Below are 70140 nucleotides of genomic sequence, written 5' to 3'. Positions count from 1 at the left end.
CCAAGTCATGAGGAAGGGCCAGAGCACGTGGCAATAAAACTGCAGGAAGCTCATCGGTAAAGACTGGAAGACAGAGGTTAACAAGCACTGGAAGGGGATCTTAGAGGAGGACTTGGAGAGGTTCAAGGTGTGGTTCAGGTCAGATGAATTCAAGGCCAGCCAAAAATGGTACAAGGAGCTTCGTGAGAAAAGGCCCTTCGACCACCACCTCGGCAGTCGTGGACGCCCCGGAAAGGAGAAGGTGTGAGCGAAGGAGGACGCCACATTGGACCAAGCCGGTATACAGCCGAGGGTCCCATCTTTGCTTCGCGGTGAGCGCTCCAGCAAATGGTTGCGGTCGTCCATGACCGCAAATCAGTGGGCGGGCCTGGAGCCTATGTCAGAGAAGCAAGAGGCTGCACTCGTAAGGCCTCGTCCTGACATCTTCTTTTATCGGTTGGGCTTCTTATACTCACATATAAGATTAACACCGAGCATGTTGTTTTTTGTATACAGGTGCAATGGTAGAGTGGGAGTCGGATGGCTCCCACTCGTCTGTCAACCAACAGCGGGATGATGCCATCAGCTATGCTCTGCAACGAAATCAGCACGAGGGCCATATGCGAGGTATCGGTTCCAGGCCCTTTCGCAGGCAGATGGCGAAAGAGCAAGGTTCCCACAAATGCAGAAGGGCGTCCAGCAAAGAATAGAGCTCAAAGGAATTAGATGAGAAGATCCGAGTGTTGGCGAGGGAGGAGCTCAGGAAGCTCATGCGGCATGCAAGGGATCAGCGTGACGTCGACAACTTCATTGATCACGATCACGGTGTTTTCCTGCCGGCGCCCATCCAACCAACCCCAACCACACCGGATCCGTCCCCGCTACCCAATAAGAGCACCTCATGCTCCAGCACCAAGTCCCAACTTGACCCGCTTGGGCCACCCGACAGGAACCTCACGGTAAGCGTCTTCGTGCGCTACGAAAAATAGTGAAATACCACTATCATGCTCCAATTTATTAATGATGTTGCCATGTTTGTCATGCGCAGAAGGGCGTCAAATGCCGGCTACACATGCCGACGGTGGGGAATCCTCTGGGCGCGCGCGGGTTGCTGATGCCACGTACGGCCGTGGTACACCACGTGACCCTACGAGACGACATGGTCATGGTGCAAGTGGACTCCGTGCTCAAGGGCTTCGAGGACGAACCGGTCCCTTATCCTCCGCATGAAGAGGCGACGACCCTAAGGGATTGCGTCAACTCCTACCTCATCTGGCCTAGGAGGTTGCTGGTCCTCGCTACGGAGCCGTCTCCATCTCCGTCGCCCCGCCTCGGTCCGTCTCCACCCGCCCGACGCCTAACGTCTCCGTCGCCGCATGGCGCCTCACCCGGTCCTTTGGACTACGAGCCCGTGGAATGAAACTTCTCACCTGCAGCGGAGTGCAGCGACGACAATGCAGGCCAAAATCCTCCGTCGCCGCCCAAACCTGAAGCCCCGAAGCCATCCGCACCAGGACCCGTCCCTCGGAGAGCCGCAGCACAATCGGCCCCGTTGGAGCGCCGTCCCAGTGCCCCTGCTGGGATGCAGGTCCCCTAGAAACCGGACAGTTCCGATTTCCTGAGACGCAGGAAAAACAAAAGGGGGACAAGCAGCAAGGCAAGCAAGGGCTCCTCCAAGGAGGGAAACAGTCATCTTCTACGAGAAGAAAACCAAAGACCGCGCCGCGGATAGAAGGGATTTGGGAAGAGCGATCAGACATTCTGAAGATGCCCACCCACCCCCGTGTTGGAGATAGATTGCCTGATGTGTCTTATTTCGGGACAGGCAATTCTCCCAATTTTTGTTGTTCCACCCCGGACAACCGATGGTGTCCCAGGATGACCTGTATCGCCTGCCACGGAAGATGCAAGAGTTCCATGAAAAATACATGAATGTGGCATCATCAGGCACAGACCTAACAAATCTGGAAATTAGGGTTCGAATGCCAAAGCATTATGGCTTCTTCGACTCCAATACGGGGGAAATCCAGAAGGAAATTGACGTTACCTTCGACATTGACTTCCTCGACTTGTTTCACCTCTTCAACCGCAAGTGCCTCGAGAACGCCATATTAAGACTGTGGTGTGTACACTACACGAGGGAGGCCTATAAGGTGAAGCAATGTGGGATGGCCGTCGCCGACCCCTTCTCTTCAACGCCACTTTGCTTGGTCCAGACCCATTGTTGGCCGAAAGTAGAAGGTTGGCGATTGAATATCTCACTCAATTCATGTTGAAGCACAAAGACCGCTGTTTTGTATTGATATTGTACCATCTACAGTAAGTCTTTTCAATTCGCGTGAATACATAAATCTTTTTCCGTCGGAAGACTTGCTTGTTATATTATTTGGCTAATACAATGTGCGTCCTTTTGTGAAACAGTGGCCATTGGGTGACAATCGCCATCTGCCTCGATATGGGAGGGGTCACATATTTTGATCCACTGCGACACAAGGGGAATGAACCACAACGCGACTTTGAGCCGATCAAATATGTCATCGACGCAGCCTATCGCAACGCGGTGAAATGGTACGGGATGACTGGCTTCAGCCGCAATCCTGATGCTCCCCTCAAGCACACTTTCAACTTCCCCTGCGAGCAACAGCCTGAAGGATCCGTCTACTGTCGTTACTACTGCGCGCACACTATTCGGCAGATGATAAACAACTTCCAGCCGAAGGGGAAGAAGACCTTCAAAGAAGTGAGAAATTAGTTTCTGGCCAACCCCGAGTTAGGGCACAACTCAGAAATTCTCGTGTACGAGATCCAGAAGGGCATCGACGAAATCGTCAACAAGGAGGTTCTCAAATCGAGCGGGGATTACTACGGCGGCGGGATTGTCGCCAAAAGTGGCTAAATTGTGTGGAACACTTCTTTCAAACACTTTGTATACATGCATGTGACTTGAATGTTTAAGGTTGTGTGGAACTTTGTAATATATTTGCTGCTATTTTGTTTCTTTGGTGCTGTATACTGTGCTGCTGTATTCCTGTTATTTCTGTGCTACAGGAATATTTATTTTTATAAATAATTCATTTATTTTTTTTCGGGAAAAAACCGTACCAGTGACGGTTATACACCACCGCCACTGGAAAAGGTTCCAGTGGCGGTGGAAAAAGATCGCCACTGGAAATGTCTAGTGGTAGGTAATTTGCCCGCCACTAATGTACTCCACGCACTTTTCGGGTGGTGCCGGAGGAATTTACAATGGCGGTTTGTAGGTCTTCGGTCGCAGGTATTTTACCCGCCATTGATGATATCGGTGCAGCAGTGGCGGGTATTTTACCTGCCACCGGTGCTAAAACCTCCAGTGACGCAGAGTTGGTGGCGGGCGTGATCACCGCCACCAACCCCATTTTTTGACCGCCATTGGAGGGGTTTTCTGGAGTAGTGTGTCCAGCCACGACGAATCAGATTATCTTTTGTTAGTGCCATCTCTATAGATCCTCATGTCTACCCCTTGATTAATTTGGTGGTGTTCCTCTCTTGTATTTGTTTCTGCTCAAGTTCCTTTTTTTTTTGCAGGTACAAGTTCTTACGTGGTAGTGGTACATTTTATTCGAGTTTGGTGCTACTACTTTGGTTCAATGGTTGTGCTGGCATAATGAGGCATAACATGCATGAGCATTGAATTCTTTGGTATGTTAATTAATGATTATGTCGGGGTATTAATGCTCTAGTAATCTGCTCTAGCAAGTGTATTGTGCTTGTGAAGTTTGGACATCTTGTTGCTTGTGACCTTCATGCGAAGGGACTGTTATGTTGTACGCATGCACATAAGGTGTTTGTTTATATGCTTCAAGAACTCGCTTGCTGAAATCAGTGGCTTCTGCTGCCCGGCTATACGTACGCTCACAGAGTCACAATCCATCTTTGGAAGTTACAACAACTAGTTATCTAAATATGCTTGTATACTAATCATTGCTGAGAGAGACCACGTACGACACGCAGTACAATTTGCACACACATCACATACACACTCAACTTATTCATAGCTCCCCAGAAATCTTTCATCACTTGTCTCTCTCTGATCGTCTCTCCACCCGGACCCGGTTGCTCGGTCTTAGACTTTCTTGGATGACGCGATGCCGCTGAGGCGGACGGCATTGGTGTAGTCGTGTAGGCTGTGCGACGCGACGCCAGGGATGATCAGGCCGACACACCGGTAGAGCAAGGACGCGAAGCTCTCGCGATACTCGCTGCCGGCCGTCTTCCACAGGAATGCCGCCTTCACCAGGTCGCCCAGCGCGTTGCCGTACTTTGAAAGCAGGTAAAGCGGGTTGACGTAGTTGGGGTTCGGCGCGTCCCCTGCGAGCACCTTGCCGTCATACCACCCGTTGAAGTAGACACATTCCCCTCCGTGCTTGAACATTGACAGGGGCGGCGCATCGAACGGCACCCGGGGCACGATGTCGTACCGGTACACGAAGCGGCCGTATGCCGCTCCCGTCGCCTTCACCACCTTGGCTTGAAAATACTCGGCGAACTTGTCGTCCCCGACGCGCGGCTGGCCATAGGTCACCACGACGGCGAGCCTGTCCAGGATGTCCTTCTCCTCGTGCATCGCGAGGAGCGCCGGGAAGATGACGGCGAGCGCGCCGCCGAGGCTGTGCCCCGTGACGACGATCTGCGCATTGGGGTGCTTCTCGAGCTGCTTCCGGAGCACCTCCCGGAGCTGGTAGTAGGAGAAATGCTTGCCTTGAGGAGGGGCGGGTGGGGCTTCCCGAGGGAAGGCGTCCAAGGCGTCCGTGGCGTCCTCGTCTTGGAGTCCGAGTGCCTTGAGGAAACCGAGGTGAACGTTGCCCATGTCGCCCATGCCCTTCCGCGACACGTCGAAGTCCGTCATCCAGTCTCGCATGTTCAACATCTCCGTGCCACGGAACGCCAACAACACAAACTTGGCGTCCTCCGCCGTGTCTGTCATCACGAACGCCTGCGTCGTCTCGGTATGCCAGTAGTCGTTATTCAGGTACTCTGTAAACAGATAAATTGTCCGTTTGTTAAAAAAAACAAAATGCACTACACACACAGCAACAAGCAGAATCCCTCAAACGGCGATGTACACTTGCCCGAAAATGCAGCAGGCTCTTTAAAAGTATAATCTAGTATGCACTTTCCAAATGCAGTGTACACAACGAGCAACAAATACAGAGACTGCAGAGAAGCCCTTCCAGAAATGCACTATACTCACTCCAAAAGTGCGGTTGGCTCTTAGAAAGATACAGTAAGTTTTGTACGAATAAAAGTGCAGTAGACAGAAAAGGCGGCAGAAAAATGAGTACAAGTAAATTGAATGCAGTAGACACTAGTGTAAAATACAGTGGAGAGAAAAAAAAAGATGAAAGATATGCAAGCATGGTCCAGATTTTTTTTTAAAGATAACCCCAGCATCTGCATCGGTTGACGTGCACTTATGCACACAATCATATTATTAAAACCAGGCAAAGCCAAGCATCGAGCCGAACAACTGTGACCCTAAAACCAAAAAGAACTGGAAGCCAAATGACTCGCAATAGTGACTTCACCAAAATACGTACCGTGTGAAAAAAAAACGAAACAAACAAAAGACACCACTCCTAGGCAACAGGAACGCCAATGATGATGAGTCCAACCGTGAAAATAGATTTTGATTTGGATTCTTCGTGTAAGAGCAGCGACGTTTTGATCTTTGTGTCACTTTATTTTGGGAGGTAGCTCTTCCCAAAGTGTGGGGAGTTCTTACGAACACGCAAGTGCCAAAAGTACGTAACAGGCAGGGATACCTATAAATAAAAAATCTATCAAAATAGTTACCCCTGCGTTCGTAGATTTAAAAGTTATTATCTTTGCCCAACGTAAAACTTTTTGAAAGTTGACCAAATTTATAGAGAAATCTAGCAACATGTGCGACTCTAAATTAGTTTTATTAAATTCATCGTGATAAATATTTTCACAGTTCTATACATATATGATATTCTAGACATTATTACATTTTTCTACAAACCTGGTCAAACTTTAAATTTTTTTGACTTAGAAAAAACTAGGACTTCTTATATTTAGGAATGGAGGAAGCAGCATAGCAGTGTTCGATCTGATTCTTGTGGGTTACCAAAACATGCACACATTTGCGTTTTCCTTCAGTAAAGCATATGGAAGAGAAGAATTTCGTTGTTCCAATACTCACTGTTCCAGCCGTTGTAGAACCCCACGAAATTTAACTGCAAATGATGACACACACACACACACACACACACAAAATTAATACATATATACTCAACAAATAAATGAAGCATATACATATTCAAAATTGCTACTTGTAACACCATTGAGAAAGTGTTATTTCTAAGTCATAAAAATTGTACATTAATTATGAGAACTATAGAGTTGCACAAAAATTATGTGCAATCTTAGATGCTGAAATTCGCAGATGTTCTGTGGCAAACATTTCTAGAACTAAAGTTGCACGTAATTTTGAAAATACTCAACCTATCCAGTTCCCATCAGATAAAAATATTCCACAGCCACCGTTGACTTGGAAAAAAAAAATCTTCTCAACCTTATTATATATATAAGCGCATAATAGATTGCTGCCAACGTGCAATTGTCCCACAAATTGATCTATCCGTAGATTAAATGTTGAGCTGCGTCCACATCTATGTCAAAATTAAACATCATCTTGGTGTACGTATTTATTTAGGCAAAGTATTCGGTGAAAACTCTCATTTGGTGCAAACCGTGCAAACTTCATAAAAACCATGTTTAAAAGTTTCAAAAAATTCTACAAAAATACAATATGTTGGGAGTGTGATGTTCTACACACTTGCAAAATTTCAAGTTCAAAGTCAAAATCATTTGGAATGAATTAAAAAGAAAAATTTACAATGAATAGTGTCAAACATTGAAAGATCACTATTCATGCAGAATTTGTTTTTTTCGCTGCTACCAAACGTCATTGAGTTTGGACTTGAAATTTTACACATATATAAAACAACACTTTCCTAACATATGTCATTTTTTTGAGAATTTTTGGAACTTTTCTCGATGGAGTTTCACAGTTTGCTCCGTAGAGGTGGTTTTCATCGGATATTTCGCCATTTGTATATACACATGCATGTACGTATATGTGTTTAAATTAATTTCTTGTTTATTAATTGTGGACAATTTTATCTGTGTAATTACCTTCCAGCAATTGATAACGACATCCTCGACGCGGGCCGCATTCTCGTATGCCATCTCAGCCGCCATGACAGTGAGATCAATGATGGAGTACTCTTGCTGGACGAGGGGCGCTGCCTGTGCAGCAGCGAGCCCGCCGCTCTCGAGGTCTGCAGCCTCGCCAAATAGACTGGCGGCGTTGAGGAAATTTAGCCGCGACAGGCACCCGTCAGAGGCGAACCCTGGCGATGTCGGCCTCAGCTCCGTTCTCCCGTCGATCATCTTCGTCATGGTCCGGTAGTTGGGCGCCTCTCGGTTCGGGATCACCAGCCTGCCTGCATTAATTAACGTGTCCTCATCACCCATCCGCTCAATATGTATGATATTATCATCAGAACATGCTACGTTTGGTTTATGAGAAGGACTGATCGCTGCCGCTTAATTTACTGCGCGAAATTTCACTAATCCCTCCAATTGATATTAATTGTCTCAAATTTGTCCAAATATAGATGTATTTATGCTTAAAAGGCGTCTATATACATCTAGTATTGGATAATTAATATGGATCGGAGGGAGTAGTAAACCCCAAATGGTTTGAGATGTCATCATCCTGCCGCTTCTTCGATCATGGCGTTCTGTCGTCCCTGAAAATAAACTTACCTCCCCGCAGTCATTCGCGGATTCTCCATGCATGCGTGGCTGGCTTCCTTGCATGTTATCAGAATCCACAAAAAAAATTATTTCAGGTAATTAGACACGTGCGGATATGTATTGGTACAATTTTGTGACTCAAATCATGTATCATGTTTACCAAACTTAAGTTATACTATATACGTGTAACTATGTACACATGTCCATTTTGATCAGTTTTGTTATGCCTCATTTCATGTTGATCATAGAGTTACGCAGATCAAAATTATGACAAGCATATATGTGTAGTCGATCATGTGTGTAATCTGCAGGGCGCAATTAATTTTACGGTTTTGCTATTTCTTAGACGACTGAGAAATAACTATTTCTCAATCGATAATAACAACCTTTTGATTCAATCACTGAGATTCATGTAAGATTATTGTAGGCCCGATGGATAAAAAAATCTTGATTGGATGGTTACGATTGTTGACTGAGAAATAACTATTTCTTAGACGACTGAGAAATAGACACTCTCTTAATTTTACGTGGAACAGGTGAGAATATATAGTTGCACTTACATCTGAAGGTGTTCCATACTATGCCGAGCAAGCCGCCGTTGAGCGCGACGAGATTGAAGAGGAACTCGAGGGCGGCGCCGATGAGCGTGGCCGGGTAGTAGGCTTTGCCGAGGAGATACACGATGAACTGGCCGAGCGCGAAGAGGAAGCCGGCCGGCGCGTCGCCGAGGTCGCGCGCCGTCTGGTCGCTGGCGTCGACGAAGGCGTAGCTGGTGAGCGGCCGCCGCAGGAGCAGCATCGACAGGATGTCGATGAGCCTCACCTTCTCTCGCCTGATGATCAGCTTCTCATGCCCCATCTTCTGACGACCACCAGCCGCCACGGCCACCATTTCCAAATTAACTTGTGTTTGTGAAATTGTGAGTGAACAATATTTGATCAATGCTCAAGACACGATATATCTGTGCTATATGGCGTGGAGAAGAGTGCCTTTTATAGGAGGTAGACAGAGTGCAGGCCGACCGGGTGCATGATGCTTGCATGGGATCGGTCGATGGATGGCTGGTCTCGTCCGGCCGGCAGCGTGGATCACGCTTTGGGGGTTCAATGATTGATAGGTTAGAGGCAGTAGTACAATTAAGGGTCTTTACTACGTACTTACCTGTAGGGCCGGTGCATGATGCATACATGTGCTCGTGTATCACATTTCAGGTGTGGACGTGGGGTAGCTGTACTGTGCCATGACAGAACACCTGGCCTCTTATTTTACGACTCTGTGTACTGAATTTTGTGACTTCCATTACCAAAAGTCTTGCTAGGCAGGCTAGCAGATGGAAATTAGAATATTGAGATCGTATTAATTTGTGAATAGTTTGAATAAGCGCATCAAAAATAGTGGAATTTATATACTCGAAAATAAAATAACTCATATAAGTACAATGGTCGTGTCTCTAAAATGGATTTAATACATGATTTTTTTAGCATTAAATATGAGGTGTACAATGATAAAATGACAACTCTTAACTGAGTTTTAGTCAGAGTAAGAGTCTGACTCTTTGCGAAGAGTCAGATCTCATCTATCTCTTATATTTCTATTTCTTAGGCATCAACAAATTTCAAATAATAATCGATTCAGAGTTGATTTTTATGGATGCCCTAACAGCTCTTTTGCCCTCCAGCCGGGAGGCGGTACGTTACGTACCCTCTTGTCGATTGCCTAATAGACGTTGCTCCAGTGCTTAATCTTATGTATTCTACCTAGCATATATGCATGCCATATTGACATCAATTTACTACTGGCAAATCTAGAGGGATATTATCCTTTTTCCTTGCCTCATGCATGCCACTTCGTTATGTGCGGTTGTGACAAAGCTTGTGTTCATTTTGTATTACATATATGGTTTATATGTTGGAAATCAGCCCAAATCCTCTCTCGCAAGCAACAACGACGATCAGCTGGCAAGCTGATTGATTCCGGCCAGACGCGCACGTACAGCAGCAACGCTATGCAAATCGATTAGCAAAGCAGTGCAGTACTCACGTCAAACCACACACGCACCGGAAAACAGATTGGAGTTTGTGGATAGCCAAAGGCTCGTGTCGAGCCTTGCCTTTTTCTTTTTTTTCTTTCTGGGTTTTAACGTTTACAGAGCATACATGCGTATATATACGCGGCAACCTGCAAACCGAATCTAACTAGGTAACTGAATACGAACTGGACTAAGAGATCAACCTATAATCCGTTGAATCTCTTTACAAATTGTATACCGACTCAACATTGATCTAAACCAGAAAGTGACTCTAATTCGGATCGATCTTAACTTACATTGTAATGTTCCTAGGAGAAGCAGTAGGCATGTGACCGCGTTATGTATACTCCATCTTCCTCTGTGATCTATGTATTACCTCACCAAAAAGATGTCCTTTATTTCGGTTTTGTCCTCGTCCATCTTCTCCTCTACTGCTAATTAAGACGGAAGGACCTCCACAAAAAATGAACTTCCAACCACTCTAATTTATGCATGGATTAAGACATGCAAAGTGGTCCTCAAACAGGTTAAACACACTTTGTACGGAGTCTTGACATTTCATACACCTTTCCATCCTTTGTGTAAGATCATATTGCTTGTGCATAGTAAACTTGTAGATGATGCCACACGTATGGTGCTGCGGAACAAAAGTTAATAGTCACAGAAGAGCAGGTCCGTTCCTAGAGTTTTGGGGGCCCGAGGTGAACTCTATGAATCACACCAATCGTCAGATTGAGTCATTTAAATGATGAGAATATTGGCATAAAAATATAGTGAAGTCTAAACAAATTAATCCAGAAATTACATGTTGATTGGTGATTGTTTTACTTTGCTTATATGTTCCTGGCAATCAGAAAGCTAATTATTTGATGATCATAGAAAGGGCCTTCGGTGTGTGACGAAAAGTTGGAACTAAATTGGAATGTGTGTGTGCAGACCAAGGTTTTAGCTGAGTTTTTTTTTCTTGGTTACAGAGGTAACCAAAAATTTAGAGCTCGGGCTGGGGGCGAAGCAGTCAGGCAGCGGCTCGTTGTTGATCGGTGTGGGTCAGACCAGGCTAGAGTCTGGAACAGATAGGACGATGGTAGGAATGAAAAGACCAAAGTATCATTTTGCTATCAACCGTTGATGTCTTTGGTACTCCTAGTTATTTTTTGGAGTACCGGAGTACCGTAAAATTTCTTAAAATTTACCGGATGGTTACGGGACAAATTTAAATAAAATATTTGAATTTAACTTTTTTAGTGCTAATACAAAATCTGAACGCTTGATAGACACAATTCCGCTGCTATCTCAGCAGTAAGGCACCAGGTCAAGTCACGCAGCTCGCCTGTTCCCGGGTCAACTCCTCGGAGTTCACATTTTTAGTGTTAATATATATTTCAAACTTTCGTGGAAAAAAATGCTAGATGGGGAATCAAACACGGCCAAATAGGATGAGTAGTATGCTTGGGTAGTGGCTCTCATGATAACATCTACAAAACTAGGAAAAAGGTAATTTTCGAAGATGATGAAATTACAAATTCAAATCAGTGCATAAATCAACAAGAAAAATAGTTTTAATAATTGATGCACAATCTACCTCTAGGACGATGTAATACTCTTTGCTCAATGTAACATCAAACAGCACCAAATTTGAGAGAGAAAGAGAGAGAGAAAACAGAGGGGTCTACCGATTGGGCGATTGGAGCAGTTGCATCAAACAACGATTGAGAGAGAGAGATAGGGGCTACCGATAGGGGCTGCTTCTGACAAACAATGAACTGCTCACTTCTCTGAAGATTGGAGAAATTAGGAGACTGCGAGTCGGGGACGGGCGACGTCTAGTGGCAGCGCTGCGCCCATCTCTCTGACTCTCGAGACAGAGGCAGGCCTCGGGGCAGCCTGGGCCGGCTGGGCAAGGGCCAAGGCAGATTCACAGTGGGCTGGCTGGTCAAGGGCCAAGGCCCAAGCCTAGCATTATATAGGGCCAAAATAAATCCCAGGACCCAGGCCGTGGCCTGGGCTGAGCTGCCTGGGGCGTGGCTCCGCCAGGAGCTGCTGGCCCTTCAAATTAAGTGGTCCTCGAATTAACAGAGCAGTGCGTTGTTCGAAGTCTTGACAGTTCATAGCTTTGCATCCGATCCTTTGTGTAAAAATAGATTTTGCTTTTGCATAAACTTCTAGACGACGCCACAGGTGTACTGCTGTGGAATATTAAGTACTAGTCATGGAAGAGATCTGCGAAAATTGTTCTTTTTTTTGTAGTAAAAAGACGATGATCAGTGTCTCCAAGAAAAATTGTAAGCATGCATGCACTTATGTGCCCTCATCCATGCATGTTTCTTATATGCATAAATTACAATGACTTTGATAATGATGTGGATGAAGAAGTCAAGAAAAATACTTACTAGGGAGCAATTGTATGTGAAGTTTGCTGTTTCTGATATAGGTGTAACCATTATCTAAGGAAATTAAGAAAAATGTAGTCAAATATTTGATAATTTAACAATCGATACATTTACAAACCTATTATATTTAGTCATCTTATAAAGATCTCAATTGACCGTGATTGTCTATCGTCTTCAAGCGGCATCACTTACTGATTTTGCACATACCATTGCTATAAGGATTTTTTGAGTGATGTGAGATAATAAATATGATATACAATAATTTTTATGTTGTATATTTTTAAAAGTATGTAGAGTTGCATGTGGAATATATATGCCAATCTAATAGAAGAATGAAAGAGCCAATTAGTAGCGGCGGTCCATCACCACCTCCTATCGGAAAAAAAAAACTCCTTATTTCTTTCTAACATGAACAACATATCTACTGCAACAAACTGAGATGGTAATGACGTTTGCCACCAAAGTTGAAGATATTATTAATAGAAAAAAGCTAATATATCATAGTTTTTTTAGTCTAATTTGTCTATAACAAGTATTTTAATTTGTATTATCAGTAGCAACGCACGGGTATTTAGCTAGTCTAACAGAAGATCTGACGTCCCACGATGTTAGATAAGTTAGGTCCGAATCAAAACTGTGCCACTTCATAAGCAAAACCACAAGAACTAAAGTGCACACACACACACACACGGTTTCACAAGGGCCGGGATTAATTTTTCTTGTTTTTTCTTAGGACTGCTTTTTTTAGGAATGATTATATTTCTTGTTAATTTTGGAGTTTATTTAAAGACCTGTTTCGGCATATATTGCTAAACTGTATTTTTCCAAACTCAAAACTAATTTAGCCTGTGGGCCGTTGGCACAGTATAGAATTTTAGGCGAGCTAGTGCAAGGATGGCCTCTACCTGCCACCCAACCAGAACACAGATACATCACCTTTTTTTTTTTGCTAGCTTAACGATTTACATGAACCATTCTAAAGGCTCCTCTGCAAAGGTTCATGGCTCTGTCTGTAAAAAAAAAGTGCATCGCTCTGGCATATTGTAGCCGGTGGACCAGTACCGCACCGTGTGCGTTATCGATCGATGCAATCAATCGATCCGGTCGCGCGTTTTGTGGCACAAGAATAAAGGGTCATGCGCGTCCGTTTCAGTAATAGAGGAGAATGCGATTCTCACTGTCCCTCTCTCTCAGGAGGAGGTCTGCCAGGCTGTGTTCCGGATCGAACATAATAAGGCATTTGGTTTGGTGGAATTTCCAGAGATTTTAGGAAGTTATCAAAGAGGATCTCGTGGTTCTCTCTGCTGATTTCGTACGGGAGTTCTATAGATTTTTAGGCTTAATTTTGGAATTATCCCCATGTTTCTGAAGAAAGAACATGATTCCCAAATCCAACAGCGTATACTATTTTGTCTTTTAAATGCGTGCTATGAGATTTTTTACGAAGGTGTGTATCAATCATATTAATGATGTGGCTAGTTCTTGTGTACAAGCTCTTGATTTGGAGATGCTTTTGTATGTCTTCGAGGAGTTGTCTAGTTTGAAGATTAAATTTCATAAGATTGAAATTTTCTGATTCGGACAAGCTAAAGAAGCCAAGGACTAGTACAATCATTTGATGGGTGTAGGGTCAGTTCATTTCCCTTTTTATCATCGCAAGTTTATGCGTATAAAAGGCGTCGAGAATCGCTTTGAGAAAAAAAATTGAGCAGCTACAAAGGTGAACTCCTTTGCAGTGACGAAAATGTCCACGGCCAGTCAAAAAGGAAAAAGTTGACCCTGAGAGCTTGGGCTGAGTACGTGCATCCAGTGATCGAGCGCTGGTGGGCTGGTCTAAGGCCTGTACCTCTCTCGCCAACCTAAGCCCAAACATCCGCCGTCGGCATCATGGCCGACGTGTTCGTGGCGCTGCTCGACCTGGTCATGGCCGCCGTGAGCGCTGCAGCCAGGTGCACCGGCGGCGTAAGCTGCGCATACCCCGGGGAGGAGGAGGAACGCTTTGTAAACTCCGGATTAATTTGTGCAGCCGAACACTTTGTTCAATTCTAGATTTTAGAGGATGGAGTGCAGAATCGGGATTGGAGAGACGGATCGATTTGGGGATTTCTGGGAGCAAGAGTCACATATCTGGAAGGAATCCATACTTGAGAGTCACAACAAAGTTAAGTAGCTATCCAGCAGTCCAGCTCAAATGATCATTACATTCAAATAGGCTTGGATTCATTAATCATCGCTGAGCGCGAGCAGCAGAACAAGGGAACATACGAACACACGCACGCCTTCCACTACACTTTTGCACACACAAGAGTACAATAAGCAAGACACCCACAACATAATTCAACAAACTTATTCATAATCTCTCCAGTCCAGAGAGAGATCTCATCCCTTGATCCGGTCGCCCTCCCATCTTAATTCATTCACACTTGCTTGGGTTCAATGCGGCCAAGGCGGACGGAGTTGACGTAGTCCCTGGGGCTATGCGAAGCCAGACCCGGAACAAGCAAACCAGAAGCCCGGTACAACAGAGAAACAGCCCCCTCACGGTAATCCTTCCCCGCCTTCGCCCAAAGAAACGCCCCCTTCACAAGATCCCCAATCGCATTCCCATACATGGACAACACGAACCTCGGGTCAAAGTAATTCGGGTTGGGCGCGTCCCCGGCCAGCACCTTCCCATCATACCACCCATCATAGTACACACAGGTGCCTCCATGCCTGAACTCGGCCAGCTTGGCCAGGTCAAACGGCACCCGGGGCACGATGTCATACCTATAAACCACACGGTGGAACGGCACCGGCACCGTGCCATTCTGCTTCGCCTCCACCTCGGCCTTGAAAAAGTTGACGAACGTCTCGTTCCCGACACGCGGCTGGCCGAAGGTCTGCACGGCGCCGATCCGGCCAACGACGTCCTTCTCGTCGTACAACGCCAGCAACGCCGGGAACACGACGGCGAGGGCGCCGCCGAGGCTGTGGCCCGTGACGACGAGCCGGGCGTTGGGGTGCTTCTTGAGCTCTTCGCGGAGCGTGTCGCGGAGCTGGTAGTAGGCGAGGTGCTTGCCGGCAGGGGTGGCGCCGTTGGGGACGTCCTTGGGGAAGGCCCGCTCGATGCTCTTGCCGTCTTCTTCTTGGAGGCCGAGCGCCTTGAGGAACCCCGCGTGGACGAAGCCCATCCTGCCCATGCCGATCCAGGAGAGGTTCACGTCCGTTGACCAGTCCTGCATGTTGAATGGCTCCGTGCCACGGAAGGCCAGGATGACCACGTTGGCGTCCTCTGCCTTGTCCGTTATCACGAATGCCTGTGTCCCGTCCAGATTCAGGTACTCTGCAGCATATATGTGTGGACACGTTATATTTGACATGTTTGTTAATTACAGTAATCTCGAATAGAGTTTAATAGATCTCTTGCTAAACTTACTGTTCCAGCCGTTGAAGAACCCCACGAAATTGAACTGCATGTGCAAATCATGACACACACACAAAGTTAGTGCATTGTACTAGAAATAGAAATCGACATATATATGCATGGACTAGCTTAGCATTAATAGAGATACTCTCAGCATACACATCGATCTAGGATTCTAGGGATGGAGCCATGGATGAGGCTAGCTTGCATGCATCATGTACTCACTGTTGAAGGATCCGATCGAGCAGAGATCTACAGGGACCGTAGTAGACGAAAAGCTTGTCTCCAGGGATTGGTCCATGCACGCATAGAAAAAGGCAATGCATGTGTACTTGTCCCAAAATGCATGATTGTCTGCTGCGGTTGAGCCAGAGAGTTTTTACGGTACCTTAGTACTCCGTTGTTAGGAAAGGGAGTACCATGCAAATCAATCCGTTGGATTAAAAGGGTAATTTAGACTTTTGCGCTTTCCTAATAAAGGACAAAACTGGCTTTTATGTGGACCCAATGAACAGGTAGAATCCCTTCGTCGTCATCACGCTCATATTGCCGCCTGCTACTCCTGGCGGTGTGCCCGCCGGCCGCCGCGGCCTTCCCGATCGAGGCGCACCTGATGAACTCCACAATCACATCGCGTCGCCTCATCCCCATGCATCTCCATCGCGTGCAAGCCACCGTAAGTGAAAATAAATCTATGTTCCAATACCTAGAACTAGTTCGTCAAAAAAACACCTAGAACTGAGGACAGAACGTTCAAGAACTGGCTAGCAAATAAATCGAAATTGACATCAAGTAAACAACAAACTGGTTCACTTGCGTTGCCGTGGAATATTAGTGGAGATAAGAAAGCTCGTTGGCCATCAGAGGGAGGCAGGCCACTGTGGTGGTGTGCGGGTGGCAGAGGATCCACGCATGGGCGACGGCTGTGTGCCGGCGGCGGACGATCCAGGCATGCAGGCCGTGGTGGTGTGCGGGCGGCGGAGGATCCAGGGAACTCAGGGTCCCTCGCAGATACCATCTCCATCACACAGTCCCTCTACCCATCGATCTCCGAAGCCAAAAGCCGTCAGTGACCATGAGATTGATCTGGTGTAGCCGTCCCCTTCCTAAACAGTGTTCACTGCCCTCTGAATTTACGAGTTTACCCCTGTAAGCTAGGTACTCCCTGGTTTTCGTACATTGTACTCTTGCTCAATCGAAATGGAGTACGAGTTAAGCTGATCCGTTAGATTGAACGAATTGAATGGTCTGAATTTATTAAAGGGTACTGTAAAAGAGCTCTTGAGCTAGCAGTGTTGCCCATGCATGTCGTCCTCTTTCTATCGTTTCTATTCGTCCACTTGTAATCCACTTGTCACGTTTCCTCAAGAAAAATCCACTTGTCTCCCCATATTTAATTATTAATGATTATTGTGCATGTTTCTGTGTTCACGTTGCCGACTCATTACAAGATCATTAATATTTATGTAATATAGTTAATTACCTTCCACACGTTCTTGACAACGTTCTCAATGTAGGCAGCGTTCTCGTAGGCGAGCTTGGCGGCCATGGCGGTGACCTCAAGGACGAGGTACTGCCGCAGGACCAGGGGCTCCGCCTCCGCGGCACGCCGGCAGCCGCTCTCCAGGTCGGCGATCTCGCCGGAGACCACGACGTCGAGCACCTGCAGTTGCCGGATGTCGCCGGCGGCCATTTGGGGCGGCGCCGGCTTCAGCTCCGTCCTCCCGTCGATCATCCCGATCATTGTCCGGAAGTTGGGCGCCTCCCGGTTCAGTGGGATCACCAGCCTACCTGCATGTGCCATCCGTTCAATAAATATTGCCATGCATGCGTTCTTGCTATGTTTGGTTTCATCAGCTATCAATTCAGGGTTGGTACTTGAGTGCACAACTCTATCACAGTCGACTTCAATAATTGACCATGCAAACGTACATACTTTGCATGCCATACTGTAAGACAAATTAATGTCTAAGATGGCACATGCGTTGATCATGACAAACAATTAGATGATGGAAACAGAAATGAGAAACCTGACATGGGCATGGTCGTGAAACCCATGTGATGTTCGTGTATTCAAAAACATTGGCTATGAATTTTTTATGAAAATTAATTTAAAGCGTTAACAGTGTCTTTTAAGAAAAGTTGTGATGTTAATTTTCACAGTTTTTTATGAGTCGTCACTGCACATGACCTGTGTAAGTAATAATCACACAAAAAAGATTGATTGCCTGCGTCTGATCTCTCTATCATATGAAAAATTGGATTGCGTTTTCCCATTATTTGCTTGTTTTGCATGGAGATACCGGTCAGTTTTGCCAGCGTTAGATCTTCTTCCAACAGTTTCTTTTAACAATACTGAGAAACTGAAACAACCTTTTCTTAAGCATGACATACAAAAACCAAATCTTCAAATATAAATATATGATACCCCCTCAAACCACAATTTTTTTTTGTGAAGAAAAAATAGTTTTTCAATTAAACTTGCACATGCACACTTTTGAAACCAGCAATTTTAGTAGAAAAATGTGCAAGTGCAATCCGGTACGTTTTTATGTACTCGTTTGTTTTATGTACTGTGAACATTAGTCATAGCAAATACTTAGTACACAGAGACGAAACACACACAGACAAATAACCATAAAGAAGAAAGATTTAAAGACAATAAAAACATACTCACTCATGCACACATGATGTAACTAAACATAAACATACATAAAGAAGGAATTAATTAACACACAAAATACACACACTTGGATAAATTAATTAACACTGAAACACAAAAGAGAACCATGTAAATAATATTTCATCAAAATTAACTTTGTAGCACAAAAACATAGGAATATAATCACAATCTAGGACAAACAACATAGTTTTAGACTAAATAAAACAATAGCTAAAAAGACAAAAAAAACTGCAAATAAAAAGAAGCAGAGAAAAATACATATACGTTCCAAACTTACCTCGTGCTGTCATTCTTCATGCATACACGCCGCCTTCATATGTTATCGATCAACATTCTTAATTTTTGTTCTTTTATTATTTGATTTCCGTTAGACAACCATGTGTATATATCAGTGCGTGACTCATATTAAGTCATGTTGAACAAATTTTGTACACCTTTGCTTCAGTTCGTATATATTATATGTCCTCATCTCAAGTTTGATGGCATGACTTAATTGTAAGTATACGTCCTTTTTGTAATTAATTAATAAATATATGTATGTTTATGTGCATTGTGTGTGTACGTACATCTGAAGATGTTCCATATGATGCCCAGCAACCCGCCGTTGAGTGCGAAGAAGTTGAGGAGGATCTCGATGGCGGCGCCGATGATCCTGGCAGGCCAGTAGGCGGCGGCGAGGGCCTTCTGGATGATCTCGGTGAGCGCGACGAATATGTCGCCTGGCGTGTTGCCGGCGTCGAGCACGGTCTGGTCGCCGGCGTCGACGAAGGCGTAGCTGGTGAGGGGCCGACGCAGGAACAGGAGTGACAGGATGTCGATGAACCGGACCTTCTCCGACCTGATGATCAGTTTCTCCTCCCCCATTTTGGGGCGACCAGCCGCCACCATGATCGCCGGCCCCTGGGGAGCTTCTTCCTAGCTTAGCTTAGCTACTTGTGATGTGGGTTTTGTGTGTGTGACACAGTGTGACAGTGCTATATCAGGAAGACCACTATTAGTGAAGGATGGATCGATCAGCTCGAGGCACGATGCTACACCGTGGAGAAGGGTGCCTTTTATAGGGCTTTGGAGGGAGACAGACAGGACCGGGTCAGGACGGGCTGGGGCTGGGCTGGGCTTGGGTCATGAATGATTGATTGGCTAGAGGTAGATGGCTTAGCTAGGGTTTACGTGTACTGTGGGGTCACAGCAGCGCGTGGATCACGTTGCATGTTTTCACCACACGTGGTTTACTGACTTCTATTAGCAGCAGCGGGGTCTAGATTGAGATTGAGATTGTGTTTGATTAACCACCCCTCGGGCCTCGGTGACCAATTATTGCTTTCCAGTCCAGATCTGTAGTGCAGTAGTGCATTGCCATGTATACTTTGACCGTCAAATCAGAAACCAACATAGTATTCAAACGGAAAATGCAGTCCTAAGCTCTGCTTCGATGTGTTACAAGAAAATAAAGGTGAGTTGAAGACATGGCATTTTGTGCTACATATCTTGAGCAGAGTGGAGGGCACTACGCACTACGCAATTGTTGAAACCACCTGAAATATTTCCAAATTAATGAGCGTTGTAGAGCTAGGATGAGTTATGATCGAACATTCGAACCTGTGGATTTTTGTTTAAGAAAAGTCAGTTTTTTAATATTGTGCACAAGTATCTAATTTAGTTGTAATTTAGTATACTTATTGAAGAAGCAATACAGCATATTATTTCTGGCAAATTTTGTATAGAAAATTTTCAGATTCTATAGAACTTAAAGTTGCACATCTGATCTAATATAGGAGTATAGATTATCGATCTATCTATTTCCGCGGGAGCAGTGTACTGTCTTCTTACTAACAAGTCCTTACTGACAAGTCCTTAGTTCTAAAAATAAGGACCTTAGATGCATGTCGATCGATGTGTTTTTAGTTTGCAATCAAAGACAGAATTTCTGTCATTTAATATGTGCAATAGACCTTCCACTCACCTTACCCATGGAATAAGACATGCAAAGTGGACCTTGGAAAAGGTAATGAGAAGACTTGTATGAAGTCTTGACATTTCACACTCCTTTTCATCTTGTGTTCAGAAATCAGAATCAGAATATATTTGCACTAGCTTCTGCGTAAATTCCTATGTTGCCGATAGTCTTGTCGTCTTAGTTTGGGTCAACCCTTCGGTACCCATGTGTTTACACACGATGGTGCATTAATCAATTGGTAAACTCAGACGGAGAATTTTATATATATAGTTACCTGTCATAACAATGTAAGTGTGTAATTCATGCGCAGACTAACGTGTCTTTCCAAAGAAGTTTAGGTCATTTTTTAATTTACTGTCGTACATGTAGATCGACATGGATCGGGGCTTAGCTTATCAACTTTCTTGATTAGCCAACTACATGAATATATTACATGGACATTTGTCATCGGTAGATAGCTAGTATGCTATCGTTCTAACCTGCTTCTACGTAAGCCAGAAGGGACTATTCAAGCAATAATTGCAGGTTGCTTGTCCCGTTGCCAGTGCCCAGTAGTACGCACGAATCACGAATGTGATGCTGAAAATCGATCATGGTCCAAAAGCTGATGCATGCCAAGTGGCTATGTATGCACAATATGGTTTCTGGTACGGGACTGAATATTTAAAATTTTGCACAATTTAGGTAAATGCTATTGAAAGTCTTTTGTGTGTTTGTGCTTGCTCGGGTGTATGTAAAGGACAAGCAGCGCGAGCTAGATTATATTTCTTCACACGTACACAGCGTGATCAATGGTGTCATGTCTCTATCTCGCGTTTCATAGATGTATTGATTTTATAATGTAGAGTAAATTTCACAAAATCGCAGTACGGTTTTTGTGGCAGTCGTGTTCCTGAACTATAGCTAACGAAAAACAATATGCAGAACCACATTTTTTTAGTCAAATTGTCTCAGTCAGTCCGAAAGACCGAAACCAAGTGGTTTGGCGATTTTTCTTAATTTTTTTAGGGGGGGCCTGCCTATCAGACGCCACGTCAGCCCCAAAACCTTTTGTATCGGAAGCCACCACGAAGGGTGCCAGAATACTTAGGAAACCACAAGTCTTATGGCAACCATCAGTGGTGGTTCTCTATTCAGAAAACGCCACTAAAATCCATGGCCTACCCGAATAGTTTATGAAATACCTACCAAACCCTACCAGCCGCAAGTCACTCGACACTTCTCCCATTCCCCTCTTTCCGCTGCCACTCCCCTTATCTCGATATGATGCACAGCGGCCACCGTTGAAAACGGTCGAGCCATTGCTGGAGGGTGTGTTGGGCCATGTGCGGAGCTTTTTGAAGCCAAGCCAAAGAGCTCCGCTGTGTGAGTTTGAGAGGCTAGTTGAGTCTGTCTCGGTTTTGGTCATGGAGTCTAGCTACGATTGCTACCAGTACGTGTATATATACACATGCAGACCATGGCTTGTAATAAGGTTGTGGGATTTGAGATATTGAGAAGAAATAAAAAAAAAGAAAGGCACGACAAGTGCCTCTGGCCAAATAAATTCCCGATCGTGTGCGTCTTCATGTGATTGATCTTTGGGCAAACCCAACATTTCGTATCAGAGCCAGGTTAAAAATTTGAAGACGCGCTTGCCCCGGGGAGGCGATGTGCTAGCGCCTCGGGGAGGGCAACGGTGGCGGAACGGCCCTGCGCCCGTGGATCAGATTGGACGATCTACGGCTGCGCGGTGGAGCAGCGTGCGGCGGATTGAATAGGGCGATCTAAGGCCGTGCGCGGAGAGGTGTTTAGCAGATTGGATCAAGTTGTCATCGAGGTGGGCCAATCTTCCAGTAACAGGAGATCATAATACTGATCGCCGGAAAGTACTTGGCATCAGGGCAAACTATCGTCGGCAAGCTCGTTGAGGAGTTATGTGTGTCCAGATCGGAGTCTGTGAGTCGTGGTTGTGTCCAAGTGCTTGTCGGTGCGAGGCTCTATTGCAATGGAAGCATGTCACGGTCAAAGGTTGTCCGGTATGGTGTGTGATCGAAGCAAGAGATAGACGTGCGTGCAGACGAGGTGGCATGTGGTCATCTGCGTGTCTCGGCGAGAAGATCAAGCTTGGCGTGTAGTGGGATCATTATCAGTTTAGTTGAGTTTCTGCGTGAGATTAATTGTGCGTCTAATCTGCACGTAGCACGCGAGACGTGTCCGCGTGGGCTGGTAGTCCGGATCAGGCATTGAGTTGAGTCGACGAGTCGTGAAGCTGAAGAGAGCCAAGATCAGGGAGAGCGCTGAAGACAGCAACTTCAAGATTAGGGGGAGATTGTTAGAGTAATCTTCAGTACGAGTCCTAATAGGATTAGGAGTGTTGACCGTGTGTGAGTTTGAGAGGCTAGTTGAGTCTGTCTCTGTTTTGGTCATGGAGTCTAGCTAGGATTGCTACCAGTACGTGTATATATACACAGGCAGACCATGTCTTGTAATAAGGTCGTGGGATTTGAGATATTGAGAAGAAGAAAAAAAAGGCACGACAAGTGCTTCTGGCCAAATAAATTCCCGATCGTGTGCATCTCAATGTGATTGATCTTTGAGCAAACCCAACACCGGCCACGTGGCCCAACAAACTATTTTGGCCATGGACGTCCGGGAGGAGGAGGCACGAATTGGGATTGAGGCGGACGATGAGGAAGGAGGGCAACGGGGGATCGAGCATCGTCCAGCGGCGCCCCTCTCGACGAGCAGGTTTCCTTCCTTACTAGCATGCTCATACTACTCAGGTCTGGTGCCTCTATTTCATTGTTGCTAATCTTTTTCTTGGTGCAGATCCCGAGGCTGCCTCCACCCCTCATACCCTACTTAGATCTGCCGCCGTCCAGGATAGCGGTTGCGCCTCCGGGATGATGCGTGCAGTTACACCACTCCTCACTCCCCCCTACAAATCCGCTGCTGGGACCAGCAGTTCCTCCCCTCTGCTGCCGGATCTCGCGCTGTCGGGTCTGCTTCTACCCTTGCCGTCTCCATGGCACTGCAGTACATTGAGCCACAACGCGACAGGATGATTATAGTAACGGGCGAAAAATAACATCACGGGCGGGCAGGCCGTCCGCCACTAACTTTCTGCCAGTGATGTGTGACTAGATGAAAAGACCACCATTAATGTGTGTTTGTGTGAATTTTGCTATTTTCACACTGAACTATTAGTGACGGGTCTCCCGCGCCAGTGACTAATGAGTAGTCATTAGTGACGGGTCCTGCGCGCTCGTCACTGATGTTGTGTTATCAGTGACAGGCGCGAAAGGCCCGGCACTGATGACTCGTCACATATGCACTGTTTTGTAGTAGTGGGAGGAGCGTGGCTCCGACGACAGATCCGATTTAGAACCGCCACCAAAAGTATCATAGAACCGCCACTAGGGCTGTTTTTGGACAGCCACTAGCTAGTGGGCCATTCTGTAGTAGTGATCGTGTTGCTTCTCAAAATGCCAGACCGTACTTAAACATTCTCACTACTATAGACTGACTCATCTTAGAAGAGTAAATGGTGTCATAATAGATCGACCAGTATAGGTAAACATTATATAATCCTTTTTTAATCTATAGATCCTTCGTGACATATATTAAGGAAACTTCTTAGGCTTGAAATTAACATCCGGGGACAGGCATTAATGCGATATCAGCTTGTTTGGAAGACATCGACATGGCACTCTTGATGCTCTTTGCTTTATCCTTCAAAAGCTAGAGTCGACTTTCAAACTTGTTTTCTAAATATATACCTTGTCTCTGTGTGACCCCTTCATTACAAGTTTACAACTCCCTTGATCCATCAAATTAGAGTACTGCATTGTGGAGACAAAATAAGCAAGGCAAATGAAGATTAGTAGATGCATGAATTGACATGATAGTCATACCAACCTAGATAAGTTATTAATTAATACTAGAGGAGGGAGGGAGAGAGAGAGAAGAGGTGCTAGAACGAAGATACGTTAGATCTAATGATGTGATATATCTTCAGTTAATAAAATGGCACCTGATGTTGATATCTCTGCCAGTTAACTTCAGATAAGATTGTCAAAGTTGTACGTTCGTGTACGTACCAACCGCAACATAAATTATATATTGAACTATAACTAGTTAATTAACATAGTTCGATCCTAATTAAGGACGACGTACGTGTTGCTAATCATGTGCAAGTGGATGGGATCAGCGTTCAGCTATAGCTACATATATCACATGTGCACACAGCATTTATATAGTTAACTCCCTTTGGAACTAAGGTCTTGACACAAGAGAAGCGCTAGCTTGTTTACTAATCCCTGTTGGCTGTTGACAGGGACATGCATGGATGCATGCCGCTTGTCCCAAAATGCCATGCACAAAAGTCCTTAAAAAAGGTTATACAAAAGTAGTGCTAAAGCTAGTTTCTTCTCCACCGAGTCTTGTGAGAGAGCTCTTTCACTGTACCTGAATGAATGCGGGCCATCAATTTTCTTTCATCCAAGAGTCTAGATTAAGTGGTAGATGAACAAAAACGGATTGGTCTGCGGTTCTCCAATCTCAGCTAGAGTCGAGTCCTAACCAGAGTTGCGCGTCTATGCTTGACGCACATATGAAAAGTCTACACTGCCCTTGCATGATACTCCATTTAGACCAGATGTAGTATGTACGAAATCCGGCGGATGCACGATCAAGAATGACACCGAGGCACGATATTTGGTAACGAGGTTCGGCTGAAGCCTACATCCCGGGGCATGACTACGGGCACTCCTTTCCTCATAAGTCCGCAACAATGGTCACCCTGGGCGCCGGCACAAGCCGCCGGCTCTCCCTGCGAGTCTATTGCTATTATGTTTTCATAGTCTTTTTGGCTACCCCACGGTGACTTTATATATTAGGCCCGGCTTATACGTGTTCGACTCCAACACCTAACCCTCCGCTAATTCCAAGTCCAACTGTAACCCTACTCGTACACATATTCGACACATATCTCAACAAACTCCACCTTGACGAATATGTCCCTCGCCACCTTAAAGCCGTCATGCACGAACCTCCGTGTACCTTGGACTTGAAACATCAATCATGAGCTCCACTGCTACTTCCTTGAAATCACATGACTTCACCTGCAATCGTAGTCCCTTCCTTTTCATTAACAGTCAATGCTCTCGCGAAAAATAAGTTTCTCCACACCCTCGCCTTGTGTTCCTAACTTCCCGGAGTATCCACTCAACGCCATCACACACCGATCATAAAGTCACCATATCAACAACACCGATGTATTGTCACCCTGGTTTCCTCTTCCTTGATCTATGTGAAAATTGAACAACTCACATGTTAGCTGCCACATATAAGAGTTACCTGAACTGATCATCCTCGCCATCGTTGACTGTCCTCATGAAATTTGAAAGAATGTTGCCGTCGCCCTTGAGTCACCTTGAGTCAAATTCACAATGGTCTCATCCTTTTCGGATAGTCATTTACATGCCCACGGCTATAGCACTCCGCCTCCTTCTGCATCCCATCGCCTGCACTTTGCCATGTGCATCGAACATCACAGAATATACGACCATGTGCTCTCTAAGCCTTTGACAATCCGGAGTTTCCAAAAACACTTTCTCAGATTCTCCATGACCGACTCTTGTCCATATCACTTCAGACCTTCAGGCCATCCCGATAGACCCGGTCACCAACTTGAACCTGGTACTCGTCAACACTGCTTCAGCACCCTTGCACACATGTCAAACCACTGTCTGACCGCATATGTCCTGATCCGTTGCTATGTCCCGTGCTTAGTGCACACCTCGCCGCTATTACCGCGTCGAGCATCCGCAATCTTGGGCAAGATCTACCGGGTAGCTAACCCACACCATCTCGGACCCCACTGCAGATCCATCAGTCATATCCGACCGATGTCGAGTTCCACGCCTCCTTCCAGACCCTGAGCTCCAACCTGGATCCACGTGCCTCTCGCCTTCCCTGCTGATATAAGCTCCGACTCTCCGCAAGCTTACGCCGTAGCCTCCCCATCAGCCCGAGTGGAATCTTCCGTGAGACCCCAACTCCCCTTCAACATGACTCCTTGGTAGATGATCAGTCCACCCTGCGCCCTGCCGACTTCAAGATCTCATGCGCACATCATTTTGAACCAGCCCGCGCACTGCTTGTCAAAGCACGCACCCCTCAGGCATGCGCCACGTGTTGCCACGCCACATAATTCGGACACCATCAGCCCTCACGCTCCTATGTCGTTGTCGCCGATTTCACCGTCCTCTTCTGTTCTGACCGATATTCCCGTTGATCCGTCAGATTGTCGTCTGACCCCAGCCGAACTTGTCCGGCTGCAACCGTGCTCCACCTTGCGCCGTGTCAGCCCCACACCAAATGTATTGCTTGACGCGTTGTAGACACACGATCCTCACGACTCGCTCCAGGTTATCCCAACCTTATGGCACGGCGCCATCCACGCCAATACATGCTTCAAGCCTCTCTTCAAACCTGACCCGAAAAATTATTCCGCGCAAAACTGAACCGACAGATACCTTTTACACTTTTTTTCTCGTCACATTTGCTAGCAGCTTCTCCGCGTATGCACGTAGATCTTTTCCGTCGATCTTGCGGTGGACTTCAGCAACTCCACGCCGCACCGAAGCATCTGCGTCTGCGCTGCCGCACCGCAGACCGTCGGCCGCCCTGCGCTTGCTGTCCCGCCTGCTGCATCACGCGCTTGCACACCTGCCCTTGGCTCTGCCCCGCCGCATCAGAGCCTGTCGGTCGCTAAAGCTAAGCCCTCCTGCTGCAACGTGCCTGCACCTAATCGGATTTCTCCGACCTGCCACGCATACCTCACGCGCGCCACCTGACCTAGCCAGCCCCGTACTAATCGGACTCTAATCAGACCTCTGATCTCCGCTGCCTGCTCCCTTTCTCTCGTGAAACCGACCACAACCTGGCTTTTTCCTTCTTTGGAATCCGAACCAATCTCCTAGCTAAACACTGTATGTGTGCTGCCTTTTTTTCTTATAATTTTTTTTTCTAGGCCACGTTGCTGTAACACGAGAAGTCCTTCTGCTTTGGGAAAACCGGTAAGTACTCTGCTAGCTCTCTTTTGCGGTTCGCGGGTGCTGCGCCATGTTGCCGCCGTCGTTCGCTGCCGCACACGCCCCTCAGCAGAGCCCGCACACGTGCCACGCGTCTGCGTCTCGCGCTGCTGCCTGCTCGTGCTCTGCCCGATCGATCCGATCGACCGCTGATTGTACGTGCCGCCTCCCGGCTCCCGCTGCTTCCTCGCTGCGCGCGGCTACGAATCTTCGATCGAGCGCACGGGCGAATCTTGTCCACTGCAGCCATCCAACGGTCCAGACCACCTGCCTGAGGTGTCCGACACCACCGATCGGAAATCCGATCGCCACTGTACTCCACCTTACGTCGAACCCGAGGTTTCCGGCACCGTCGAGCATGATTCTCGCACTTTCAACAAGATCTTCCACATCCATCAACCTCGTTCTGATACCACTTGTTATGAAATCCGACGGATGCACGATCAAAGATGACACCGAAGCACGATATTTGGTAACGAGGTTCGGCCGAATCCTACATTCTCGAGGCATGACTACGGACGCTCCTCCCCTCATAATTCCGCAACACTGGTCACCCTGGGTGCCGGCACAAGCCGACGGCTCTCCCTGCGAGCCTATTGCTATTATGTTGTCATAGTCTCTTTGACTACCCCACGGTGCCTTTATATATTAGGTCCGGATTATACGTGTTCGACTCCAACACTTAACCCTTCGCTAATTCTAAGTTTCACTGTAACCCTATTCTACACGTATCTCAACATAGTATTAAGTACCGTAAAATTTGTCTTGTGAAATAGACGTGTGAACGGAGTTTGAAGTTGAACACCCAGACTAGCTACCTGCCATCTTTTTGTTAGCTTCACGATTATGTTTCACAGATACATTATGTTTCACATCACCTTTTTTGTTAGCTTCACGATTACTAAAAGAATACCCAAATCCCTAGCTAGATTTGCTGCAGAAGTCCTTTTAGCTAAGCACACGAGGATCATGCATGCATGCACACACTCTGTCCGTCTCCTCTCTGCAAAGGTGCATATGGCTCTGTCGTCGACCATATGTACACTGGCTGGAGGAGAGCTGGGCCAATCATGTCCGGTGGCTTTCTCGATCGATCGTATGGCCAGTGTGGACCAGGACCAGGACCGAACCGTCAATGCTCAGAAGCATCCCGAGATTGACGTTCCTGAGCATGCGTAAGTGAGATCGATGGATTGATCCATGCCAATCATCTCTCCCGTTTTATTTTATTTTATTAGATGAGGAATATACTATAATGATAGCACTGTGCATATAACTCTGTATATTTTGGCAATATATAATTTGCAGTGGATCAATTGATTTACTGTTCTTCCCTATAAATTTATTGAGGAATAAAACAACAAGGACACCAGGCTAGTTATATACTTCATCCGTCCCTCGCTAAATATAAGATGTTTCTAGCTTTGCCATAGCAGTTAATAGTCAACACAATGCCTTTTCCTCTCTTTTTTCCCTAATTATGGTATATATCTTTATAGAATATTATTTGACATTGTAAATATTAGTATAAATTTGGTTAAACTCTTTATAATTTCTTGACTTGGAACAAAATTATAACATCCCGTCACAATATTTTACAGAGTAAATTACAGAAAACCACCACATTAGTGGCTAGGGTTTCACATAGGTACCAATTTACGTTTTAGTTGCAAAAAACCACCGGATTAGCGTAATCCTTCGCTCGCTAGCGTCTAAGCCCGTTTCTGACGAGGCGGGTCTACCGGTCAGGCCAACGTGGCGTCCAACTTGGCGTGCATCTCTCTCTGTGTTCCCGATCTAAAATCTGCAGAGGTAAAGGCCGAGGGGCTCTCACGGGCCATGGCCACCGGAGAGCCGCACGGCGAGCAGCGGCGCAGCGGGCGCAAGAGGAGGTGTGCCGGAGCAGCGGCGTGCGGCGAGCAGGGATGCGGCGCAGCGGTGGGGAGAGGAGGCGCGCCGGAGCAGCGGCGTGCGGCGAGCAGGGATGCGCCGCAGCGGTGGGGAGAGGAGGCGCGCCGGAGCAGAGGCGCGCGGCAAGTAGGGGTGCGGCTCAACAGGAGCGAGCTGCACGCATGGCGCGAGCAGGGGCGCCTCGGAGCAGCTGCGCGCGGCGCAGCGGGGTCGAGCAGGCGATGTGCCCCGGGCGATGTCGTAGACCTCCTTGTTAGCGGGATGGCGGAGGAGATGGTGACCACCGGGACCGTCTGCCGTACAACCAGAGCGTGAACTGGCGCGGGCACTCGCCTGTGGCTGACGGGCTGCAGCAAGGCGTGGACGGCGGCAAGGTGAAGTCCACCAAGGCCGCCCCTACCGGAATTTGACGGGCGATGCGACGTCTCGCGCCGGTCGGACTCCGGGCGGAGGCGGCCGTGGCAGCGCCGGCGAGGAGGGAGAGAGCAGCGGGTCGCGTGGGTCCGAGCGGCGCGCGAGTCGGAGCAGCAGAGCGGCGGCGGCGCACGCGGGGGTCGACGGCTAGGCTGCTTCGGAGAGGGAGGAGTGCTTCGATGGCTAGGCTGCTTCGGGTCGCGCGGGTCGGCGACCAGGCCTGGATCTTGGCGTCGACAGCGTCGTGGAGAGGGTGGAGCGCGTCGGGAACTCGGCCACGAGCTGAGGAGGAGGGTGTCGAGAGCGCCGCCTTGGCCACCGGAGAGCCGCGCGGCGGCGCGGCGGGGCTGCTTGAGCGGCGGCTCTACATGGCTGTGTGGGGACACAGACAGGGAGGAAGGAGAAAGTCAAACGATGGTTTCAGTCAGTTGCCAAGCCGGACCCCACGTTGGCCTGACTAGTGGAACCACCTTGTTAGAAACATGTTTAACTGCTAGCTAGCGAGCGAGAGGTTAACGAAATCCGGTGGTTTTAGTCACCAAAATATGAACCGGTACCTATGTGAAACTTTAGCCACTAATGTGGTGGTTTTTTGTAATTTACTCGTATTTCACGTGTGGAAGGAGTAATATCTTACTCCATCCGTCCCATATTAAGTGTCGCAATTAGGGACACTTAATATGGGACGGAAGGAGTATCCCAGCAGCACAGGGTGACATGATACAAAGAGCGCAAATAGAGCAGATCGAGTTGCGCTTCATTTTAGCTTCTCCTCTCCTCATGCAGATCTGGCATTACCGGCCCCCTTCTTGTCCCTTTCCATCCATCACCGCCTTTTATTACCACCTCTATTCATGCAGACAGCAGTAGAAATGTGGAGCACCCCGACAATGCGAACCTTCTGGCTTTTGACACTGACGGTTGGCTAACATAGCAAATAGTCGCAGCGCTATTTTCTACGGTTTTGCTATTTTTTATTCTCTGTTCAACGAAGGATGTCTTGATTTTGACTAAATTTAAATGCATCTATACACTAAGTCATGTCTAGATACATTCAAATTTTAACAAATTTGAGACATTTTTTGTTGGACGGATGGAGTATTATAAATCATGATCACACTTGATTTTTCCAGTTCGAATTAATAGCGTACTGATTCATAGTATATGCACAGATGAGAATTTTGTTTTGGAATTTTTGAAAATTGTACTACTATATCAATTAAGATAAAGAGGCCACTAGAGCTTCGAAGCCTAAAGCAGTTAGCAAAGAGATTTAGCTTCTACTCCCTCCGTCCATAATTCTTGTGTCAAATTTGACAAGAATTATGAAACGGAGTGAGTACCTTCTAAGAGTTAATAGAGTACATGTGGCAAGACATCATTCTTGGTATTACTACTGTTACATAAATCCGAAATAAACCAAGAAAACTTTGTTAATTACTCAAATCATAAACAAATTAATTTTCATGCAGCTAGCGGGTGCAGCGATGCAAAAGATGCATTCAGCATAGTCAGCATGCATGTGCACGCGCATTCTAGCAGGCCCCAATTAACAGACTACAGCGCTTGCTGCAGGTACGTACTCTTCGTACAGGACGAAAAATGGGTCATTATTCATATATATCTCCATGATCTGTTGATCGATTTGCAGGCTGCCTGTAGGATACGGTCGATCGATCATTGTCGCGTACCGAAGCAGGTCTGTTGAATTATATTTTTCTTTTCCTGATAATGCTCCCAGCCAAAAAAGACCACCGCAAGAGAGAAACGGATTTTTTTTTAGGGGGGGAGACAGCACCAGGTCTACCGGAAGCTTCGTTTCGAACAAGAACGCCGAAATAGCCCAGGGCCCGGCAGGACAGGGTAATTATGCTTTTTCCGCATAGATGGGCTGGGCCTCTTAAGATGGGCCGAAAGACAGCGATCTTCGTCGTTTGTTTCCATCAACGATCTTTTCAGTAATTTGGCCCATCAAAGAACCCATCATCCTCGGCTATTTTTTTTCTAAATAATACGATTTTTTAATTATTTTTAAAAATAATACGCGTTTTTTAAAAATATTAAAAATAATACGGCCTCGACCTGGGCGAGGCCGAATGGGCCCAGTCGGCCTGGCCCAAGCCGATTAGGGCCAGTCGGCCTCGGCCAGGCCGCCTGCAGGCCGCCTGCTCCTCCCGCGGGGCCCTCCACGAGGCAGTCGGCCTGGGCCAGGCCCACTGAATCCCAGTCGGCTTCGCCCAGGCCGACTGGCCCAGTTGGTTTCGTCCAGGCCGACTGGATTCAGTCGGTTTGGGCCAGGCCGATTCGAAGTAATTCCATTTTTTGTCTCGGATCCTTGCGGTCTTTTGAACTAAAATAGATTCGGAGTAATTTCATTTTTTGTTTCGTATCCTTGCGGTCTTTTGAACTAAAATACTCGACAACTTGGATAAAAGTAACACGCCGAATCCGATTGGAAGTAATTAGGCTTCGCCGCTAGTTCGTTGCATGATCAACGCATACACGGCCGAGGCCCATTTTTTGTCTCGAATTCTTGTGGTTTTTTGAACTAAAAGACTTGACAACTTGGATAAAGAGTAACATACATCGATAATTTGCTGGACAATTTTTGTGTCGATTCTTTGCGGTTTGTTTGAACTGGACTTGACATTTGGATAAATTTGGATAAATTAACATACATCGATAATGTGATGGTTACGGAACCAAGGCACGACTAAATTAACATACATCGATAATATCGCAATTGGACAGAATTAAAGATAGCAAATACAATTGAAACACAGTACTAGCACTACTGAGTCCACTTAGGCCATTTTCTGCTCGTATCGCCACGTTCTTCTGCAGCCTTTGCCACGGCGGCCCTTTCTCTTTGCCTCTCCCTTTCTGCCTCACGAGCATTCTTGCGCCTTCGTTCCTCCTCTTGCATCTCAAGCGCTTTCTTCCTGTTTTTCCTTAGTGCTTCGTCAATCCAACGACGTTGTTCCTCCCTATGCTCTTTCATCTCTCTCTCTTGCTCCTCTTTCTCCTGGGCTGCAGCTTTTTCCGCACGCTCCTCCACGTGGAAACGCTGCCATGCATTTCGAGACCTTGTTTTGATCTCTTCCACCGCCCAATCCGGCATCTCCGTGTCAATCCAACGATACCACATGCATAGGGGTGGAGGAGACTACAAAAAAGTCTACTGTTACAAATCTGATATGACACAGAAAACATGTTTTAGAACACCTAAATGTGCTTACCGGAGGCTCGTCGTATGGCGAAACCGGGACAGGTGGTTCATACTCATAGTTCGCGCACATGAAAAACCTCATGCCTAGCTTATTAGAAAAATCTGTCACCTCCTTCACCTTGCATAGATTGCCGCACCAACACTTGAGATGTTCCACCCCCCGAGGCAACATCGCATCTTTCATCCTCCTCGGCCTCTCGTCCTGGTCCGAACAAGGCAAACTCATTGGGGGACACTGGAATAATGGAAAAAACAGTAGTGGAAAGGATGCTTGGATGACTATCGGAGATGAGGTATTTATAGGCTCTCAAACTCATTCTCCCGCCACCGTTTCCCGCCTGGTTTTCCCGCCACTGTTTCCCGCCTCGTTTTCTGGCCACCGTTTCCCGCCTCGTTTTCCCGCCAGCATTTCCCGCCTCCTTTTCCCGCCACCATTTCCCGCCTTTTTTCCCGCCACCGTTTCCCATCTATTTGTATCTTCTGTAACTATAAAAAACCGTCCATGGTATTGAAGTGTAGTCTCACCATTTCGTCTGGGAAGATGTCGTCCGGCTTCCCAGATGATCGTAGATTTTGGTCAGGTATGTCCCGTGAGCTATTGTGGTTAGCCGGTGATTTCAAGGTAGACAATAGGATAGTTCCATGGGACGAACTCATTAGTAGTGACACCCTACTAACTGAGCTGAGCCACCAATTATATAGGTGCAATTTCCCATTGAGGACTTCTGCAGATATACGGCAAGAACTGCTAAGGTTGCACGAAAAGTGGAAGAAGCACAGTGAAGGTAAGAGTGAGTCATACCTACAATGGGCTAGAAAACATCCATTGTTATGGGTTGAAGAGGAGGAATCCGATGAAGATATCTTCATGCCAAGCAAAACGGGTAAGAGTTCTTCATCGTCCAAGAGGAAGAGTACTGCACCGTCGAAGCGAAAGAGCACATCATCGTCCAAGGGGAAGAGTACATCATCGTCCGATGAAGATATCTTCATGCCAAGCAAAACGGGTAAGAGTTCTTCATCGTCCAAGGGGAAGAGTACTGCACCGTCGAAGGGAAAGAGCACATCATTGTCTAAGGGCAAGAGCACTTCATCTTCGTAAGGCTAGAGTTAGGTTATCTTATTTTAAGTTGTCAGTTTTAATTTCAGTCTTTCTATTGCATATATATTTCAGTCCTGCCGTTTTTTATTTGCAAATGTAACTTGAATAAGAATGCGAAAAATAGTAACATGTCTCTCTCATACATAGGTAGAAATATGTCTCATACATAGGTAGAAATATGTCTCATACATAGGTCCTACATGCAAATATCAGGCACGACGTCTGGGACGGCGTTCCGAGGGTGCCTGTGGCGTCGTCCAGCCATACCTATGAGGTGGCAGAACGTTGCGCGGAGGAATCACGGACCCATCCTCACAATACTGTGTATCCTCCTGTGTGGGGTCTGGTGGTGGAGTACTGAACATCCAGCTGTGTCGGGCAGAATAGTCCTCTCCTTGAGCGTGATCCTGCTCACTACCCCACGAGGGTTCGGACAACGACGACTGATGCCCGTAGGCTCCTGCATGTGGGAAAGTACTTAGCATTAGAATTGTGTAGCGGTCATGGTAATGAACACAATAGAAAGAAATATACATACCCTGTGGCTGGGTCTGTGGACGAAACTCGAAGTTCATCCTGGGACTCTGCTGGTGCTGCCACGCCGAACCTCCAGCCTGAAAAGAGGTATGCTGGTGCTGCCACGCCGAACCTCCAGTCTCAAAAGAGGGCTGCTGCTGGTGCCAATAGTTGAAAGAAGACTGCGCCTGGTGCCACGACGAACCTCCGGCCTGCTCAGGAGGTGGTGGCTTGGGCGTCGGCTGCTCTGGTAGACGTGGACGCAGATGGTGTCGGGGGTGCGGTGCTTCCTACTGACGTGGCCGCTGCTGGTGCGTGGAGTGACGAGGGGGCCGTACGGACACCTAGTGGTGAACGACGTCTGAAGTGCGGGTGCACGTGATAGCCGCGTAAACAGAGCGTAGCTTCTCCTCCATTCGTCTAAGCCAGGACTGGTGCGGCTCCCGTGGTAGTAGAAGTGGACCGATCGAAAGCGAACGTCCATACACAGCGAACTTGGCCTGTAAATCCTGTGTCAACCGAGCCTGCAATTGGCACGAAGAGTATTACATATATATGGCAAAGTACGTAACAAACACATGCATTATGTTAAGAGAAGATACTTACAGCGTGCTGTCTAGAGCCTGAAGTAGACTGGTTAGGGTACATATCTTGCAAACTCGGCTCGGCTATCTCCTGGGGGTGAGAGTGCTGAATGATGCTCAATCGGGTAGCTGTCATGTACCTCTGCAAATATCCGTTGAATAGATCGAGATCAAAGGCCTCCAATGGCCAAACCCGTGTCGTCGCAGTCTCCCACTCTGTGACGTACGACTGAACCCTCTGCAGCCACTGAGTCTAGGTCCTGGTACTTCCCTTCCTGGTAAACCTGAGATCGCAATAGAAAATTGAACACTTAAATTATGGACAATTCTGGACAACAATCATAAATTGGAGAACTGCACATACCTGTGGATGATCTGTGGAAGTGGATCCTCCGTCGGTGGAGGAACGACCAATTGACGTGCCCCAAACTGCCTCATGACCCTCTGCTGGGCCATCTCCTCCACGCAGACGTTGAAGATGATCTTTGATTTTGTCATCCAGTAAGCGTAATCTCTCGTGCAGACCGTGGACGCCAGGGTATCTATCCTCGATGGCGTCCTGTGTGTACGGCTCCCAGACAACCGCCTCAGAGTGCAACACGTCGACTGCTCGTTGAATGATGGGTAGCAATTCCTGACCTGATCGTGTGCAAAGCGTCTTTGTAAAAAAAAAGAAGTTAGCTTCATTAATGGTTTATGTAAACTAATGTATGAATTTCAGATTCGACATACCTTGCTACGTGTCCAAATTGTCGCGAAAGTAGGCAGGTCGATGTGTTCTAAGTCAAACAACTCCTGCTCAGGGTTAGGGTGATCACCCGTAACGTCTGGTCGGCCGATAGAAAACCTCTCCCACGACAAGAGCCGCAACAATAAAGGACATCCAAGCAGGACTGACTTGGGCGACAGCAAGCTGGCAAGCGTTGCACATACCTCGGTACGTAGCTACTAAGACGGCCGAACCCCAACTCCTCTGTGTGATGTCGTCACCACAAGTTGCATTCGCGATCTCCACTGCAATAGGGATGTAGCGTGCGCTAATGGTGGTGACGTGGTTCTCGGTGAACATCACCTTCCCGAGAAGCCACATTATATATGCCTCAAGGCTCCGAGTGATCTGAGGCTCAGTCATTTGGGTCTCTGGATATCCAAACTTCTGAATCTGCATGCAACAAAAACCAAGTGTTAGTAAACCCATGCAAGTATCTGAGGTATGCTCTTAGATATATTAACTTAAAACACATCGATCTAACCTGGTAATTGAGCAACCAATCTAGCTTAGGTCCGTGAGCCTCCGAGGTGAGTGGGCCAGCTCCGTCAAGAATACCTTGAAAACGTAGGGCACAAATTAACACATAGTTCCACATAGAGTACAAATTAAAACACAGGGCACAAATTAACACATACCTTGAAAGCGTAGTGCCATACCCTCCTGCCAATCAGCTGGTGCCTGCAACGGTCCTACGGGATCACCCACCAATGGTAGTCCCAACAGCATCGACACATCCTGGAGAGTAGGAGCCATCTCTCCCCAGCGAAAGTGAAACGTGTGTGTTTTGGGCCTCCATCTGTCCACTAAGCAGCTCAGGAGCGAGTGGTCAATTTGTAGCCTTGTAGAGTTGAAGCCTCGTCGCTCGCTCTCTACCATTTCCGCACGAGTTGCCTCAGTAAGTCATGCGAAAGGTAAAAGGCCAGCCCACTTCAAACTGCATAAATAAAATGGACATGCAAATGATGAATAAATAAAATGTACATGCAAGGGATGAATAAATATAATGGACATGCAAGGGATTATTGAATAAATACCGCTGAATCCAGGCAGAGTGTATCATCCAATTTTCCTTAGGAGTGCGCGTGACAAGGGGCTCGACACTCCCAGGATGCGCCACCAATCGAGCAGCCCGATGCTTACTCTCAATCTCCGGAGATAGCAATGATACTCTCTCCATTTTGTACCTGCAACATTTATAAACATAGTTAGACATACAAACTAAAGTTAAGCATAGTTAAACTGAGAGTACATATTAAAACATAGTTGAACAAAGCGTACAAATTAACACACAGTTCCACACAGAGTACAAATTAAAACAGAAGGCACAAATTAACACTTAATTTCACAGAGTACAAAATAAAACTTAGTTCCACATAGAGTACATATTAAAACATAGAGCACAAATTAACACATAGTTTCACATATGCATGATAAGCCTAAGTTCTTCCTCTCCCTCGTCGTCCACGTCTCCCTCTTCCACGGGCAGTAGCTCCACCAGTACCGAAAGTTGGACAATAAGTGTTCCTGTGGCCAAAATGGTTGCATAGAAAACATTATCGTGATGGTCCTACGACTTCAGATTCATCCATATCATTTCGGATGCGCCTGGACGGGCATCTGCCTCTGCCTGTCCGCAGTAGCCCGGGGTCAGGGATGTCCGCAGTTACCTTGTTGAAATTTCCCATTGCACGAAACCCTAGCATCTCACCCGTCCATGTGCTAAGCACAGACTCTTTCAGGTAATAGGGAGACACAAATGAGATTGCGTCCATCCCTAGCTGCCCGCAAGCAGCAAGTACATGTGAGCAAGAAAGGTGAAGCAACTTTGGTTTGCTGCAGGTGCACTCACACGTTGGCCACGCTTCATTTCCAATCTTCACCTCCTGTGTCCTCAATTCATTTCCAACGCCGAACTTGTCAGTTGGCAAGCGCACCTCAAACCTGTGTTCTTGATTACCGATGGCGATGATAGTATGAGACCTAGCTTTTTCCATCTTCTCATCCATGTACTTCATAATCTTTTCACAGTACGGTGTATTTGGGTTGTTCATGATATGCATTCAGCTATCTGGCGTCTATCTCTGAAATACTTCACCGTGCCATGGAAAATACCCTCGACGATGGCTGTAAGTGGTAAAGCCCTATTTCCCCTCAGGACAAAGTTGTATGTTTCTGCCAGGTTAGTAGTCATGACGCCGTACCTAGCGCCATGTGTGTCGTGCAGCAAAGACCACCGCTCCAGAGGCTCGTGCTCTATCCACTACTGAAAGTTTTTAATCTGCCTCCCAACCCTTCTCCTAGTGCCGGGTGGGTCAAACCCTGGCAAGTCACAAAGCCCAACAGGTTCTTCCTCAGATGGTCCTGTTCCAACTGCTGTATGTGTAGCCACTGCTGCTACATGTGCTGCTACCGCTGCGTTTCGTGCCGCTGTCCTCTCCCTAACATGTTTCTTCGTGAACTCATCAAGATAACCACGTATCCTACTGTACTTCCATTGTTGGTTCTGTTTGCAGAGTTTCTTGAATAGATTCATAAGTGACTTGTTCCTGAACTGCGAGAAGAAGTTGGCCCACAAATGCCGCATGCACCAACGACTCTGCATGTCCTGCCATGGAGTCTGTTCATCAGGCCCAGGGTTTGTCAGTGTCCTTATCACACTGAGTATGCCTGCATGTCTGTCATGAAGGATGCACACATTCAGCTTATCATGCACAACTGCTCTCTTGAGCTGCCTGAAAAACCATAACCAACTTTCAGTGTTCTCACCCTCCACGAAAGCAAATGCGAGCGGAACAATTTGATTGTTGCCGTCTTGACCAATGGCGGTCAAGATCTGCCCCCTGTATTTGCCAATGAGAAAAGTGCCATCTACCCATAACACCAGTCGACAATGATGGAAAGCTTGGACGCATACACCGAAAGTGAAGAACAGTTGTTGCAGCACCTCACAGTTGGATACTCTGGGTGCAGGAAGTGTTGGATGTCAACATAGGTGCCTGAATTACGGGCTTGCAGTGTATGGAGGAGGCGGACAACAGAGTCGTACAAGTCGAAAAACGAACCAAATCTTTTCTCAAGAGCCCTCTGCTTAGCCCTTCAAGCCTTGCCATACGAAATGTTGTACTTAATATGATGGCCTTCACTTCCATTGCTTTGCTCTCCACTATCTCCGTGTAAAGCAATCGAGCAAGAAGCATCGACGAGAGGTTACGATGGTCTTGAGGGATACTGGGAATGACACATGTGTGCAACACCAAGTCACTCACAACCCAATCTGTGTCGTACTTAGGAACATAGCCATGCACCCTCCCTGGACAATCTATTTGTTCGCACTCCATTGTCAGATATTTTTCTGAAGAGACTGTTGTTTTAAAAACCCTTTGCGTGGACATTGCCCAAGCAACTATGGCATCCTGCAGATGTTTCTTGTCAGGAAATCTGGCACCCTTCGCAATGTTGTTCTGATGATATTGCCATGCAGAGTCGTGCCCATCGTTGGGTCATAGCTAAAGAGAAGTGCTGATTCCATGATGCAGGAATCGGCACCTCCTCTTCGTCCGACTCATGAGACTCATCGTCATAAGAATTACGACCATCTGTATCTCATCCTCCATCTGGTTCTGCAAGTGACCATCTTCTTCGTCCGCATCTGCCTCGCCAGTGTACTCATCCTCTCCTACTGCCCCGGAGCTCTGGCTTGATTCATAACCACCACCTCCAGCATTCGACACAGAGTTTGCATTGGACAAGTCATAACTTGATTCACCCTCGCCTTTAGCTGGATTGGTCTCATGAGCGACAACCTGGATTAAGGCGACAGGTGTACTTTCCCTTTTCTCGCAACTTTCTAACCAGCGCACCCACTTTGATGTCCGGTCTATCGGCCTCAAAACCCAAAAAATATTTGAACTTGACTTGGTCCACAATGCTTGCACACGGACGGTGTATGTTTCAGGATTGAGCGCTAAACATCCTACCAACCATTCCTGCAACTGACTAAACTTCCATGTTTGAGGGGCCGTTAGATCCAACTCCACATACTTAAACTGACTCAGATCAGTTCCGTGCTCGGTTGTTAAGACAGTACCGGAACCGTAGTAAAAAACAACTTCACTACACCGGACATCTCTGATGCCTAAAAAAATGTTTAGACGCCTCAAATACTAAGCAGTACGGCATATAAAAAATGTTTAGACACGTCAAATACTAAGCAGTACGGCATATAAAAAATGTTTAGACGCCTCAAATACTAAGCACCACGGCATATAAAAAATGTTTAGACGCCTCAAATACTAAGCACCACGGCATAAAAAAAAATGTTTAGACGCGTTTAATACTAAGCACCACGGCATATTAAAAATGTTTAGACGCGTCTAATACTAAGCACTACGGCATATAAAAAATGTTTAGATGCGTCAAATACTAAGCACTACGGCATATAAAAAATATTAATACGCGTCAAATACTAAACAGTACGGCATATTAAAAATATTAATACGCGTCAAATACTAAGCAGTACGACATCAAAAAAAAATCTATTCTATCAAAACATATTACTACCGGCCATAATATTTAGACGCATCAAATACTAAGCAGTACGACATTAACAGTTGTCCAAAATAATGAGCACTACCAAACACTAAAACATACTTCTATATATACATACACACGTATCCTCATAAACATATACATTATAGGATAAATATGTGAGAGATTAGGATTTATCCTTGAAGCGTGTGAACCCCAACCTCGAGCAGCCTCACAGTCACCGGATGAGCACCACCACCACCTCCAAACTCTTCCAAACCACCACCATTGCCCCAACTTAGCAACACGAAATTAGCTCAAAATGTTCAACGAAAAGAGTAGATCAAGGTGTCATTGGGTGCTAAATAGCAAGGGGATGCAGTTTTGTGGGTTAAACGGGATCAAAACTCACTCATTTTGGCTAGAAATTGGGGGCATTTTTGAGGAAGAAGAAGAGGAGAAGAAGAACAGAAGGTGCAGGGCAGGAAGAAGAAGAGGGCTCGGGGGCTTTGCCTGGGCTCGCGCGATGGGAAGGGAGGAAAGGAAAGGAAAAGAGAAAAAGGAGATTCTCCCGGCCCATGAGAGGCCCGTCGGCCACGACGAAGCCGATTGGGTTTCAGTCGGCCTGGGCTAGGCCAACTGCCTCGTGGGAGCTCCGCGGGCTGAGTAGGCGGCCTGCAGTCGGCCTAGCCGAGGCCGACTGGCCCTAATCGGGTTGGGCCAGGCCGACTGGACCCATTCGGTCTCGCCCAGTTTTTGATATTTTTGAAAAACGCGTATTATTTTTGAAAATAATTAAAGAAATCGTATTATTTAAAAAAAAATAGCTCATCCTCGCCCAAACGCGGTATGACCCATTCGGCCGCCTTGCGGCAGGGCGCGACGTGGGGGTGGGACGTCAACTCCCACGCCGGCGCACTCAAAGCCGCCGCCGCCCGCCGCTCCACGCCCCACGTCAAGTCCCTCCATGCGGTGCTCCTCAAGCTCGGCCTCTCGGCGTCCGCCATCCTGGCCACTTCGCTCGCGCTCCGCTGCGAGCTCCCGTGCTACGCCCGCGCACTGTTCGACGAAATGCCTCGGCGGGACATCGTCTCCTGGACGTCCCTCGTCACGGGCCACGCGCACCAGGTCCTGCACGGAGGACTCTCTCGCCCTGATGCGGCTCATGGTGGCATCTGGTGTTGCGCCCAACGGGTACACGCTGTCCGGCGGGTTGCTCGCGTGCGCAGGTGTTGGCGAGGCTGCTCTTGCCATCGGGAAGGAGATTCATGCCAGGGTTTTCAAGATGAGTTCGTATGGACTGGTTGGTTCGGTTGTGGAGAACGGGGTTCTTGACATGTACGCCCGAGTCAGGAGCACTGACTATGCAAGGAGTGTTTAGGGTGATGTTGGTGAGGCCGTGAGGGGCATTGTTGCATGGAACTCGATGATGGCTGGGTGTCTTAGGACTTAGGAGTGGGCAAGCTGAGGAGGCTCTGGGGTTGTTTGCGTCGATGGTTTCTTATGGGGTTTGCGCAGATGGCTTCTCTTATGCCATAATTGTGGATGCGTGTGGCAAGCTGGCGTTGTTGAAGCTGGGGATGCAGGTGCATGCACGTGTCATTGGTGGCGGATTTGAGTCAGATTTGGTTGTCAGCAACTCCTTGTTGGATATGTATGCAAAGTGTGGGTGCGTTGATTCAGCAGAGCTTGTCTTCAAGTTGGCACTGTCACTCGATGTTTTGTGGACTACGATGATCTCAGCTTATGGCAAGTTTGGCCGTGCACAAGATGCTGTTTGTATGTTTGATAGGATGGCATATTTGGGCGTAAAAAGAGATGGGCTAACATATCTTGCGGTGTTGTCAGCTTGTAGCCATGGCGGACTTCTCCGAGAAGGTTGGCACTACTTCAAGTTTCTTTTTGATGGACAGAGCTCGGTTAAGCTGCAACCTGAGCACTAGGGTTGCATGGCAGATCTAATTTGCAGGAGAGGTAACTTAGAGGAAGCTCTTGAATTCATTGAAGGTATGCCATTTGAATCCAGTATTGCTGCTTGGAGTGCATTACGCAATTCATGTCGAATCTATGGGGATGCTAAGTTGGGCGAGCTTGCAGTTTCCCGTCTACTCGAGCGTGATCCGGAGAATCACAGCAATTGGGTTGCTCTACAAGCATACGTGCATTGGAGAGCGACTGGCAGAAAACCTGGATGATCATGGAGAACATGAACTTACAGCCGTGTGAACAAAGAGCCTGGATGTAGTTGGGTCGACTTGCATGATGGAGTTCATATCTTTCTAAAGGCTGACTAGTCTCACCCTGAATTGCTCAATATACTGCAGACTCTTGATTATTTGAAGGATGATATATTGGTAATACCTTCATAAGAACCATGAGATGGACAATTTCTTGTGATGCTCTTAAGTCACAGCTACTTCAAATCTTGCCGAACAGCGTAATGTTGTCCTAGTTGATGGTTTTCCTTAGAACTAGTGCCATAGAGTTGACTGGGAGATGAAAGTTTGTCCTTGCGGATTGGGAATTGCAGTAAGAGTACGCCTTAAGGTAATATTCAGATATTCTTGGCTGACCTGCTTATGAGCATTTATGGAATATGCTATATGTAATGGTTTTCATGATGACACTTTCATCGACCATCGAGAAGCTCCCTTTTGTGTTTAATTGTTGATAAGATGGATCAGGATGTATTATTCACTTAATTAAAATAGTCAGATTCCATGCAATAAAAATAGTTAAATTTTAAGAAGAGTTTAATATTTGTCATTTTACAAATGCATGCCCTCGCATAACAGAAGAAAAAACTTGCATTCATGGCCTTAGAAGCTGGGAGATAATAATTCCGTCCCATCCTGGTCTTATCTTTGTCTTCCTATTTTTAGGTATCTGTTTTAGTTTTTTGTATGTAACATATGGAAGGAATTTTAGGCCTTGTTTGGTGCTAGTGTTTTGCATTGTTTTTAGGGTATTATCCACTCCAAATTAGAAAACACTAGAAACCTCAAATGGTTGTTTGGTAGGGAGGGATTGGAGGGGATTATCCCTAATTTCCCCCACAAAACACTTCATTTTTGTACCAATTAAAACCACTTCTCATACTAGTGTTTTGGGGTGAAAGGGTTTTTGAGAGTTTTGGGTGAACACACAACCCCCAAATACCAAAACACTAGTCGCTAAAATATACAATAGTGCCAAACAAGGCCTTAGCGGTTTTCATTTGGCTGTATGACCATAATGGACTGATCTCTGTTTTTTCCACTTCATTTTGTTCTGAAGGAATGGTGGCTTGCTGTGTATATATGAGATGCAGAAATGAAACAGAAGATACAAGACAAAAGCAGTACAAGAAAAATTATCATATCTATCCTGGTCCTACTCTTGAACTCTAGTCCATTGAAGTGACCACACCCACCAGTTACGACATTGCACGAGAACATCAGCATTCTGAGGAAGGAAAAGAAAAAAAAAAGAAATGCTGTGATAAAGAACCTGGATGGTATTCAACTGAAGGACCTGTGTCAGCAAGATAGCAAGTGTTCCGCTGCCTCTTAACAGTAAGCCATTTTGCTAGAAAACACATTAATCTTTCAATTCAAACAGTGTTTATATTTCTTTCAGCAGTTTTTGTTGTATATCTTGAAAATGTTAGACATCAGGACACGAACTACATATATGAGATACATACTGCTGAACAAAAATAGTGAAGAATTTAGGCAGAATACTTGTGCTTTGCTTTACTTCAGTGAGTGTCAGACTGTGCATGTTAGACTCCATGATTCCAATACATTTTTTATCTGAGGACCAAACTTCTATCTATGCTGAAGAACCATAGCAGTCAGGCTTGCAATGGCATATTTGCTATTAGACCCCTTAATGTCTGGTGATACCAATTTCTCTGATGTCAAAGCATAATATTCCTATCACAAGATTTTGCACTCAAGTGACTCAAAATCTCCACAGTTCAGAGGATGATTTCAACTTTGACATTTTTTACAGTTCATTTACGAAGATAGAATTGCACTTCCAAGACATGTTCGGAGCCACAGAAAAAGACCACTTATTATACTTTAAGAATAAATTACCATTATTGTATAGTACTTGTGCGCGGCATGGTAGCTTATTTGTAGTCACAAGAACTACAACTGATTTCAATCTCAAAGGCTGAAATTGATTCTGGGACCATACACACAGCAGGCAAGCTAGACGCAAGCCGGTTAAATGTGTTCGATAAACGAAGTATCCAGAACTACACAGGTAACTTTAAACTCAGAATCAAAACTAAAGTTGTGACCCTATGCACACCAGGCAAGACCGTAAGGCGCTAGTTTAGTTAAATGTGTCAAACAATTGAAGCAACATGAACACTCAAGCAGTCATATACCCGAAATTTGAGAATTCCTTTAGTCTCAAATTGAATAGTCTACGTACATGAAAACTGCCCTACAAAATAGCTACGGATAGATACTCACATGCCTCATGGTCATGGTGACAGCCATCTCACTCAACTGCGAAAATGGCCTGATGGCAAGCAAATCAAGCAGTCAATCACTCTACCTATATCAGCAGCAGGCACGCCATGCAAAGCAGCACACCAGATGGTACCAACAAGAAATTTAAATGATATTGCCCTTAGTTTCAGAGGATAGATAGAACAGTACATTCGGAGAGGTAAATGGTTCTGCAGATTATTGCATGGTGTCCCCTCACCAGGTCAGTACCTGGCTGGTACATATGTACCAACTATAAACTCAAGCTATCACTTGTCCTTTCTATTGGTTGATAAATAAATGAAAAGAGACGAGGGGGCAAGAAAGTGTTTGTAGCTGAAGAGAGGAGTTAAAGAGAAATGGGCATGGGAGGCACAGAGATAGGTAGTTCATCGACAAGACAAGCGATAAGTGTATCCCATTCATGAATTACCCTTTGAATTCTACGCAGTGATACTCTGCAAATCTGATTAGCCACTTGCTGTAATGATTCATCTTCAAGTCGGCGGTATCCTTGCCAAACTTAAGCCAGCTAAAATTAGTGCGACAAGAAAATTTCCACGTTGCCAAGATGACAAAGACAATCTGCGGAAGGTTTATGTCAGGATTGAGCGCGTTTAGTAAGCTAGTGAGTAATCCCTGACGGTGAAAAAATGGATTTCTAGAGAGTTGTCAATTGATTTACAGAGTACAAGCTATAGTTTTCCTTTGTGCGTCTGCTTGACCATCATTCACACTCTATGCACGAGTAAAAGCATATTGTTGCCCCAGAGCAGCTGAAACAATTGCAGAGGCTAACTGACGACCACTGTACGGAATAATCTTTGCTAGTACCTGTGGAAGTTGATTCTATAGACCTTAATTTATGTTAAACGCTGTCGCTAAACCTATGAAAGCATGGTCTTTTACGCTGGTTTGTATTTTTTTTGTTTTCTTTCTTACATGCTCTGTTTCTCCTGAAACAAAAAGAGAGAAATGTGTTGCTACATCTGACTTTATGCATCTTAAATTCAAGGCGCCTTTTCTTTTTGACAGACCATGATATATTTATGGTCCTTAATTTCAGAGGATAGGTAAAACAATAGACATGCAAGTAAATGGTTCTGCAGAAATATTTGTGTCGCCGCACCAGCCCAGCACCCGGCTGATATAAAGACGCAAATTACAAAGTTCACCTATTGGGTGTAGTTTATATTTGCCGATAGATGATGAAGATAGACTGAGGGAGCAAAAGTGAGCAAAGCGGAAGAAGGGGAGAGGATAGGGTCACCCTGTCTTGCTAATGAGTCATTGCAAGTTTTCCACGTAGACCGTCTAAGTGTTTTGCAGTTTTTTTTCTTTCTTTTTTTTGTGAGGTGAAGTGTTTTGCAGTTGCCATGAGAGAAATGGGCATGGGAGGCACTGCGATGAATAGATCACCAAAAAGAAGTTCTGCGTCACGCCTTCACGAGTCATCTTGGGCCTGGGCTTGACAACTGGCCCAGCTAGCCCAGCTGGTCCACCCGTGGTCCAAGAGGGTCGACCCAAAAGGGTGCTCAACCCTAACTCTCGGTGTCGACCAAGGCTGGCGGACCAGGGGCAGCAAGAAGATAGTACTTGAGGAGAGACGCAAACTTCAGCAGTGCATCAAATTAGAATAGACTGAATTCCCTTTTTTACTCTCAAGTTCCACTTTTTTTAAGTTTTGATCCCATTTAGTGGGATTTTCATATTTTGAGCCCATTTAGCAAAATTTGTGCCACCATTGACAAAAGATTCGTTTCCCTGAGATCCCGTTTAGTGGGAGTGACTTGAGATTGAATTAAGGGCCTAACAGATCACAGGCCTGATCGCAAGCGCAAAGCTGCGCACTGATTGTCCTGCAGGGCGCGATGCTAGCTAGCCAGACTTGTATTGCCTGCTCGCCAGCCTGAGCAGCATCAGTGGCAAGAGGATGGTCTCAAGGAACGGCTGGTCGCCCACCGGACAGTAGATCAGCGGCTATCAAGGAGCGGCTGTGCCGGCGCCATAATTGCTGAGTTAATTGCCGTGTGCTTCTGGTTTCTTGCAGGTTGACTAAAGACAGGATGCACTGTTAGAACTTAGAACCAAATCCGTCCAGGATCTGTTATTTCGTAACAGTTTCATACGAGTTACGTACTCCCTCCATTCCTTGAGACCATCAATTATTTAGGATTTAGTGGAAATTTTAAACTAAAACCATGACAAGTATCTAGGAACGAGAGAGTAGTTGGTAAGTAATAACAAGGTTGTCATAAAATTGGTTCCTCATGCCGAATTGGTTCTATTCTAGTATATTGTTATTGAGCACAACATGCTTGCTCGTGTCCCGCCTCAGTATCATAGGGTTTGGTGCAGTTCGTGTGATCGAGAATGAGAAATTGTCAATGCAATAATTTATTTGAAGAGCAAGCTATTATTGGGTTTGGCTTGACTTAAAATTTGGCTTGCCAAATAATTGATCATGATTTTGCTCGCTCATGAGTTGGCTAATTTTGATAAAAAAATCAATAAGTTGGCAAAAAGGAATTGGCGTGCCAAATGGTTTGGTGTCCAACCAAACAAGACCAAAAATTTCCACAATCAATGGGTTAATCCATCGGCTGGCCGTCATCTTCTTTTCAAACAAGACAAAATTGCGGCCCTTCGGCGAGCACAGGCTTTGCAGAAGACCTGTGAATAGGACTTCGGCAAAGACGGCTTCACTGTGAATTATTTAGACAAAGCACCTTTGACGAAGGCAAGAAAAGAGGCCTCCGGCCGGCAAAGGTCATTTTGCCTTTGCTGAAATGCGGCAGTGATGGTCTTTTACGCTGGTTCTTAATTTTTGTTTTGTTGCTTACATGCTCTTTTTCTCCTGAAATTTGTATTTCAAGAAAAAAAAGAAATGTGTTTATGCATCTGACAGTATGCATCTTAAATTCAAGGAGTACTATATTGTACTGTTATTGTGGTATGTACAACTGCAAGACCAACAAGAAGTTTAAGTGATACGTGCATGGACCTTTTTCTTTTTCACAGACCACGATATATATATGGTCCTTAATTTCAGAGTTAGGTAGAACAATACATATGCAAGTAAATGGTTCTGCAGAAATATTTTGTGTCCCTGCGCCAACTCACCACCCGGCTGATATAAATACACAAATTAGAAAGTTCACCTATTTGGTGTAGCTTATATTGGCCCATAGATAAATGCAAATAGACTGAGACAGCAAAAAAGTGAGCGAAGAAGGGGAGTTGAGATCTAATGAATCATTGCAAGTTACCACATAGACCGTCCAAGTGTTTTGCAGTTTGCGAGGAGTGAAATGGGCATGGGAGGCACTATGATGAATAGATCAGGAGTCAACAAAAATGATCGTGTCACACCTTCTGCAGTCGGCATTGGCCTGGGCTTCACAGCTGGCCCAACTAGCCAAGCCGGTCCACCTGTGGTCCAGGAGGGTCAACCCATGATGCTGAATCCTAACTCTCGTTATGATCCTGCGGTGTGGACCAAGGATGGCAGGGCCGCAGGCCCACCAAGAAGACCGGCAAGGCGGCAAGAGATAGGTTGCCTGAAGAATATAGATGCCCACCGCCTTCCGGTCTTCGTTAGAATAGGATTTGTATCTAAGCTGTCTGACTTTTAATTAAAAATAAGTTAATTACTCAACCGTTCTTGTATTTTAAGATTCAAAATAGATGAATTTTTTTGTAAAATGAGATCGATAGTAATCCTGATGTTCTGATTCGTCAAATTAGATTTAACCATTTTAATTCAAAATCAAGTAACTCAGATATAACCATGCCCGTTAGAATAACTTTGAAGAACTCTAGTTTTCCCTGTCCCTTTGCTTCTATCCGTCTCTGTAATCCTCCGCCTCTTCCCTCTATCAAACCATATCGGATCGAGTGACTTGAGATCGAAGTGCGTCGTGGTGACCCCCGATGTTCCTCAACCGAGAAATCAGCAGCTGCGCACGGATTGTCCAGCAGGGCGCGATGCGAGCCAGACTTGTATTGCCTGCTCGCCAGTCTGAGCAGCATCAGTGGCAAGAGGATGGTCTCAAGGAACGGCTGGTCGCCCACCGGACAGTAGATCAGCGGCTATCAAGGAGCGGCTGTGCCGGAGCCATAATTGCTGACTTGCCGTGCTTCTGGTTTCTTGCAGGTTGACTAAGACGTACAGTAGGATGCACCTTTGGAACTTAGAACCAAAACCAGCCAGGATCTGTTATTTCGTAACAGTTTCTTACGAGTTATTTGGTAAGTATAACAGGGTTATTGTCATCAAATTGGTTCCTCATGCCGAATTGGTTCTATTCTAGTAATATATTGTTATCGAGCACAACCATGCTTGCTCGTGTCCCGCCTCCGTGTCATATGGTTTGGTGCAGTTCGCGTGATCGAGAATGAGAAATTGTCAATGCAATATAAGGCATATGAGTGTACCTTTTTTGAGTACTCACCTTTTTTTCAACTGTGTCAGGTTTCAGCAATGTACAGACTGTTAAAATAGTTCTCGAACCATGATTTTCTTGCACCTCAACATCTCCATGGTTGCTCGACTGAAACCGGTAAGGGTACTACTAATACGGGAATAAGGGAGTGTTATGTACTGTCTGCATGAAGTTAGATGTAGTCTGAATCTTAAAATTTCTAAACACTGTATATCAATTGTCTCCACTTCTTTTGTCCCTGCACATTTAGGCTGAAGCTGAAAATTCGTAGTACTGCAATTACCAGCAAGAAGTTTAAATGATATTGCCCTTAGTTTCGGTGGATAGATAGAACCGTACATCTGAAAGTAAATGGTTCTGCAGAATATTGGTGTCCCTGCACCAGCTCACTACCTGGCCGATACATATAAAACAACTATAAATTGAAGCTATCACTTGTCACTTAGATTTGTTAAGTGTTCGTAGCAGAAGAGAGGAGTTGAAGAGAAATGGGCATGGGAGGCACCGAGATAAATAGGTCGTCCACAAGACGAGCGATAAGTGTATCCCATTTAAGAATTACCCTTTGAATTCTTTCCAGTCATACTTTGCAAGTCTTATTAACCACTTGCTGAAAGTATACATCTTCAAGCCAGTAGTACCACGAAGCTTTTTACTTGCCAAACTTAAAGGAAGTTTAAGTTATGGCAAGAAGAAATTTTCCACATTACCAAGAATAAACTACAAAAGGTTTCTTCTCTATCTGTATTGAGTTCTTTTAGTAAGCTAGTGTGTGCTACTCAGTCTGAATAATCCCTGCTAGTGAAAAAAAAAGAATCCGAAAACAGTTGATTAAGATTTATATTGTACAAGCTATAATTTCCTACATGCGTCTTATGACCATCATTCACACTGTATAGTAGAAGGAATAAAAACTTAGACCAGCTGAACTCCTTGTGGTGGGCAAACGTCTCATTGACAATCATATCACTATGTGGAACAATCTTTACTAACACAAAAAAGATAAAGAGGCCCTCAAATCCTACGAGGAAACAAAACATCTCGCCTTCGATTTGGTGGCCCCTGTTTTAGTTACGAAACCATCACCGTCCGATATAAGGTCGTGATCTCGGCATCTGCGCGGTGACCTCCTGCACCTCCACTGTAACATCCCAAATTTTTTCAAAACCTTTCATAATGCATTGCATTTCATGAGCATCATATCACTTCTGCATTTCACCACATTCAAAACCATGAACTTAAACTCAAAAAAAATCAAATAACCAAGTTTCTTTTTATTTGAGCCTTGCTTTTGCATTTCTTTTGCCAATTGGATTTTGACCCATGAGGGTGATGTCAATAAAGGTGGTTTAACGCATGGATAATGCTACCCTATATTTTGGTATTTGTTTTTGGTTTTGAAACACTAAATTTTATTAGTTATAAAGCCATAAACGCAATTTTATAGGAAAAAGTATTTTTATATATTTTATTTTGAGGAAATTCTTGTCCCAAAAGTTGAATCATATGAAGATATGATTTTAAATTTTTTGTTGCATTTTATTTGATTCGATTTGGAGCTTTGAATCAAAAGTTTAGTTCAAAATCAGAAAATGAAAAAGGGAAAAAAAAGAAAAGAACCGGACCGACCCTTACTGGGCCGGCCCACTTACCGAGCAGCGGGCGCAGCCCAATTCGGCGCGCGCCCGAGCCACAGTCGCTGCTAGGCGGGCCCCACCTGTCAGCTTCGTCCTCCTCCTTCAACGGCCAGGCCGCTTTCCACGCGCAGGCCGCGTCCACGCCGGGCACGATCTCCACCCGCGTCCCTCTCGCCCACGACCCCCATCTCCGCCGACCGCGTCCTTTTAAAACCCTTCACCCCCGCAGTCCAGCCTCTCTCCTCTCTCGCTCAATTTCGCTGCCAGGCTGCCCAAATTTCTCACCGGAGAAGCTTCGGACACCGTGGTCCTTTTTGGTCGCCGCCGACTAGCCGGTGAACTCTAGCCGCCGCTTTTTGGTGCTTCTTTCTCCTCTCTTCTTTGAGCACCTCGTGACGCGCTCCTTTTCTTTTCTTGTGCCCCGTAGCGCCAAGACCGCCGACGACCGAAGCTCACCGTCGCCGCCGCCGGGAACCCAAGCTCCACCGCTCGTCTCTGGCCACCCCGAGGAAGAGCTCGACCGCCAGGAGGACCGCCTCGACCGCCAGGAAGGAATTGATGGGAATGTTCACAAGCCAAACAACTTTCAGAAAGGGCACGTGAACCACATTGACGTGGAAGAGATCACCGAGGAAAAAGGTAAGGTGATCGGTACGTTTTCCGTAAATACCTTTCAAGCACTCATACTTTTCGATACCGGTGCATCACATTCCTTCATATCAAGAGTGTTTGTCAGCAAACATAAGCTACCTACCAGTACCTTGACCGACCCCATGAGAGTGAAATCACCTGTGGGAGCCATGATAGCGGCTTATGGATGCCGCCTATTGTCCTTAGATATTGGGAAGCATATTTTCCCCACCGACCTTGTCGTGTTAGAAACACAAGGATTGGACGTCATTCTAGGGATGGATTGGTTAGCTAAATATGAGGGGATCATAGATTGTGTCAGGAGGACAATTACCCTTACCACCCCAGAAAAGAAGCGAATCCGCTTCAAGTCAACCTATGAACTTAGAAGACCCAAGGTAAATTCTGTTAAGGGGGTTAGCCTAGAGGATTTACCGATAGTGAAAGAATATCCAGATGTGTTTCCAGAGGAACTACCTGGCATGCCACCTGACCGTGATGTGGAGTTCATTATTGAGTTAATGCCAAGAAGTGGACCTATAGCCAAAAGACCGTATAAGATGACCGTGGATGAGTTGAAGGAACTGAAGAAGCAACTCGCAGAGCAACTGGCTAAAGGTTTTATTCGCCCTAGTTCATCACCTTGGGGAGCACTTGTTCTATTTGTTGAAAAGAAGGACAAGAGCCAACGGATGTGCATAGATTATCGTTCACTAAATGAGGTGACGATAAAGAACAAGTACCCCTTACCTATAATCAATGATCTATTCGATCAATTGGAGGGAGCTTGTGTCTTTTCTAAGATCGATCTTCGATCAGGGTACTTTCAGCTGAAAATCCGAGAAGCAGACATACCCAAAACAGCCTTCACCACTAGATATGGGTTGTATGAGTACACCGTGATGCCATTTGGATTAACCAATGCTCCAGCGTACTTCATGAATATGATGAACAAGGTATTCATGGAATATTTGGACAAGTTTGTCGTGGTGTTCATTGATGATATTTTGATTTACTCCAAGAGCAAAGAAGAACATGAGCAACATCTGCGATTGATTTTAGAGAAGCTTAGAGAGCACAAGCTGTATGCCAAATTCAGCAAGTGTGAATTTTGGCTGTCGGAAGTCAGTTTCCTAGGACACATTGTGTTAGGAGCAGGAGTTGCTGTCGACCCAGCTAAAGTAGCAGCGGTAACAGAATGGGAAACCCCTAAGAACGTCTGTGATGTTCGCAGTTTCTTAGGACTTGCCTAATACTACAGGAGGTTCATCGAGAACTTTTCCAAGATAGCAAGGCCCATGACGGAACTCTTGAAGAAGGAGAAGAAATTTGAGTGGACTAGTGTCTGCACTAGTTCTGTGTTTGCCCAATAGAATGTGAAGAAAGTTTTCAAGAGTTGAAGAAAAGACTAGTGTCTGCACCAGTTCTGTGTTTGCCCAATATACAGGAAGATTTCCAAGTGTATTGTGACGCCTCGCGTCTAGAATTGGGCTGTGTTTTGATGCAAGGAGGGAGAGTTGTGGCATACGCCTCGCGACAACTTAAGAGTCACGAAAAGAATTACCCCAGTCAAGATTTGGAATTAGCATCGGCAGTGCACGCACTCAAGACCTGGAGGCACTATCTCGTGGGAAAGCATCGTGAATTATTCACCGACCACAAGAGCATTAAATATATATTCACGCAAAAGGAGCTGAACATGAGACAAAGAAGGTGGTTGGAACTAATCAAGGACTATAATTTGAATTTGCAATACCACCCAGGCAAGGCTAACATGGTGGCCGATGCGTTGAGCCGCAAGGGCTACGTAAATGGACTTACAGCCGGAGTGTTACCCTCGGAATTGTGCGAACAATTCAAGGAACTCAGATTGGAGATGGTCCCGGAAGGTTACCTAGCTAACCTAGAGGTACAACCCACACTGTTCGACAAGATTAGAGAAGCCCAAAAAACTGATACAGAGATTGCACAAATAAAAGCTAATATGGCCGAAAACAAAGCTGAAGGATTTCGTGAGGATGAATAAGGAACTATTTGGTTTAAGAAGCGTATTTGTGTACCCCAGGACCCTGAGATCAGAAAACTGATATTTCAAGAGGCTCACGATTCACCATACTCCATTAACCCCGGGAACACAAAAATGTACATGGATCTAAAGGAAAGGTTCTGGTGGACTGGATTGAAGCGAGATATCGCAGAATATATTGCTGTGCGTGATGTTTGTAACAGAGTCAAGGCTAAACATCAGAAACCAGCTGGACTATTACAACCACTGCCAGTGCCATACTGGAAATGGGACAAAGTAGGCATGGACTTCATCACCGGATTGCCGAGGACAAAGTCTAGCTATGATTCGATATGGGTAGTAGTCGACCGTTTGGCCAAAGTTGCTCACTTCATACCTGTGAAGACCACTTATACAAGTGGTTAGTTGGCCAAACACTACATGTCTAGAATTGTATGTCTACATGGAGTCCCTAAGCAGATCGTTTCAGACAGAGGTACTCAGTTTACATCAAGATTTTGGGGACAATTGCATGAGACTCTAGGCACGAGGCTAGAGTTTAGCACAGGGTTCCATCCATAGACAGATGGACAAACCGAAAGGGTGAACCAAATTCTTGAGGATATGTTGAGAGCTTGCGCTCTAGATTATGGCTCTAGTTGGGATGAGAACTTACCGTACGCAGAATTCTCGTACAATAATAGTTTTCAATCAAGCATTGGAATGGCACCATTTGAAGCTTTGTATGGCAAGAAAAGCAGGAGACCTCTATTATGTGATGGTGTGGGACACCGAAACTTATTTGGTCCTGACATGGTAAAAGATGCCGAGGAAAAGGTCAGACTGATTCGAGACAGAGTCAAGATAGCTCAATCCAGGCAGAAGAGCTATGCAGATTCCAAGCGTAGAGAGGTCACCTATGAGATTGGTGACAAAGTGTACCTCACAGTTTCGCCAATACGTGGATTTAAGAGGTTCGGAATCAAGGGAAAATTGGCGCCGCGTTTCATTGGACCCTACAAAATTTTGGCACGCCAAGGAGAAGTGGCTTACAAGCTGGAGTTACCGGAAGTGTTGACAAGCGTCCACAATGTGTTCCATGTGTCGCAGCTGAAGAGATGACTCCCGGAATTAGCTAATACACCGTTGAGGGATACAATCCCACTTGAGGAAGTCGAGCTACAAAGCGACCTTACTTATGAAGAGAAGCCAATCAGGATCTTGGATACTGCAGAGAGGCATACTCGCACCAAGACGGTCAAATTTTGCAAGGTACAATGGAATCATCACACCGAAGAGGAAGCTACATGGGAGCGTGAACGGGATCTCCGAGAAGACCACCCACACATTTTTGCTAGCCATCAAGAATCTCGAGGACGAGATTCATCTTAAGGGGGTTAGGTCTGTAACATCCCAAATTTATTCAAAACCTTTCATAATGCATTGCATTTCATGAGCATCATATCACTTCTGCATTTCACCACATTCAAAACCATGAACTTAAACTCAGATAAATCCAATAACCAAGTTTCTTTTTATTTGAGACTTGTTTTTGCATTTCTTTTGCCAATTGGATTTTGACTCATGAGGGTGATGTCAATAAAGGTGTTTTAACGCATGGATAATGCTACCCCATATTTTGGTATTTGTTTTTGGTTTTGAAACACTATAAATTGTATTAGTTATAAAGCCCTAAAGGCAATTTTATAGGCAAAAATATTTTTATATATTTTATTTTGAGGGAATTTTTGTCCCAGAAGTTGAATCATATGAAGATACGATTTTAAAATTTTTGTTGCATTTTATTTGACTCAATTTGGAGCTTTGAATCAAAAGTTTATTTCAAAACCAGAAAATGAAAAAGGGAAAAAGAAAAAAAAAAGAACCGGACCGACCCTTACTAGGCCGGCCCACTTACCGAGCAGCGGGCGCAGCCCAACTCCACGCGCTCCCGAGGCGCAGTTGCTGCCAGGTGGGCCCCACCTGTCAGCTTCGTCCTCCTCCTTCAACGGCCAGGCCGCTTTCCACGCGCAGGCCGCGTCCACGCCGGGCACGATCTCCACCCGCGTCCCTCTCGCCCACGACCCCCATCTCTGCAACCGACCGCGTCCTTTTAAAATGCTTCACCCCCGCAGTCCAGCCCCTCTCCTCTCTCGCTCAATTTTGCCGCCAGGCTGCCCAAATTTCTCACCGGAGAAGCTTCGGACACCGCCGTCTTTTTTGGTCGCCGCCGACTAGCCGGTGAACTCTAGCCGCCGCTTTTTGGTGCTTCTTTCTCCTCTCTTCTTTGCGCACCTCGTGACGCGCTCCTTTTCTTTTGTTGTGCCCCGTAGTGCCAAGACCGCCGACGACCGAAGCTCACCGTCGCCTCCGCTGGGAACCCGTGCTCCACCGCTCGTCTCCGGCCACCCCGAGGAAGAGCCCGACCGCCAGGAGGACCGCCTCGACTCGCCGCCCCTTCCCCGCTGTTTCCCGAGCTCCAAGGATCACCGAACATCCACGCCGCCGCTTCTCGCACCGCCGTCGCCGGAACCCTAGCGCCGCCGCCAGAGGTAAGGCCGACACTCCCGGTCCGTGCGATCTCCTTCCGATGGTCGAGATTAGACCACTTAAACGAAAGGGTACCCGTAGATCTGAGCCGTCCGTTTTAAGTGAATCTGACGCCTGCCTTTTATTTCCTTCCCGAACCGGTATCAACCAATCAGGAGCTGCCACGTGTCACCTTTTTAATGAAAAGATTATTTCCTGGCCGAATTAAAATGTAAATCTTGCAGAAACATCCCTGGTTATTCAAATATCATAACTTTTAAACCGTTTGGCCAAAATTGATGTTCTGCACCTTTCTGGAATTCTCATGGCATGTAGATTCTTTTGGCACTATTCAATTTAGAATTTTAATAACTTTAACAGAACCAAATTACAGAATGTTTAACTATGGTTTATAATTCATGTTAAATGTTTTAAAACCATTTTGAACCTGTTATCATTTCGAAAAATGTCTAAAGTATACTCCCTGTCTAGTAGGATCAGAGGTGGAATTATTTTGTAAATTAATCTTGCGGTACCAAACTATCTTGTTCCATGCTTTCCAAAAATCCTTTAAGCATTTATTAAACCCTACCTTTGGTTCATGCACAATAAGTGACTCTTTAATATTTCATAATCTGGACAATCCTTTGAAAAGTTCTTTAAAACAGAAACTAAAGTTGTTAATACTAAAACCAAGCTAGGTGTGCATCATCCTAACTATTGCATCATGGCATATTCTTTGTATTGAATCGCATATTTATGTGTATGTGTACTTGTTTGTTTTAGATTGTTTGGAGTGTGAACCTTGTTGTTGCGAAGAGTGCAAAAACTACCACCGCTTTGAACAAGGCAAGTCACTTTGATCATTTCCCTAATATTTTTACTATGCACTAGATGTTTTATTAGTTGCATTAGGAATATTATTTGTATCTCTATGCTAGCTATAAATTCCAGGTAGTGTAGTTTTTATCCGTGCCATTACCTTGCTACCAAATTGCCATCGTCTGTAGTTGAGTGCTATGCTGTGGTAGTATCCTGGGGGAATTTACTACATCATGATAATATTGTGGTTATGGTGAAAAGCTGTGTTTTACTTATAGAGTATGGCAAAACAACTTAATTTTAATGAACCATCCTGGGTGGGCGGCTTTGAGATTTTGGATGTTATGCGGCGTCAGGTCCATGTCTATGGGTCCATTTCTATGAGTCGTCTCTCCATGTTTATTGGAGCGCCTGCGTCGCAAATGTGGAATGCCACCCGGGGTAACTAGAGACTAGACTAATTTCCTGTTTAGTAGCTTCCAGTACAACCACATGGTAATACGGGCTCTTCCAAGATTGAGTAAGCTGTTTGAACCTGAGACCGAAGTGATCGTGATGATGTAGCCGCGTAGGTGGGAGCGGGTCCCTCGGTATGGGTCTGGGGGATTACTTCTGAAAGTCTTGTAATCGATGCCGTTGCTACTGTACCCTGAGGACAGCAAGGGATTAACACGTCGGTTTCTTGTGGGTAAAGTGTACAACCTCTCGATAGTGTCAAACTAAGTACTTAGCCGTGTCCCCGGTCATGGACATTTATGAGCAGTTAGATTAGGGAGCTGTAAGGAGAGTCTCGCTCACTCTAATTTCTTAATTAAAATGAATGGTTGAACTTGGGATAGGAGCATTGATGTGTCTACTTAATGTCCATACTTTAATAGCAGCATTGGTCTGTCTACCCAATGTCCAATAGTGATAAAACTATTTTGTTAAAATGAAAGACTAAACAATGGAGCTTTTACGCAAATAATCTAAACTCCACCTTGCCATAAATATGCATGTACTTGGTAGGTGCTGTTATATGAAATTGTGATATTGCCAATACATTCAATGTATTGCCCCTAGTGGCTGCATCGTTTAATGATGCAGGAAGTTCTGACGAATAGTGAGGGTACGTTTTGGTCTTTGGGTTACGCGCCTACATTTCAACATTCTATCACTGTGGTGTTGATGTAGCTCTTGTATCTTCGTTTTCCGCTACAGAACTTTTCGTTTATTTCCAGCTCACACACGTGGTTATGCGAGTTTGTAAGCATTCTTAAATTCTAGATATTGTGTTGTAATATTTTGATATTATATCTTGAAACTGTGTGTGCTAGTGAGTCGATACAGAGACTAACACTTAAGCAAAGAGATCGAACCCTCTTATAAGCGCGGTCGCTTCATCCACGCACATGACAGGCCCACACGTTTTAGTTTCCTACGTATATGTATTGCTCCCATGGTAACAAGTGTTTTTTTTTACAGAAAACAAAGCAGGATGCGCCGGTCTAAGAGATCTAAAACAACTTTTGATGTGCCTCTCTGTAGTCTTAAGTAACGAAGTGTTAGTAGTTTTCACGCGTTAGAGGTGTAAAACTTCTCGGATGTGTCAGATATATTTGTTGCCGCGGCCTCCCAGTTGTTGCCTTTGACGTTTTTTATAAGACGTGTCAGAGGTGTGTATATATCTGGTCTGACGCTTTTTAACGCGGCGTGAGAGGTCAGGTTGCAGCTGTGACGGTTTCCGTAGTAGTGCAATGGCCTACCACTCTCAAACGAAAAGCGATTCATTATTGTTGTAACAGCATTTGGATAAGTCTCATTTTGGGGAGCCCTTAGCTTCGTGGACACGAGATCATTGCTAGCCAGCCACTTTGTAGCGTACGCCGTGTGATTATTTTCCTGATACCTCCTACTCCTATACCACCAGACGGAGAGGCAGTGTACCTCGAGGATATCTCTCAGCAGGAAGCGCTACAAGGCTGGCAAGCCAACCTTGTTACCCAGATATTTTTTGATGTATTAACACAGAGAAGAGCGGCGAGACTAAAGTACAACACTAGACTAGAAGATGGACATGAGTATATATACACAGACGGAGGAAGCGAACATTGGGGGAAGATACTGATGGAAATTGATTTCAAGATTGCACTTCGCAATCACGAGAATATTGATATAACACGATTGGGGACAAGTAATATGGGTCGGAGGGAGTAGGTCTTAAAAAAACAATAAAAGATAGGTTAGAACATGTATGTACATACTTCCCTGTTCCTTAAAACAGCTGATATAAATCCGTGCACTTCAACCCGATCTGGCACTCATCGGGAAAGGAATCGAATCCACGGCCGTACCCACTGTCTCCTAGGCGCGGCCACGGCTCGTCCCCTCTTCTGTTTCCCAGCCACGACCGTCTCCTCCTAGGGCTAAATTACACGAGGAGATGGCAAATTGTTAGAAGAAGCTGATGAGACAGACTGCGAGAGAAAATGGTGACGGCGCCTAGGGCATAGTAGAGAGAAGGAAAGATGATGGCCAAGTGTAGAATGGGAGATGCAGGGGAGAAGGCGCCTCGATGCCTTTCTTCTGTGAGCCTGACTGAGCGAAAGAGATGGCCAAACAGGCCAGATTGATGAGTCATCGAGTCATGGGCTACTGGCCAATTTTGCAGTTGGTCTTTATTTATGTTTTTACAGCGGGGTTCATCCGTTAATCCTTATTGCATCAACAAAGAGTTCGCATTTTGCTAAAGAAAAATCAAAGAGTCCACATATTATATACTAAAAATAATATTTATCTAATTTAAATATTAACTGGGCAACCCGGCCATCGGGTATCCATGGGTATAACCCATACCTTACCCATGACTAATCGGGCGTCATGCGAGCCATCGGGTATACTCATGGACGTAAACGTCGACCCATATCCTACCCATTTGGGTCGGATATCCACTGGCGAGTTGCCACATTTAATACTTGCCGGCCATATAAGACGGACTCCAGCCACCATGCAGAGATGGGACTACGAGCAGATAGATAGCCGAGACGCCAACGACGTCAAGTCGTTTGAACTGCCTACAAGTCAGATCCGCCGAACAACTCGAGCAAATAATTGGAAAAAATTTACGCGTGCACTACCAGTTCATTAATTAGGCTTGATTTAATCTAATATTGATAAGCTCCTTCAGAAAACCAGCAAAATCAGAATAGCCATACTCAACAAAATAATCAAATGTCTATACTCATAAACGAACATCCAGCTGCCAAAATATAAATTTGTTGCCCTTTCTAACTCTTTATTTTAACGGGTGAAGTGATATAGTAGAGAGAACTAAAAAAATTACGTGATTCCATCTCAAAACTTCTTTGACCGGGTGATGTTATATAATTTTCAGAAGGAAGTGTATTGTTCTATTTTGAGAGACTAGAGTATAGAGACACAATCTTCGAAAGAACCTTTTTCAAAGAGATATTTGGTGATCGTTAAAGAAGAACAAAGAGAGATTTTGATGCATGTTTGAACGTATAATTTTATTTTGTTGTTCCGTTGCAATGCACGGTCATTTCATCTAGTACAAGCAATATTCGCAGCCCCTATATATCAAGGAGCTCACCGAGCATACTGTTTGTACTAGTAATATATTGAGACTCCCCTCAAATAAAAAAAACTAATATTTGAGACGACCCAGAAATTGGATGGTGAGCAGGCAACAAGAAGGCTGCTTTTATATTACACACAAAAAAGTTATATTGGGTATAACTTCAATATTTGCAAGGGGCATGGGCTTGAGGGGCATTGGGAAGAAATGTTCTTCGCCATTGGTTATCCCAGCGGTTGTCACTATCGACAAGTGCTCTTCCATTCAACAATTCGGCATTAATCTGATTTATTTGGTCGGAATAGTTCAAACTATACCTGGGCAAAGCTCGGGCCGGGCTTCATAAAAGCCCGACGTTCAAACCTGAAGCCCGAGCCCAGTCCGGCCCAAAACCCCGAAAATATGCCATTTAAACATTAAAATAATTATTTTAGGAATAAATAAATGAATTTTTATACCTATTTTTCTAAAAATACCCTTTTTTGGTATTTCGGGCTTTTTCGGGCTTTCGGGCCGGGTTTGGGACTGGAAACTGAGGCCCGAGTCCGGCCCGGGACGTCGGGCTTCGGGCCGGGCCACCTATGCCCAGGTATAGTTCAAACTCAAGAAGCCGGCAAGCAGACGCTTCGCCTTGCGCTGCAAATCCCTCCTGCATAATTTTCTCTGCATGCATGGGTTAGCTTAGGAGCAATTTTATTTTTTGAGCACACCGCGGACGAGACCTAGCGAGCTCAATTACTATAACTCAAAACTCCCTTCTTGAGTTCTTGGTCGTCTTAGAACCAATACACAAAAATGACACGGTTGGGTCTCAGTTCTTTGATTAAGATTACATGAACAATAGACTCCAATTTGCGCACTTTTAGCACTACTGAATTTTATAACTTGATCGGACCGCTTCTGTCGAGATCTCGGATAGTAGTTGAATTAAATCCGTCATCATTTTTTTTGACCGGGTCGTCATGATATATATATTTCCAGGCACTTATTTGATATAGTGTATATTTTTATAAACTTGGTCAAATTTTAAGAAGTTTGTTTTCATACAAAGTTAGAAGAGTTAGAAGTAGTAAATAAAAAACTATCCAAAATTATGTTAACATCAAAGTTATTTACCCCTAGTGCAATAGCACCAGCAATCTGTCGAACTCGTTATCAAAGCGTGCTATTGTGACTTCATAATAGAAATATTTAAGAAATATGCATGTCAAAATGCGCAACGGGTACAACAAAGAACAAAGAATGTGCCAAAAAAAATACATAGCCGAGAAAAGTTATGTGCTCACGCTTCAATTTCACATGCTCAATGCATGCATGTTTTAATTTAGAGTAAATGTCATGCAAAACGAACAATTAGGATTTGGTATCAAATAACCAAACTTTTGGGAAAATAATAATATAACAACAACTATTTGGGTAATTACGATGGGGAACATTAATTGTGAGATCTAGGGCCTTCGATAGTAAATTAAACCGGCCGGTCAATCATGCTGAAACCGGCTTGAATTTGTATATATTCATTTTTGTTGTTTGAAAACCACAATAAGAAAAATATTTTGTTGTCACGGAACATAATTTGTATTCAATTTCAGAAAATATAACATGGCCTCGGGATGCCTTTGTATCGTACAAGGTTGTGGGTGCAATGCAAGCTTACAGATAGGCATGAGAAGGACCGGGAACACGGTCTCCGGCTGCATCAGCTTACCAATGAACCCTCGTTCCAGACCGCTTGATGCCATTGAGCGGCCGAGCAGAGTTTGATCTTCTGAGTTTTTCTTGTGAGAAGATCTAGTTTTGTATACTATTAGTTACCAGCTTGCATGTAATGTCTAATTCTCCTAGTTCACCGTCATCCTGAGTTCCTGATTCGGCAACTCCTTCACCTCAATTTGTTTCACTAATTTTTTGCAAGAACAATTATTGTAAGCAAAAGTCAGGAGTCTTCTTAAAAGGATTGGAAGCTACATATGTGTATGTAGAAAGGTCTCTCGAACTGAAGAATCTAAAGATGCAAAATAAAAACCTACTACCTTGGATTCGAAATAAGTGTTGCAGTTCTGAATTAGGCATGAAGCAGGCTTAGTTCAAAACTTACACACTTATTTTGGATCGGAGAGGGAGTAGAAAAGAATCTAAAGATACCATTTTGCTTACTCAGATATTTTTCTTAAACATCTACATATATGCTTATATATAAGTTTGTGCTTAATAAAGGCGTTCTGTAGTGGGTTTTTGTCCTCCTCGAATCGACGCAAAGTATTCATAAGCGCCAGCATGTAAACCTGAAAAGAATCGATCAATTAATATCTTTTTTTTAGAATCGATCAATTAATATCTGAGTAAGCAAAATTAAAATGTGTAGTGGGTTTGTGGGCTCGTTTCGGCCTTCAGGGCTGGGCCCGAAGAAAATCTGCAGCCCATGGTCACCAGTTCACAAGGTCACGGCCCAGTCCACTATCTCCCAGCCTCCCAGCATTGGAGCAGGTCCTGGGAGCTCGCCGCGGGAGCTGGTGGTCCGCCTGCATTCCTCTACTGCGCGCCAGTTCGCCGGCCGGCGCGAGCTGTACTGTGCCACGGCCCACAGCCGAGCCCAAGCCCAAGCCCTCGCTGGCAGCCACAGAACGAGCCGGCTCGGCTAGCTGACGGCGAGCTTGGGCTGGGCTCTCATGTCCACCCTGACATGGCCCTGCAGTTCGGAGACCATTTCTAAGATTTATTTGAGCATATTGATGAACTCCATCCAAACAACAGTGCACACGATCTGTTCTCGAGTGTTCCCCGTATGTATGTATCAGACGGTTGGAATTTACGTTCTACAATGCAGAATTGCAGACTACAACCCACACAGGAAAATTTTCTGCCGGCACGTTATGTGATTCATGAACTAGCTAAACATCGCCTCGTGGAGAGGCCGGGGCAATTCCCTTTCCAAAAAGAAAAATCATGTTTTTATTTTTCCTACTCTATGCTATGCGGGATTTGTCTAACTGCTATTCTGATTTTGAGCTCGAAAACAGTACTACTTATTACTTCTACTAGTCATTCTTTTTAATCTTAGTCATCCTCTCTTCATATATTTCTCAGTGAATGAAGTGGGGAGAAAACATATAGCATCTCTTGTCTTTTTATATGCTACTAGACGCAGAAAAAAAATGACAAGAGTTATATGTTGCAGAGCACTTAATGCTCTTGGTCAAGCACCGAGGGCGGGCTATATATATAACCAGCTATTAGCTGCAACAATGTAAAGGGGTAAGGAAAAAAATGATTTGTGGGATATGTGAACAACAGATTTTAATTTTTAATATCTGACGGTTGCAAGTTCTTAAAAGCGCTGATCTATGTCACAAGATTATGTGTACGCAAATCATAGGGTCACAAGAATAATGGGTATTGGAGGTCTCGGGAGAGAGTCCCTTGGTTTCTCAGCATACCATTGGGCTGAACCAGTATACACATCTTCCTGGAATGACACAGTGCGCCATAGGCTTCCCTTTCGATGTCACCATACAACTGCTAGTACGAGCTTCCTTTGCCATTTAAGTGCGCTTCACATGTTCCTTTTATCTTTCTGGAGGCTGATTCATCTTGACCAGGCCCAGGTGCCCATTCCGTAGTGTTGTCCACTCCATAGAACTGGAAAACTGGTGTTTCCCGGAGTTCTTGGTACAAGCAAAGGCGTCTCTGCAACCAAAACAATCCATCATTGTCGGTGTGATACAAAATCAGAATTTTAAGTACTCAATTTGTAAGAGTCTAGTGCTATTAATTCAATTCTATGACAACATAAATTGCAAGAGTAATAATTCTTTTGGTTTTCTATTTGGGCTCAAACTACTTATATCCAGTAGTATTAAGGAAGGACACAACAAGCAACGAAGCCCAAAATTAATGGCACCAGGATGGGTTCTTCTGCTGGCCCTTGTTACAGGATACACTTGCAGAAAGCTAAGCATCACTAGTTTCAAAAAAAAAAAAACTAAGCATCAGAATTCACTACAACATAGCACATCTTACAAATACAAGAAGCATTCCGAGGCAGATGAAATCAAATCTGCATAGCTTTAGAAAACTAAATGTAAAACACCATATGGACAAGCATGGAATTGCATTTGCATTATCACGATTAGACATATTCAGTTTGTAAGACGGCCGGTGCCAATTCCTGTCTTTTGTTTGATTTGCTACAGGAGATGGGCTGAAAAACTGCAAGCAAGTTGGGGCTCCTGATTAGGCTTTGTGGTGGCTATATCGACCCAAAGAGATGGAGAAGCTACACTACAAGTTGGGGTTATGTATGTGTATTCCTTTTTATTAATTGGAGTTTCAACCATGGTGTTTGTTTTCCATTAGGCCTCGTTTGTTTCCAGAGATCCCTGCCGGTATAGCAGGGGATTGGAGGGAAATTGAACCATAGTCCCAGCATTGCCCCTTGATCCCCACCGGGCTGGGCACAACTGAACTAAGCCTTGCCGGGAATTTCAGCTAGAAAAGGAAGATAGAAACAGGTTCACCAAATAAACAGGCACGGATACTGAGGGCTAAAAACAATGTATAGTACAACCTATAACTAAATTCGGATGTGTTTTACTTTCTCTCCTCTTCGTAGTCCCTTGTATCCTCAAATTAAGGAGAAAATTATTTGATGTTTTGTTGACGCCAAGTTGGTCCCGGCTTCTGCTGTTAGGCAAAGGTGTGATTGGTTAAACATAGTACCAAGCTTCCTTATTAATTGCTTACAACAGGATTGTAATTCTGGTATATTTTCCTGAATGAAAGCTCCTGATTTGCAAGATACATCTCCTAAGGTTTCTTTTTTGCTGGACGATGGTTGTGCTTGAGTGACCGTTTTGCTCTAGGTAGATGCAGTACTGTTGTTCTACTTAGCCCTTCTAATTATATGCTTCATGGATGTCCTCTTAACGACAGGTTTTAAATCTCGGTGTTCTATACTGGAGGCCGAGCGGGTTGGAGCGGTGGCAGAGTATTCCTGTCATGGTTGCATGCAGGTGATAAACATTGTCATTGCTGCTGCTTCATTATTCATTATCCATGATAATGGTGGGAATCGCTCAATAAATTGAGCAAAAAATTGAAAAAAGCTCAAGACAGTCTCAAAGTGTGGTGTCTGTGAGCATAGTAATAACCCAGAGGTAACCGAGCCGAAGACATGGAGCAGGTGTCACTTTCTTTAAGTATCGCCTCCATGTGTCTTGGTAATAAAAAACAACTTAGAAAAGAAAATTGGAAGACGTATTTTAAATTTTAGGGCTGCGTGCACATGCCGCACTTACTAGTATATAACCAGGTATCGACTGAGTTGTATAAATGAGATGGACTGTCTGTATACCATAGGGTAGTTGAATAATGAATTAGAAAGCAAATAATTTTGCAGAAGTTTTATAATTTCTGAGAACATGGACCGACCATTGAGCAACCGCTTTGTGTGTGAAATGTATTCACAGATGTCTATATAACTCGGTGACCATGAATGCATAGTTTGATCGCTAAGAAAATATAGAAAAAGAGACAACACAGGTGAGGATAACTGAAACCACGGGCTGATTAGTTTTTTCTTTTCCTCATGGATTCATGAAAATTTCTGACTATGACACTTAAAAAGTGTGTTTCTATTGGATGCATTTGCTAGTGAAATGGGCATTGGGGACATTGGGATACTTAATCCTTCATAATACCCATATAAAGTTAGATCAAGACATCAACTACGTATTGATTCAATTTGTACTATATTAGAGACAACTAAACGGGCAGACTCCGGGCGATCTCAGGCTATCTACGTTGACTTCCATTCGATCTGAAAGCAGAAATTGTTTCAGGCCGTCCGATGTTGTCTCCAAGGGACGCTGCTCCGCCAAAAAAATTGACAGGCTTCTGGTTGATTGTGCCGTTTTGGCCCAGCAGCTATGCAGCGATGGTCACCCCGTTCACCTAATATATTCATAACTAACCCCTGTAGGCTTAAGATCAAATCCGTATAGGAGTTTATTTTCGGTTCAAGTCCTAGTCGGTTTAGGAGTTGTTTTTCTAGTCGTATTCAGCTAGAGTAGTACTTGTTTGATTCGGTCTGCAGCTGGCCGTGTATAAAAGGATGGGCATGCGTGCTCTGTAAGCTCAATCCCAGAGAAAATAAGAAATAGAAAAAGGCAAGGCTCGACACGAGCCTTTGGCTATCCAAATCAATCATCACGTGTGTGTGCTTGACGTGAGTAGTAGTGCTGCTTGCTTTTCTAATCGATCTGGTTTAGCTTTGCTTGTTGTACGTGCACGTCTCGCCGGAACCAATCAGGTTGCTGATTGTTGTTATTGCTTGCGAGAGAAAGAGCTAGGATCTGGGCTGATTTCCAACATTTGGTATCAGAGCCAAGGTTAATCTGGCAAAGCGGTCTCAAGTACACGGGAGCTATGCCGACGGATGCGGGGACGTCGGGAGCCGCGGCTGGAAGAAACTCAGCACTGGCGACGTTTCCAAGGCTCGATCGCAGCAACTACAACATGTGGGCAATGAAGATGGAGGTGGCTATGGAATCTCAAGAGATCTGGGACGCAGTCGACCCTGGCGGCAACACGTACGCCAAAGGAGCGGCGAACTATCGCATTGATCGCCTGGCGTTGGCGGCCATCCATGCGGCTGTGCCGAATGATGTGCTACAATACCTGAAGGGGAAGAAATCTGCGAAGGATGCATGGGATACGATCAAGACCCTGCATCAAGGACACGAGCGTGTCCGGGAGGCAAACCTTCAAACCTTGCTGAAGAATTATGAGAGTTTGAAGATGGGAGAAGACGAGGCGGTCGACGCGTTCGCAGCGCGTGTAACGATGCTCATTAACGGGATCCGCGACCTAGGCGAGACACTCTCCGAGATCTCTGTGGTCAGGCGGTTCCTACGCGCGGCATCACCAAAGTATATCCAGATCGTAACCTCAATCGAGCGGTGTGTCGATCTGAAGACCCTCACGTTGGAGGACTTGGTGGGGCGCTACAAGGCGCACGATGAAGGACTCCGGATGGTGTTCGGAGACGGCAAAGATGACGAGCATCTGATGATGACCCGTGCGCAGTGGTTTGCTATGGCCGCAAGGAAAACTGGCGATTCGTCATCGTCCAGTGGAAGAAGAGATCAAGCTAAAGGAGGAGGTCGAGCACAAGCAAAGAAAGCTCCTCAAGGTACCGAGGAGAAAGGTGCGGCCCCCAAGAAAAAGTTTGATCGCAAGAAGGTTAGGTGCATCAACTGTGGAATATACGGGCATTTCAAGTCGGAGTGCCGAAAGCCACAGAAAGAGAAAGCATATATGGCCAGGGAAGAAGATGATGATCCGGCGCTGCTGATGGTAGAGATGTGCGAGCTGATGGAAGAAGGTCAAGAGGAAGTCATCGAGGAGAAGTCTGAGTCCGTAACCCTTGTTGAAAAGAAAGTCTATCTACATGATAAAGCAAGAGTGAAGGCGGGCAATGTGTGGTACCTTGACACGGGCGCTAGCAATCACATGACTGGCGACAAAACCCAATTCGCAGAGCTTAACCTAGCCGTGGGTGGCTCGGTGCGTTTTGGAGGTGGTTCCACGATGGCGATACAAGGGCGAGGCACAGTTCTTTTCGAGACAAGATTTGGCGATCACAAGGTACTAACCGACGTATATTATATCCCCAAGCTGAAAAGCAATATAATCAGTCTTGGTCAACTCGAGGAAAGAGGATGTAAAATCGTGTTAAAGGATGGGTACTTGTGGGGCTACGACCGACAACGCAAGCTACTGATGAAGGTCAAGAGGGCAAAGAATCGCTTGTATATTCTTGACCTAGACAGAACAGAGCCGATCTGTTTGTTAGCCGGTCTTAATGATCCAGCATGGAGGTGGCACGCTCGCTACGGGCACTTGAATTTTCACTCGCTTCGACAACTCGGCCAGAAGGACATGGTGGTTGGGATGCCGACGGTGGATCATGTTGAACAAGTGTGCGATGGCTGCCTAGTAGGAAAGCAACGGCGAGCGCCGTTTCCCAAAGAAGCATAAGTACCGGGCAGAGAAGTTACTAGATTTGTTTCACGGTGATCTGTGTGGCCTAGTTTCACCTGCAACCCTAGCCGGCAATCGCTATTTTCTACTCGTGGTAGATGACTACAGTCAGTACATGTGGGTTGTGCTGCTTAAAACGAAAGATCAAACGTTTCAAGCATTCAAGTAGATCAAGATTGCTGCTGAAGTAGAAGCAGAGGCAAAGTTGAAGGCTTTTCGGACTGACCGAGGAGGAGAATTTATCTCACATGAGTTTGCTGCATATTGTGAGGAACATGGCATCAAGCGTTTTCTGACAGCCCCATACACACCACAGCAAAACGGTGTTGTTGAAAGAAGGAACCAAACCGTGGTAGCAATGGCTCAAAGCATGATGAAGAGCAAAGGCTTGCCGGGGAGGTTTTGGGAGAAGTGGTGACTACAGCGGTATACTTGCTAAACCGTGCACCGATGAAAAGTGTCATTGGCATGACACCCTATGAAGCTTGGTGTGGAAGAAAACCTTCGGTCGATCACCTTCGTACTTTTGGGTGCATGGCACATGTGAAGAATGTTTCTGGACATGTGGGAAAGCTGGAAGACCGGAGTAAGCCGATGATCTTGATGGGTTATGAAGCAGGCTTGAAGGGACATTCGAAGGCTTATCGTGTGTACGATCCACAAACAAGAAAAGTTCACGTGGCACGTGACGTCGTCTTTGAAGAAGAGAGGGCATGGGATTGGTCCTCAAACAAAGAAGAGAATCAACAAAATTCGGATGATATGTTTGTTGTATCTTACCCTGTCCCTGAGCAGGCAGGTCATAACCATGGAGAAGGCCACGGCCATGACACAGGTGGCGGAGATCCACCAGGAACGCCGCAGTGCCGCGGCGCTGCACCGGTGTTCAACTTCAGTAGAGCACCGGCCTCATCCTCTGCCGCGGCAGGATACGCGGCAGGAATCTCTCCCGCGGCAGGATCCGCGGCAGAAAATTCTGCCACGGCAGAAATCGCGGCAGGAAGATCTGCGTCTGCCACGACGCGAGAGACGGCAGAAAATCCCTCTGCCGCGGCAGGAGCAAGTGAAGGGGAGGATGCAGCAGCCGGCGGAGACGCTGAAACTTCTACCACGGCAGCAACCTCTCAAAGGGCATCGACGATGGTACGATCGCCGGTGGAGACTCGGTCGCGGACTCGACGACCGACGCCCGAACGACTTTGACCTCTATCGGAGTTGTACCCTTCTCCAAAGAAGTTGATCTGCAAGACGAAGACGGTCAAGATGAAGCGCACAGCGAGGGAAAGGTGCTTGCTAAGTACCGAAGAACCAACCTCGTTTGAAGAAGCTAGCGAGGAAGAAAGTTGGTGCAAGGCTATGGAGGAGGAGATGGGGTCAATCCAAGATAACAAGACATGGAGCTTGGTTGATCTCCCTGCCGGGCATAAACCCATAGGCCTCAAGTGGGTATTCAAAGTGAAGAAAGACTCCAATGGCAATGTGGTAAAACACAAAGCACGCTTGGTAGCAAAGGGCTATGTGCAGCAACAAGGCGTTGATTTTGAGGAAGTGTTCGCTCCAGTC

The 70140-nt window shown here is 45.5% G+C and overlaps 2 protein-coding genes and 1 pseudogene across 2 annotated transcripts; 1 reads left to right on the top strand and 2 right to left on the bottom strand.

Moving 5' to 3' along the window:
- Positions 1 to 3812: 3812 nt before the first annotated feature.
- LOC100843563 lies at positions 3813 to 8785 on the bottom strand. The gene is made up of 4 exons (XM_010233387.3): positions 8364 to 8785; positions 7177 to 7487; positions 6182 to 6215; positions 3813 to 4992 (listed from the first exon to the last, which is right to left on the bottom strand). Exons 1-4 carry the CDS (start codon positions 8692 to 8694, stop codon positions 4082 to 4084), a joined length of 1587 nt encoding a protein of 528 aa, XP_010231689.1. The 5' UTR covers positions 8695 to 8785; the 3' UTR covers positions 3813 to 4081.
- Positions 8786 to 14393: 5608 nt separating this feature from the next.
- On the bottom strand, positions 14394 to 19360 carry LOC100843264. The gene is made up of 4 exons (XM_003568858.4): positions 18878 to 19360; positions 17112 to 17419; positions 15641 to 15674; positions 14394 to 15547 (listed from the first exon to the last, which is right to left on the bottom strand). Exons 1-4 carry the CDS (start codon positions 19197 to 19199, stop codon positions 14640 to 14642), a joined length of 1572 nt encoding a protein of 523 aa, XP_003568906.1. The 5' UTR covers positions 19200 to 19360; the 3' UTR covers positions 14394 to 14639.
- A 21891-nt stretch (positions 19361 to 41251) lies between these two features.
- LOC100825284 lies at positions 41252 to 44218 on the top strand (annotated as a pseudogene).
- The last annotated feature ends 25922 nt before the right edge of the window (positions 44219 to 70140 follow it).

This window comes from Brachypodium distachyon, chromosome 2 (genome assembly GCF_000005505.3).
Source record: "Brachypodium distachyon strain Bd21 chromosome 2, Brachypodium_distachyon_v3.0, whole genome shotgun sequence".
Classification (NCBI taxonomy): Eukaryota; Viridiplantae; Streptophyta; class Magnoliopsida; order Poales; family Poaceae; genus Brachypodium; species Brachypodium distachyon.
This window is presented reverse-complemented; position numbering and strand designations above follow the sequence as displayed.

Bases quoted from the DNA above. Each gene is read 5' to 3' on its own strand.
- LOC100843563 (XM_010233387.3), bottom strand. From the start codon at position 8,694: ATGGTGGCCGTGGCGGCTGGTGGTCGTCAGAAGATGGGGCATGAGAAG. The intron at 6,216-7,176 runs GTAATTACACAG...CATCATTTGCAG, and splicing joins TCGTTATCAATTGCTGGAAG to TTAAATTTCGTGGGGTTCTA. The intron at 4,993-6,181 runs GTGAGTATTGGA...ATCTGTTTACAG, and splicing joins GTTCTACAACGGCTGGAACA to AGTACCTGAATAACGACTAC.
- LOC100843264 (XM_003568858.4), bottom strand. From the start codon at position 19,199: ATGGTGGCGGCTGGTCGCCCCAAAATGGGGGAGGAGAAACTGATCATC. The intron at 17,420-18,877 runs GTACGTACACAC...TGGCACATGCAG, and splicing joins CATATGGAACATCTTCAGAT to GTAGGCTGGTGATCCCACTG. The intron at 15,548-15,640 runs GTAAGTTTAGCA...TATATGCTGCAG, and splicing joins GTTCTTCAACGGCTGGAACA to AGTACCTGAATCTGGACGGG.